Source organism: Equus caballus, chromosome 6, assembly GCF_041296265.1.
Source record: "Equus caballus isolate H_3958 breed thoroughbred chromosome 6, TB-T2T, whole genome shotgun sequence".
Taxonomy (NCBI): Eukaryota; Metazoa; Chordata; class Mammalia; order Perissodactyla; family Equidae; genus Equus; species Equus caballus.
Genome location: NC_091689.1, coordinates 50,937,094 through 51,009,182, shown reverse-complemented (window position 1 = coordinate 51,009,182; position 72,089 = coordinate 50,937,094). Strand labels below are relative to the sequence as shown.

Here is a 72,089-nt window from a genome sequence, read left to right as displayed (position 1 = left end):
CTAAGTCCATCTGGTCTAACATGTCATTTAAGGCCAGTGTTTCAATATTGATCTTCTGTTTGGATGAACTATCCATTGGTGTAAGTGGAATATTAAACTCCCCTACTATTATTGTGCTGCTGTCTATTTCTGCTTTTATGTCTGTTAATAATTGCTTTATATATTTAGGTGCTTCTATGTTGGGTGCATAGATATTTGCAAGTGTTATACCTTATCGTTGGATTGTTTCCTTTATCATTATGTAGTCCCCTTCTTTGTCTCTTGTTACAGTTTTTGTTTTAAAGTCTATTTTGTCTGATATAAGTATTGCTACCCCCACTATCTTTTCTTTGCCATTTGCACGAAGTATCTTTTTCCATTCTTTCACTTTCAGTTGGTGAGTATCTTTAGGTCTTAAGTGTGTCTCTTGTATGTAACATATTTATGGGTCTTGGTTTTTTTTATTCAATGGGCCACCCTATGTCTTTTGATTGGAAGATTTAGTCCATTGATGTTTAAAGTAGCTATTGATAAATATGTATTTATTGCCATTTTGTTACTTTTTGCTGGGTGTTTCAGTTCTTCTCTGTTCCTGTCTTTTTCTCTTGCTCTTTTCCCTTGTGGTTTGATAGCTATCTTTAGTAATATGTTTGATTTCTTTTGTCTTACTTATTTGCTTACCTATTATAGGTTTCTGATTTGTGATTCCCATGAGGATCCTATTTAATATTTGATGTATATAACAGTCTGTATCGAGTTGATAGACTCTTCAGCTTGACGTCCTTCTAAAAGCTCTATTTTTTCACTCGCTCTTCCTACATTTTATGTTTTTGAAATCACATGTAGTTTCTTATTTAGTGTGTGTCTATCCATTACCCTCTTATCATTGAAATAGGTGATTTTAGTACATTTGTCTTTTAACCTTCATATTTTCTTCACAGGTAGCTGATCTGCTGCCTTTACTGTATTATTACCTTTACAAGTGATTTTATTGCCTTTTTTTTTGTTTTTTTGATAATTTTTTTAAATCTGTATTTGTGGTCATTGCTTTCCCACTTAAATAAGTCCCTTCAGCATTTCTTGTAGAACTAGTTTCTTGGTGATAAACTCCTTTAATTTTTGCTTGTCTGGGAAGCTCTTTATCTCTCCTTCCATTATGAATGACAACCTTGATCGATAGAGTATTCTTGGCTGTAGTTTTGTTTTCCTTTTAGCACTTTAAATATGTCACGTCATTCTCTTCTCACCTGTAAGGTCTTGGCTGAGAAGTCCGCTGATGGCCTCATGGGCTTTCCTTTGTATGTCACTTGTTGCCTTTCTCTTGCTGCTTATAGGATTCTCTCTTTATCTTTAATTTTGGACTTTTTAATTATAATATTTCTTGGGGTGGTTCTCTTTCAGCTTATCTTGTTTGGAGCTCTCTGTGCTTCCTGTACTTGGATGTCTGTTTCCTTCCTTAGGTTAGGAAAATTTTCATCTATTATTTCTTCAAATAAATTTTCTACCCCCTTGTCTCTCTCTTCTCCTTCTGGGACACCTATTATCTGAATGTTAATGTGCTTGATATTGTCCCAGAGTTCCCTTAGACTGTTCTCATTCTGTCTAATTCTTTTTTCTTTTTTCTATTCTGCTTGGGTGATTTCCTCTAGTCTTTCATCTAGCTCACTGATCCATTCTACTGCATCCTCTACTCTGCTATTGAGTCCCTCTGGTGAATTTTTCATTTCCAATATTATATTCTTCATTTCTGATTGGTGCTTTTTTATATCTTCCAGTTCTTTGAAGATGACCTCACTGTGTTCATCCAGTCTTCTCCCAATATCTGTGAGCATCCTTATGCTATTTTGTTTGAACTCTTTGTCAAGTAGGTCACTTGTTTCTGTTTCATTTAGGCCTTTTTCTGGCGTTTTGTCCTTTTCCCTTGCTTGGAAATTATTCCTTTATCTCCTCATTATGCCTCTTTCTCTGCTTGTTTCTATGTATCAGGGTGAATCAGCTATGTCTCCTGATCTTGGAGAAGTGGCCTTATGTTTGAGATTCCTTATGAGGACCAACAGTGTACTTGTACTTCCCTCTTGTCATCACTCCAAATGATCCAGGAGTGACCCCTTTGTGGGCTACTTCTGTCTTTCTGCTGTGGCAGTGTTGCTCTTACTGCAGGTACCCAGGGAGTCTAGTTTTTCCTTCTCTTGCCAGCTGTTTGTAAATCTGGTTTATGGAGCCTCAGCACCACTGGCTACAAAGTCTATCACCACACTCCTATTGCAGTTTTCCTCTTAATTGTGTTGGTATCCAGTATAGCTGGTTGCTAGGCTCAGGGGCTTACAGTTGCATTAGGCCTCAGTCCTACAAGGCTGTTGTCAGTTCTCTTAGGAGTGCAGCTGAGTGGGGCTGGCCCTAGGCAAGGGAGCACTCAATTGAATCAGGCTTTGGAAGGTGGGGCTTATCCTTATTATGGCTATTTGAGAAGCACAGGTCTTCTCCCTCTAATAAGCCTCACTCCTGGCAGGACCACAAACATCATCAACACAGTCCCAGTCCATGCACTCTTCTCAACTCCCTGGAGTGTACCCTGATGCCACAATGCAGAGGCCATCACCTCTCCACCAATGCCCCCTGCAGTTCACCTTGTCCTCACACAGGCCCTGCCCCACAGAGGCAGACACACTAGCCTGTCTGTATGGGATCATGGCACCCAGTCAACACAGGTTGAAAAGCAGCCTGAGGTCTTGCTGTTGGGTGGGGCTGGTCCCTGGGGTCACAGGGGTGGGCTGCCTGCCCTGGCTGAACTGGACTAAACCTGTGCTCTCATGGGTATGGCAGACCCCTGGGCTAACAGCCCAAGGGAAGAACCTCAATGGCACCCATGGGGTCTGTGTCAGCATGCGTAGACCAGGTCAGAAGAATGGCCCCACCAATGTCTCAGTCTCCAGAGAGGTCCCTCCTCTCACCAAGATGCCCCCAGAGCCTACCAGGTGAGTCTTGTTTCACCAAAGGACTGTCAGCCTTCTATCTGGTGATTTTAGGTTGCTGCAGTGAGTGAGTTTGTGTGTGGACCCTTTAAGACCTGGGTCTTTTCAGCTTTTGGGAAATAGCTTTTCTGGGGTTATCCTCACTGCAGTTAATAGCCAGTGAAGCCAGAGAGTAAGACCCTCGTCTCAGTTGGGCTGAGTCTGAAGTATGCTTATAACAGTACCCACTACAGATCTCACTCCTCCAGGGATGGCTGCATACCTTAGGACGTTTCCCGCCAGGCCAGCTGAGAAGCTTCCCAAAGGTGGCTTTTTTTCCTCTCCAGCAGGAATTTCTGCCTTAGGAATTTCCCTTGTTGTGGGGGATCTTTTTATGCAATTTTCAGTTTTCTATCCAGGGAAATTTTTCCAACAATAGTTGTAACCTGAGTGTGTTCATGGGAGGAGATGAGTTCAGAGTCTGCTTATGCCGCCATCTTGATGAGATCTCTCCAATGCTTTCCACTTTAGTTTTCATCTCATTAATTGTGTTCTTCATCTCCTGAATTTCTGTTTGATTTTTCTTTTTAGGGGTTCAATCTCTTTGGTGAAGAGGTAAATCTCTCCTTTTGTTCATTAATTTTATTTAAGAGCTCATTGAACTGTCTTCCTGAGTTTTCTTGTAACTCATTGAGTTTCTTCATCACAGCTATTTTGAAATCTCTGTGAGTGAGATTGCAAACTTTTGTGACTTCAAGTTTGTTTTCTGAAAAGTTGTCATTCTCTTTCTGTTCTACGATGTTACTGTAGTTCTTCAGGAAGCTTGATGAGTTGATCCTCTGCCAGCACATTTGTGGTAGTGAACACATTTCATATTTGGGTAAGGGTTTGGTTACTTTGGTTCTCAGCTGCTTCTGGTTATGTTTGAGATCCTGCACTTTTCACCATCCAGCACCTCTGCCAGAGGCATTTTCAGTGGCCTCCTTTCGCTGCATGTGCCTCTGAGGTTGCTGGTGGTTTGTTGCTTAAAATGTCACTGCAGTGTCATGTGTTGCCACCAGGGTCACCAGACCATGAGCACTTCTGCTGCTTCCAGGGTCACTTGAGTCTTGTATTACCCCACTGGCTCTCCATGTGTTCTTCATGGGCTTGCGTGCTGCTGCCCTGAGCTGCTTCTTCCAGCTTATCTGGGGGTCCTGACAGCATTGCTGCCTGTGTTGCTGGGTTCACGGGTGTCACTGTCACTGCCAGAGGCCTGGGGTCTTGTTTGCAATCCTTGCTGCTAATAGAGCCAGTGCTGAGGTTGCCACCATTGGGACCTGGGTCATAGGTTCTGCTATGGCTTATGAAATCTCAGTCTCAGGTACCACCTGCCACTGCTGAGGGAGGGGTGGGGACTAATTCACAAGTGTCATTGCTGCTCCTGCAGCCTCTGCTCACTGGCATGTGCTGGTGTACTTTTTGAAGACTTAGGTCAGAGCACTACCACTCCTGTGAGTGGTATCCACATTTTGGATGCAGCCCCTGCTGTGGGAAAGACTGGGTTTGGTGTCATCACTTCCTGGCGAGGGTATGGGGCTAGGTTACTGGAACTACTGTGCTTCCTGAAGCCCCAGATCATGGACACCACCTGCACCACTAGGGTTGGGTGGAGGCTAAGCCACAAGTGCTGTTGCTGCCCCTGCAGCCTCTGGTCACAGGTGTTTGCCCTAGTCTGCTTTTTGAAACTTCGGGTCAGGGACCCACCACCCTTGCCTGGGATATCTGCATTTGAAATGCTGTCCCAAATGCTGGAATGACCAGGGCTGCTGCTAGAGGACAGGGAGAGAGCTGGGTCATTGGATGGATTTTTCTGCACCAGCAGGGCTGTGAAATGGTCTCCACAGCCAGCATGTCATGCTTGCTGGTGACCAGAACCAGGCAGATCTGCCCCTTGAGATCCATGGCCAGACAGAGCTAACAGCTCAGCTTTGAAGATGGACAGAGCCATTGGCTGGGCTTTCTACTTGGATGCTCCTGTTGTAGATTGGGAGAGCCACTGGGACACAGCTGTGAGTAGGCATATGGTACACCAAGGTCTGAGCACTGGTTATAGTCAAGCTGCACATATTTCGCCAATGATCATTATGAGCTGAGACTCAAGTGGGCCTCCTGGGAAGTGCCCTAATTTATTCCTCCTGGTGCAAGTGGGTGTCTACCTTTGGCTCTCCTTTTCCCATTGGAGAAACCATAGTCCCAGGGGGACCCTCTGGACGTGGCACCATGCAGGCCAGGGGGAGGGGCAAAGCAGGCAGAGAGTATCTGTTCCCCTTACTCTTCTAATGCAGTCCTTCTTAGTCTCTGTAGTTCACATGGGTGCTTCAGCCTCATCCCCATGTTCTGGGATGTTCACAATGGTGTCTTGTCTATGAATACTTGCAGGTTGGTCTTAAGTAGAGGATTGAAGTTGAGAATGACTTACATCATCATTTTGATGAGGTCACTCTCTCACATAATTCCTAAAATATGAGAAACAAGATTAAAATTATAGGAGAGGAAGTTTTATTTTTTCTGGTTTTTAATATTATACATGTATTTTCCTCATTTCGAAAATAAAAAGGAAATCTTATTTTAATAGAGTTATATTTTACCTATTAACCTAACTGTTTTATACTGATGAATTTTAGACTTATGAGCTGCTTTTAAATATCAGAATATGTTGGATAATGACACTCAGGAATATGAGCACTCCATGATTCACATGAAAAGTAAATGCTTTTCAAAGGATCAGTTAAATTCAGGTATGGAGTAAATATAAGCAATAGTAATTAAAAATTGGTTTATCAAGTTATTGCCAGGTAACCTCTATTTCATTATTAAACTAATTATCTACAAAAGTTAAGTATGGTAGAGGTATTTTTCAAGGGGATTGCAATTTCTTACCACATGGTCTGCCTACATCTTTCAATTGGGGATAATCAAACTTCAGTAGTTTCGGATTATTGGCCCATCAACTAATTGACTTTGCAAATAATAGGAGGAATGCAATAGTTTTTGAACCTCTTTCAGAGCTGTATCAATCAGCACAGGGTTTTTTCAGTGCATTTAATTTATAGTATACATATGGTGTGGTATAATTGTTTCGTAGTTTCATATTTGTCTATAGGGCAGTATTGTCCATTGATCCTTTGTAAACTTCTACTATTGTATGTATAGTTTTGCTAACGAGACTTCCTTAAAACAAATCCCCACTCCTGACTTGCTCAAATGGGTGAAATTCACTTTGCAAGCAATTCCATCCTGTCTTTCAAAGTCATGGGCAACCTGGATATCAGGGAACTTCCCTGAAGTTTCCTTAAGTCACCAACTGAAACAGCCAATTCCACGGACCTTATATCCATACACATTTACTGATTTTGAATAAATATTGTGGTAGAACTTTCACCTTCTGTCCATATTGCCCATCACTACCAGTTGCCTTAAAATTTTCCTGGTGGAGTATAATTTAATTACCTTTGTTTTGCTTTCTGTGAAAATAACTGATATTATATTTTTTGTTTCTACATTTTTCAGATCGCAAAGTTTTATGGGTGGGAGAAGGGAGAGATGAATTGTTTTCTTTCTTTAAACAAATAATTACTGTGCTTTTATGAAGCTCGAAGAGTAGTGGGAAAAAGGTTCTTAGTATACGTACAAAAATTAAATGATGAAAACAATGCAGTTTGTACACTCTTGAATATTTCTTTTGCACTCCTTCCATGGTGCCCATGGCATTGGAGAAAGCTTTGCAGAAAAAGAAAACTACTGCTTCCCTCTCAACAACAACACTGTTATTTTTGCCTCCTGAGGCAGCACTGATGTCCTCAGACCTCATGGAGAACAATAACACCTTTAGGACTGGGAAGGTGTGTCTGGATCACAGCTCCCAAGAGCAGAAACTTTCCAAAGGAATAACACAAGCTTTTTCTTCTTTTATGAGAAAATGATGGAGAAGCATACAAAGACAAATGGTCTTGTTGTGGAGAGAAATGCTACTATTTTTCTGACAGAGATAAAAACTTTGAAGAGAGTCATAAATTCTTCATCAACCTGGGCTCCCATCTTTGGAAGATAGAGGATGAGGATGAACACGTAATGAGAATTGAAACTGTCATTTTTTCCAAGTGTTTTGCATCCAAGGAGAAATTGCTTTAAAAAATTTTAAGAACAGCTGAAAACAATGCTTTTGTTAAATGACAATGGCTTGTCTTTGCAAGTGTCAACACAAATAATCCATAACCAATCTATAAATCAAAATTGGGAAGAGTTTATTATGAGCCGATTCCGAGAACTACCCTGGGGTCTTCCTTTCTTCCCCAAAGAAAGAAGGGCAGCAAAGAAGTGGGGTATATAGAATGGTTATATACTGTCAAAGAGCACGTATCACATATGATGGGAATGTCCCTTTTACAACACACACAAGATTGCCTAGCTGGCACAGTGATTCACACAGCCAGTAGCAGGTCTGCTATGCTGATAGACACAGCAGGTAGTAAGTCTGTTGTCTCGAGCTGGGTGGTCACAGGGTGAGCACAGCAATCAATTCCTAGCCTAGGGAGAGATGCTTACATTAAGGAAATGCCAATGTCGGGGAAGATGCATCTTTATCTTAAGGGCATTTGTTCTTGTCTTTGGGACATAGTAAATGCTTAAAGCAGATAGACAATGCATGCACAGTGGCCATGTCAGGTCATTTTGGAAAAACAAGGTCAGGCCGAATTAGTTTTACACTAGTAGACTTCCTCATATACTCTAATATATCCTGTTGCTTGCCATTTATTTATCACAAGTCTAATGGAATGATTAGTGGGAAATAAAAGGACTCCATTGTTATTGGGGACTGCACTATCAGAGTTATATTTTTGTTTTGGGGCAAAGCTTTAAGCACCATTGATGATGCTCTGTGTCTGCTCTAGGAAGCAAACTAAGGTTTCTGAACAAACGGGCATCTCTCATGAAGCTATCATTGGAGTTGTCCTGTTTTCATGTTGTTATACTTTGAAGTCCATTGACAATAATTGAACTTTTGGTGTGAATATCTGTGGCACATAGGGAACGATTAGGGAATGATAATCAATCCTAAGAGAAAATATAAAAAGAGTTTTAAAAAATTGTCATTCTTTGTGTTCCATTATTTTCATAGTTGCATTGTTTAAAAAAGACAGGTCTAAATCACATGGAGGGTTCTTTCTTCATAGGAATTTATTCAATCTTTTGTGTCTTATTTTTATTGGATTGGATTATCTCAAAAAGGGATTGTCAGATCCTAGGTATGGTAAGATGGCTCCTTGATGCACTATAGTTTGTAAGTATTCAAAACATACTTGAGATGTTCAGTTATTTGTTACTGACTATGGAAATGAGTTGCTCAGACAAGTTTCACAAAGCAAGGTTTTCTGACCTAAACAGCAAGTCTAATGGATTAATTTTAGTTTTATAAAACATCCTAGACGTTAGAAAAACACTGCAGACTTCAAGCCTTCTCTAGTTGTATTCTTGCAGTTTCCTCAAACAGCAATGCTTTTCCCTTAGTACTCTCAGTTAAAATTCACTTTGTCTTTGAAGTTGTTCTTGATCTCCTACTTTGGAATTACTTCCTCCTCTATGCTCCTAAATCACTTTTTTTTTTCCTTTGACCACTTCATGTCCAATCTAGAGTTGTGTCTCTCATCTCTTGTTCACCCCCAGCACATAACACATAGTACTTGGTGGTTGTTTAACAAAATTTTAAAAATTTATCAATTTGGGGGCTGGCCCCGTGGCCGAGTGGTTAAGTTCGCGCGCTCCGCTGCAGGCGGCCCAGTGTTTCGTTGGTTCGAATCCTGGGCGCGGACATGGCACTGCTCATCAAGCCACGCTGAGGCAGCGTCCCACATGCCACAACTAGAAGAACCCACAACGAAGAATACACAACTATGTACCGGGGGGCTTTGGGGAGAAAAAGGAAAAAATAAAATCTTTAAAAAAAAAAAAATTATCCATTTGGATAGCTGTAAAGTTTTCCTGATTTGGAAATATAAAGACAGTAGCTAGAAATCTGGAGTTTCAATGACTAGTCCCACAGTCTAGATCAAATAGTTATACAGTATAACACTGTATTTATTTTCACTATCTATTTAGATAGTCTTCACCATCTAGCAAAGCACATTCCATATCACAAACCAGTTTAGACTAATAGGAAACAATTTGAAAATTAGTTGGATTGGGCTCAGTGTAATATATTCTTTTTCACATTTTTTCATGCTATACTTTTCTGTGATCCATGGAATCATAGAATTTTAGAACTATAAATAATATTGGAGATTAAATGAATTTTTTTTACAGATGTGAAATAAACTAAAAAAGTGCTAACAACTATTAATGGCAGAGATAAGCTGAGGATTAGGTCACCTATTTCTAAATTTGGTCCTTCTTTACTATTTAGAGTGCTTTTTTTTGATATAATAAATTTTTGTTCCAAACTTGCAGTTTCTCACATGAGAAATGTTGTTTTATATTTCTCCATATTTGCATATAATACACCCTTTATCTGGATCACCTTTACCTCCACTCTTCATCTGGTTAGATCCTATTTGATAATGTATGAATAATTAGATCAGTCTTTTACTTATTCATTCATGCGTGCATTGCTTTAATCCTGTGTAAGCCGTGTACCAGGTTCTGTGTAGTGGCTGTATGTATATTGGAAAGTAAGGTGGATATAGTCCCTCCTCACAAAGTCTGTGTATCTTCTTTAAGACTCAGCTTAAATGTTAGCACATCCAAATAGCCTTCCCTGGGAAACTCTTTCCCGCTTGTCTGAGTGAGAAGCTACTCTTCTGTGGCCAGTGAATGTGTCATTCTCTCAGAATGCGAACTCCTTGAGGACAGGAATAGATTTTCTCTGTATCTGTGTTTCTGGGCCTTGATGTATGGTGGTGCTCTAGAAATGTCTGTTGAATGAACAGAGAAATACCAAAATATATAACTCCCTTCTTGTCCATATCAGTTTATCCACTGAAAATATGATTTATTTCTGATCATTAGGCTCAGTTTTTCTTTTTTCCCCTCATTAAGAGCTCTACAGTGTTCAAATAACTACAACAACAACTGTGTGTATACCACAGCAACTAAAGTGGTAGCTGTTCCCTGTACCAAGCAGTTTTTCTTTATTTGTAAGAATTATACTAATTTTGATCTCAAATTGAGTGAGGATAAATGAAGTAATGAACAATCTCGTGCATCTACTCTTTACATGTGGGATGCAGGTAAATGCTCTGTGTTCTTCACATTGCTCAATTTGTGAGGATAATTGCATGTGTAGGAGAACTTGTAATCTGTTGTAGATATTTTGAGTATCAAAGTTTCATCTGCATGGGAAGTGGGTTGATAAGGGGCTTCGTTGACTTGATTTCAAGTTGTCTTTTTTTATGAAAAATAAATATTATAGTTCAGGAACTATTAATGATATTCTTTTTTCCTCTATTTTAGCTGGATTCCTTGCAACCTATTGTGCCCCTTATATACTTTGTGAATAAATGGTCAATACATTTGAGTTATTTTTGAATTGATGTTCAGGAAATACACCTTCTGAAATCAAGATCGACCTTGACATGATTATTTTCATACATTGTCCATTTTCTGGGAAGTATGTTAGTACATTCAGATAGAATGAATCTCATTTCTGTAACTTCTGTTATGTCACTTTAAGGTTTCAAAAATTTTCACTATTGATATAAGAATTAATGGTTGAAAAATAAAAATAAAAATAATATGGAAACACATTGAACAAAAACTGACTCCACAACCCATTCTAATTTCTTTGCCTCTCCAGTGTACACTGTTAATTTGGTTTGTATCTTTGACAAAAATATCTGTATTTTTTCTAGCATTTGCTACGAATAATGCATAAACCTTTACTGTGTATATATCTCTGTGAATGTATTTGAATATTTCTGTCAAGTAGAAATCTAGAAGAGAAACTGCTCTGTCAAATAGTACACATCTTCCAAATCATGAAATATAAATAAATATTTATCTTCCACAAATGCTGCCCATTAGCACTCATACCTACAATGAATGTACACCTGTTTTTTCAAACTCTTACTAATATTTTATATTATCAATTTTTTAATAGGCATAAATGTTTTTATTGTTCTAATACTTTCAGTATTAGCTGGGAGATAGAGTATCTTTTGTTTGTTAGTCACCCACTATAAGTTTTTGATAGTGTCCCAAGGTCCTTCCTCAAGGAGACATGGCCTCATCTTCATTCAGGGAGGCTGGGTCTATAAGCTGGCTCAAGTCTGGGATTTGATTGATGGGATGACTCTCTGTTTTTATTATCCAGGTTACACATTTGTTCACTTGACCTGGAACTTTTCTATTAATACAGATCAAGTAAGAATTTATTAGGTTTCTCATCTATTTCACTTCTAGGAACACCATGATCAAATAGCCAATGCCACAGGTTTGCACAAATCAGATTATTCTGACTGCTACTTTGACTCTGCTGCCCATTGTGGGAACTGTGCCCACCTTCTTTTGGCAGTTGAGAGTCACCATTTGGCCCCTGTACCCTGGGATCCAATTACTTCCATCGCATTTAGGTTTCCAATTCAGTGATTACAATTCCCACTGAAAGGTCTGGCCTACATGGAAGAGTTATCACAGAGCTCTTCAAAGATGCTTGGATTCCCTTCACACACTTATTTCTCGTAGTAGAAGTGAAAAGTGTGTCTTCTGTACCCTTCCCATGTGCTTGAGTATCTGTTAAACGATAAATCTGCTTTGACATTCCAATCTCCCTAAGCCTTTGAATCCCTTCCGCTTCGTTAAACGAACGCAGGTGTGACATTTCCAATTTGCTCACTGTGGATCACCTTTTGGTTCAGGTTTCAGCCAACCAACCAACCAAATTATTGCACCCTTGCTAACACCCTGAGCTGCAGCATTAAATGCAGAATCTCTGCTCTGCGAGCCCACATTAATATAGTCAGCCTTATCCAATTTTCTGTTCCTTCCACTATTATCCCACACCCTTAGTATCCATTCTCACACACGTTTTCTGGATTTCTGTGTACATAAATTAGAAAACTCAACTATTCTTTTGGTGTGTAGCTCATCTTTTCATAGGTCACACTTTTAGGGGCCTGCTAGGAATCTATTTATAGATGTAGAAGCAAAGAGAGGTATTGAGGGTGTGTCCTGAGGAGAATCAACATTGTCTGGCATGGCTACTGCTTCAGGGGAGGCCATGACAGTTCACTCAGACAGTGCAGGGTTGATCTCCTCATACAGGGATGGAGAAGCTGCTATCACTGGGGGTAGGGAAGCTGCTACCACTAAAGTTGGAGAAGCCACTTCTGCTGGGGGTGACGAGGCCTCCTCCCCTGGCAAAGAAGACTCAGAATTTATGGACTCAATTTCTCCAGCTTCACCAGGGTCTTCCTCTCTGTCCCCATTCCAACTTACAAGATCTCATTCTCTCCCAATCAATGCCCTCACTTTAACAGTAGATACACTCTGAGGTCGAGAGTTCAATTTGTGTTCTGATTCACCTAGAAGCAGGATGAGGTTCTGCATTAGATTTTCAGCACCCTTTGGCACTAAGGGGTATGGGTCTCCTTTAGGGAAAACACAGAGGTTTTCAGGTTATTTATGCAATGCTTGAGTGGCTACACCATTATACATTCCTACAAACAGAGCACGAGGATTCTACTTTCTCCACATCCTTGTCAACATTTGCTATTTTCTAGGTTTTTTTTTTTTTAATGGTAGCCATTTTAATGGTTATGAAGAGTGGTGTAGCTGAAGTTATAGAATAAGTTGGGAAGCATTTTCTTCTTTCAAAATTTTCCAGAAGATTTTGTATAGAATTGGTAATGCTCCTTCCTTTAATGTTTTGTAGAATTCCCCAGTAAAACTTTTTGGCCTTGAAGTTTTGTTTTGTTTTTTTGTCTGCATGGAGACATTTTTAACTAAAATATCAATTTCTTTAAGGCACATAGTGCTTATTCAGGTTGTCTATTTTTCTTTCTTTTTTTGGCTGAGGAAGATTCACCCTGAGCTAATATCCATTGCCAATCCTACTCTTTTTGCTTCAGGAAGATTGCCCCTTAGCTAACATCTGTGCCAATCTTCCTCTATTTTAAATGTGGGCTGCCACCACAGCATAGCTTGATGAGCAGTGTGTAGTTCTGCACCTAGGATCCGCACCTGGGAACCATGAACCTCCACAGCAGACCACACAAACTTAACCACTAAGCCACTGGGCCGACAACTGTCTACTTCTTGAGTCAGCTTTGGGCGTTTGTGTCTTTAAAGATTTTGCCCATTTCAACTAAGTTGTCAGATTCATTGGTATAAAATTGTTCATAATGTTCTCTTATTTTCCTTTTAATATCTGTAGAATCTTTAGGGATGCAATCTCATTCTTGATTCTGGTAATTTGTCTTTTCTCTATTTTTCATGATCAGTCTGGTTAGAGGTTTATAAATTTTCTCAATCTTTTCAAAGAACCATCTTACCAAGAACTCTTTTAAATCAATTTCAATAGCTAGATCCAGTTAATATTAATCCTCACGTAATTCTCTAATATACAACCATTTTAATTTAATCTTACAAAATAAGTTGAAGGTTAGCTTTCCACTCCACATAATAAAAATTTGAATATCATGAATGGAAACTACCATTGATGTAGGTGTTCCCTCTACAAGATTTTAAAATTATGGCCATATCACTTTTGATTAAACATCTCAAGTGATAATGAACTCAGTATCTTTTACATTGGATAACTCAAAATTTTGAAAAGGTCTTTTTTTGCATTGCAGCTTCTGTCAAAATGCCACTAAAAACACATTACTAGAAAACAGGATAGTTTATTTTGGGATTTCCTGTACAAAACATAATTCTACTGAGTATTATTTCATAACTGTCTGTTTGAAATAGGATACATGATGGGGAAACAGAGTAAAAATAGAAACTAGGAGGAGAAACAACCCTTACTTTTCATTACAGCTCTGTTTCTGGTGATAGTCTTACTGAACTAAAGACTCTTCTTTTGCTTTAGAAGCTAACATAAGAAAAATGCCGTTGGAGGCAGTGATTGCAGAAGGCAAATCAAGGCCTAGATCTTTAGTTACTAAAGGCAAAACTATATCAGAAATGCTCTCAAATAATCTTAGATTTAATATACTGATCTGTTAGTTATTGAACAAAAATTACACATGGAAATAGTCTAAGGATCAGAAATAAAGTAAACTATCTCCCCTCATCTATTTCATTCCTTGTTTACCCAAATTCCTGTTTCCTGATTAAACCATTTGTCCCTATTCCTTCATTCTAATACAAACAAGAATTTTGGATGCATAATTTCTCCACACTTAATTTTTATCATTTTAAAATAAAAAGACAAATAGGTGAAAATAGTGTATAAGAAATACATAATATAGAAAATAAAAATCAAAAACCTATTTTTTCTTGGACTTTGTTTTTGGAAAATTATTTCAAAATTTTATGCACTCTGCCTGCTTTATTATAATGTTCAAGCTAATTTAACCATATTGTGTTATCATTCTACTTTGTTCTCCTTACCTGTGTTATCATAAGCATCTCCCCCTCTCTCTTTCTCTGGTTTTATTTACTTATTCATTTATTTCATATTGGGGTTAAATCTTGGCTTCTGCTGCCTTATCTTATTTACACTCAATGTTGTTTCAGTTTTTTCTTTTCTTTGATCCTGCCTAGGCTTGGCAGACATAAAAATAGTGAAATACTAGTGATATTTTAGTGAGGCCTTAAAGAATAAATAAAAGTTGAAAAAGAAAAGAGGCGCAGGAAACTTTATAAGAAGCATTAAAAATACATTGATATTTTGGGTGCAAAGATGTGTAGGTGTTTTAAGGATAGGCAAGAGTTTTGGGGAAAATGTCTTTATAATCAACCAATTACTAACATCCTCATTCTTCATTCAAAATAGCTAGAAAACTCAAGGAAAGTCCTAAAAAAATATACGCGGTATACTCATACTCTGACAATAATTCTTTATATTTTCACTTGCTGTAGATACTGTTGATAAAATATTCAAAGCTATATAGTTTGCTAGATTTTTGAGATTTCATTACATGCGTTTAATTATGATAAACTTAGAAGCTTATTTAAAAAGTCCTAAGAACTAAAATTGCTAATAATTGCCTTTTATTGATGATTTGCTCCAAATTCATAGGGATGTATATGTATTATATATTAAACAATGATAAACATAATCCTGTACAACTTTTAAAAAGAGCAGAGGTTACAGCACTACTGTAAACATATACTAATTTTAGAGTCAGTTTTCCTCATATATAAAAATGTTATTAAACACCAGAGTAGATTCTGATCCTAAAGACCAGTCTCCCCAACAGACTCCATTTGCATGAAAGGTATTCTTGATGCTGCTGAAGATGATGGGACTTCCAAAGTCAGTCACTTCACCCACTGCTGCTTCAGACGAAGACAGAGTATAAGTTCTAGCCAGCTCTTAACTCTCTGCACCCCTGGATGGCATCACTGCACTGAGAGTTTAGAAATCATACCTATTCACCCTCTACAATGCACACTCAAAAGTCAATTTACCGTGTTAACTGTACTTTACCAGTAGAGTATATATTAATTTGTAGAAAAAAAATGATTATCACATTTGTACATTTCTGTTAAATAACACATTTTGGAATTGGGGAATTTGACACAGAAGGTGTAGATTAATATGTACAGCAGCCATGCAAAGTAATTATTGCTGGAAGATCATAGTTCATGGGCATGCCTAAAAATTAATGTTCAACTTTAAGAGAAAGGCCTATTGCATGGAGAATTGCTAGAATGTTTTCCTCATTATCTTTGTTTATGTCAGAAACCTATCCTCTGACAGCAATCAGTTAGATCCTAGCAAAGAAACAGAATAAGCAGAAGGCAAAAACCTATACGAAAAAAAGCTGGAAAGTCTCAAATGTGCTACTCTTATTAGAAGGGGATAACACAGGTTTCTTTGGGGACAGTGAGGGGAAGGGAGATCAAAACATGGAAAAGTACATTTGAAAAGACTTCAAACAGTGTAGCTGACAGAGAAGTGGATTTCAATAGTTATTTTTATACATTTCTAAGAAGAATTTAAAGCAGCAGAACACTGGGGGCCCTTCAGGTGCACAGGTCAATGTGGTCATATGAAAAAAAACAACCACCCACTTTTGTTCCTAACACCTACTTCTAGGGTTAAATAAGGCATCAGCTGCTCCTTGAATTAAACAAATAATAATTTTGAAAAAATGCTCTGACAGTTTTGGCTGCAACTAAATGATTTTAACTTTGATGCTTTCAAAGGACTACATTCAAATCCATTCAATATTTTAAGTCTACCTCTTTGTTTTTGTCAGGATTTGTATTATTTAAAGAGAAAGTCTGATTCTTCCGACAATTTAAAGTGAACATTGGAAATAATCGAAATCTGCTGTTATTTGCATCAGTCAACCCAGTAGTGTATGTATTTATATTTACTGTAATCTATAAAGCGAACTGGATATCCTGAGTATATTTGTTAAAAATGCAGGCCAATGTTTATGCACCTTTTGTCATTTATCTATTTTTATCATATATATAACAATTGAAGATTTACCTTCATTCTGTAAAAGGAAAAAATGTATGGATCATTCCAGGTAGAGTATGAATATTTCCTGTTTTATTTTTGTAACTTTTTGAATTTTGTTCTTCGCTTAAGTTCATGAGATTCCGGGATGGCAACTTTTTCGAGCTTTATGGTAACTGCTAAAGTGCAGGTTTGAACTGATCCACAAAATGACCATAAAATTTGGGGTTTCAGTTCTCTGTGACACTAGTGTGACACAGAGTGTAGGAGTAAACGAGATACTGAGACTAGCAGAAAACTTCTGTGTGGGAATATCTAATGTCATGCGATCATTGGTTATCTTTCTTCTGACATGATCTCTCTGAGAATCGATCCTTCATATCAACAAGTGCCTCCTAGTCTCAAAGCAGAGGTGAAAGGCCCGCAGAGCCAGCACATCTAGCCGTGTTTCTGACCAAGATTTTTCTCCAGCTGGTGAAATCCCAGGGCATAGACGCAGGTATCATCGGCCAGTGTGGGTGTGTGGCCTAAGTCTCTGCTGTGACACTGCTGAGCTCAGAGGGATAAAGTAGGATTTGCTGTGGGGAAGTTATGGAGAAAGCTGGGAGGGCTTTGGACCGTTGCAGAAAATAACTGATCTTGGGATCATGTTAGTTAATATCTAATGTTAACTTTATTTTACAGGTAAAGACAGGAATGGATCAGAATTAGAGTGGGTCAAAATATTTGCTATGCAGAATATGATGTTTTAAAAATCCTCAGACGTTTTGGGGAATATTTAATTCTTTTTTAGATGATATAAATCTTTGTTTTTTTCTCTCTCTTCTATGGGTGCTACCTAACTGGTTAGCAATGAATATCCAAAGCTTAAATTCCCTCATCCTGAAATGTAATAGGAAAAGTTTCAATGCTTTGATAATATGATTATTTTTCTATCAAAATAAATCTACTTTTATTTTACAAATGTGTTTTCTTGCTGTGGTATGCAGACATTCAATTTAAAAATAACTAAACAAAAACTAATTACCTAGGAAAACATGACCTTAAAACAAGATTTATCTTATAATCTGGCATTGTGGTAGACAGAGTACTTATTGAAAAACAAATGGTAGTGTATACATTTTATCATCATTAATGATTATTCAAGTTTCCTCAAATTATGAAGTAATTAAGTGGTGAAATATTTAGTTATTTTAATAACCCAAGAATCAAATCCATTTAGGAAGAACAGTTATTTGGTTCTTTCTACAGAGTTACCAAAAATATTATTTTGGGAAAAATGTTTCTCCTTTTTAATCACTATTTATTTATATTTCCAGGAGAGAGGTTATTATGTATTTTTGTAAAAATATTGTTTTTATAAGCTAAGTGTAAGTGAAGGATAATATTTTTGGATAAGTAGAAATAAATAAACTATGCATAATATATATGTCAACTAAACCTATATTTCTGTATACTACATATTTGTATATAAAATATACTTCAATATATATTTTATGTCTATTTATTTGAACCAAAGACAATCATTTACTGGCTGTCTGAAATTAGGGATAGTATTTATATGCTTTGAGACTTCATTTTCCTCATGTATTAATTGAAGAAAAATCATCACTGTGCAGCGTTGTCGTTAGAATTACAAGTTATGCTTTGCTCATTTAATGTCACTTTCTAAACCCCCTTTCCTTGAATCTCATGATACCTGCATTCTTCTCACACTCTTAGAGAGAAGTCATGACTCCAGTGACTGTAAGTTTCAAGGGGTAATATAAACAACTGAATGGGGTCTGGCATAAGGCAATATGGCTGGTTGGCAGGTTTATCACATTGGAATCTGTTTGTCCTTCCTAAAGGGGGCTTACTCTATTTATTTAGTGTTAGAATATAGTTGCCGTTTGGGCATAATACAGGCACTAAGTGACCAAAGATAATTTTTCAAGAGAAGATATATATCTAGATTCTTCATGAGTATGAAATATATCAATTTTTAAATTGTGGCAATGAATTCACTTTAAAAACAGTGAAAGCTTAACATGACATGCCCATAAACTGTAATGGACCATGATTTAATTGTGTAAGACCTCTGTTGTAAGGCATCACAAAGCGAAATTTAAATCATTTTTCCTGATATTCCCAGATAAATGGTTACTTTAAATCACTTATTTCAGACTCTCCTACTTATCGTTCATTTAGCTCTCCCTATTCGTTCATGATGAATGTTGTCATTTTCAATGTTATTATTTATACCTTATTAAGCATTGCAAAAGACTCTTGCTGTATTCTTTGCCTGCAGCCCTCAGAAATGAGCGAGGAGAGAGTGACATACACGGAACTGAAACTCCCATATTCAAAGAAACAGAGAAACAAAAGACATCCAACACGCAAAAAAGGAGGTAAAGATTTTTTCCGTTTGTTTTCCTGTTTTCTGAAAACATTATAATGTCAAGTAAGAAAAAATGAAATCATGATAATTGTATCCATATATATTTATATTATATGCCTAGTTCTTTATATACTGAGGGGTATATTTATATGTAATGTTCAATGAGATATGTGATCACAATAAATACTGATACTAACTTTAACTCCAGAATAAATTTCCATTTTGGTCAAATTCAGAGTTTTGCTATGCTCAATGATTTGTATATATTTTGGTTTTTTGATCTTGTACAGAATTTCCATGGCGTGGTGTTGCAATAATCCTGGGAATCATATGTTTTTTTCTCCTGCTGGCTATCACAGGCTTAGGATATATGTGTGAGTATCAGGTACACACATTTCTTATGAGAACAGTGAACCAAGATAAAAAAATGAGGTAGTATAACTATTGAACCCCTGCTGAACCTTTGTAAACTATAAATTCTATAAAAATATTAGTAGTCATGATGGTATTGGTGATGATATCGACGATGATGATGATTTTATTATTTTGCCATCACTTAGATTTTATGCCACACAAAATAATGTGACAACTGTAACAGCACAAAAATTTTGCTGATATGTACAGTAAGGTTTACATATATATTCTAACTTATTTTGCACATAGAATGAGGTTTTCCATATGACCCGAGAACTGGAGGAATCTTTATTTGAATATTACATTCCTTATAATACTGAGATACTCCTTAAATCACAAAGGAAAATAAACTCGATCTATTTTCTATATCATTAAATGTTATCCATCGGTTTTGATATATTTCATGTCAATTTTTAAAAATTTGCACACAACACTGGCTTTCAACATCTTTTTCCTGATGATTATTAATTCTTTGGTTCACTCATTTTGCAAACAATTTTGAGTATCTTCTATGGATCGGGAACTATTTATGGTAGCAACGATACAGAAATTTTAAAAATGTCAGCTGTCAATGACTTCAGTTTAAGGGGGAAGATTTCTTTTTACATGAACCAGTTTTTAAAATAAAATATTACTGGTGCTAGGCTAATGGCATGAAGCTACCACATGAATGGCATATAACATGCTGAGGTCAAGAAAGCACTTTTGTAGGAGATAATCATTGATATGATGCAAAGGACAGTTAGGAATGAGTCAGGAGGTTCAGGGTAGAGAAGACTCATTCAAGTGGAGAACAACATGAAAAAAGAACAGATTTATATTTTAGAAGAATTTCAGTTTCTAGGCAAATTAAAAAAGTGGCTAGAGACAGGTTTGGCTAAATACACAACTTCATGAATCTTTTGTACCATATTAAGAAATTTTAGATTTGCCCTAAAAAGAAAGGAAATTGTTAGAAAATTTTATGTGAGGGGAAAACATGACTCATGTCACATGAGCAGATATGGATTTTGGAAATATCAGTCTGAGTAGATGATAAAGTGAGTGGGGAGGGCATGATAAGAGATTTTTTCAAGAATCAGGGTTACTGACAATGGCTGTGTGATTTAGTGTCATGAAAGAAGTAATGAAGGGTAGGAAACATATTTGAAAATTGTTGAAGATGTAGAATTGCTAGAATATGCGTTTAATTGAATGGGTAAGGGAGAGAAGGGAATCAGTGATACCATTTCGTATCAGGCTTACACACCTTGGTGAATATATTTCATTAAATGTTATCGAAAACATGAGACGAACGTTAGGCTATGACTTTGTGTGTGTGTGTGTGTTAATAATGGTGAAGACTGATGCACTTGTGACACATCAGTGCTGACGACAAGAGATTGGTCTGTGTATCCAGAGTGAACTTTTGGAAGTACATATAGACCATCAGCATGTATATGGTAGGAGTAAGTGTCTGGGGATCAAGAGCGATGCCTATATTAGAGACAGGAATTGTTGATCCATCAAGTAATATAACAAGTATTTGAAGACATGGTAGAGGAATATAGAAGCCAGACAATGGAAAGCCTTGTTAAAACAGGGTGAGTAGATTATGATTATTAGGATAAATCAACATTTAGAAGTAGGTGAAAGATGAGTAAATGGTGAAAAAAAATGATGCTTTGGTTAGACAAGTATGATGGAGTCCAAAACAGTATGCCATCATGGAGAGTAAGCTAAAGATAGTCAATGGTTCCAAATAGTACAGGGAGATCGAGTCATATAATTGAAAAAAATATAATGGCTTGTTAAGTTTGGCAAGGGAAAGGCCACTAATGATATTTGTTAGAGTAGATTCAGTGGAATGGTGAGGATGGTTGAAGCCAGATTGCAATGGCTAAAATTTATTTGAAGATTAGGAAGCAGAGACGGTAAACATAGAAAATTACTTTTAAAATTAAGGCTAAGCAAAAAATTTACCAAGTTTTGAAAGTATGTGGAACCGCATGATCTCATACACTGTTAAAAGGAATATAAATGGATAAACTACTTTCTAAAGCAGTTTGGTATTATCTTCTAAAGCTGAACTTGATTCAGCAATTCTAATGCCAGGTACATATCCAAACGAAATCCTTGCACACGTACAGCTAGACACATCTACAGGGATGTTCATAGTAGTGATTTTCACAGTATCAAACATCTCTGAACTACACAAAAAACCATTAATGGGAGAGTAAAATCTCTGTAATTTATTCACAAAATGGAATTTATGTAGCAATCAAAACAAATGAACTACAGTGAAACGCAACACTGTGGATGAATCTTAGCAAGATAATATGAAATGAAAAAGAGTAAATTTCAAAAATGATTCTATACCAGAATATCTTTGTATCAGGTTAACAAGTTAAAAGCAAATAAAATAGTACAATTTCAGGAAATACATAAAGAAACACTAAAACTGTATATAAAATGTATCAAGGGAGCAATTTCAACGGGTTTCAGCTGCACAGTTTGAGAGAGGCAGGAGGACGGAATGGAGTGAAATATAAAAACAGATAAATGTAATGGTTAAGGTCATAGCTGCAGTTTTGGGTAACTAATTAACAAACTGACTCATTAAATAAATGAGAAAAGCTTCTTTGAGCAATGTTGAGAGTGTCTCATGAAGAAGAGATTATGAATAATCTTATCCTGGCACACAAGATCTAAAAGCTAAAAAGAAACAACTCTGTTATAAAGGATATGGAAAATAAAGGATAAGAATTTTTGTGGAAAAGGTAATTTGAGATGATCATATGCAACAGAAGGAAACATTAGAGTGAAATTATTGAGGATTCAGGAGAGAAATAGAATAATAGGAGATTATGTTTACTAAAGATGCAATAGTGGATGAAATGCAGACTAGGGGTGAGAGTTTCAGATTTGTTCAATGGGATGCAATATTTTTTCTGAGATGGATTGATGGATATCTGTGCTTTCATAGGAGGAGAAACGAGAAGGAGAGGGGAACTTATGCGTGATGGTGACTGTTTCTATGTGGAGTAGCAGATGAGGTCATCTTCTGAGAGAGAGAGAGTCAGAAGTACACTAGATAATTTAGGGAAAGATTAAATACTTGAAATAGTTGTTGAACTGAGAAAAGGATGTGTTTCAAGTATACTGCGTAGTACTGAGGAGCGAAATGGTGATGAACATTAATCTGTATCTGACAGTTTTGTGACTTTTTGTCATTTGACTTCCAGAAGCTTGTGTGGAGATGAGATGGCCAGTGATAGAGTGTTTCAGAGTTGGCTATTTTCAGATGTGCAAAAAGACTGTGTTGCACGATTGTTGGAGGCCCTGCCAAAATTACTTGTCTATTAAATGGCGTTGGATAGACAAAAAGAAAAGGAGAAGGGAATTGATTAATCACAGTAAATGGTAGTATTTAGGAAACAGATGTCTGGACGTGTCTTTTTAAATCAGGTCCAGAATATGAACTTTGGAAAGAATTGCTGAATTGAAGCAATAATTCTATACACTATAATTGAGGGCATTAGGAGACTGTGCAATTGGTGCTGTTTGATTTTTACAAGTAGACATTGAATTTGGCTAAATGATGGTGGGTGGTGGCAGAATTTGAAAAGAAGATTCTCAGTTGTGTCAGAAATCCTCGATGGATTTTTTAAAAATGTTCATACATTTAAAGAGCCATACATTTCATGTTCTTACATTTTTTATTCAAGAGTTTTTGGAAGAGGTTTCTATATCTCTCAGAGGTTTTTGACTTTCTTTTTGCACGTTAGAACTAGCCGTCTGAGATCTTTCCCCTGTATACTCGTTGACTCCACTATAAATTTATACTGAACAGAGCCAAATCCTTTTGTTTAGCTCTAAATGCAAATACCAAATACTAAATAAAATACTGAGTACTAAATTTCACAAACTTTGAAATCTTTATAACATAAAAATTTTATAACATAAAAATCAGTTAGTATTTTTCTTATTTTCAGTTTATATTTCCCCTTTATAAATGTGTATCACTGTTTTACATACTTTAAAACATAATATATAGTTATATATAAAAATCCATTTTAAGTTCTTCCATTTGAAAATATTTTAACCTTGCATTTTCTCTGACTGTACTTCCGTTTAGTCAACATCATTTACTTTGTAATTTAGAATTAGACGAAATGATCATAATAAAGTGATGTATTATAACCATTCATGATCTTAATTTTTTTATATGGATTGAAGATTTTTGGAACTCTTCTGAGGGCAAAAGAAGAGATATGAAAGACGCAAAAGAAAAAAATACTTCCTCACTAGATGTTGAAAATCACTCAGTTTTGCCAAGTAGTACCGGTATGTACTAAATACTTAAGCTGACAGTTTACAGATATTTTTTCATGGAATTATCCCCTTCTGTCCTATTTCAATATGTAATTTTAAAACTTTTCATTGAACTTTGTCAGGACATTTAATTTTGCTCACCTTTTCTCACCAAATTCATTTTATTTGTTATAGCTAATTGAACACGACATTCACAAAGTAACAAGCCCCTATTATATTGTTGTATTGATTTGATTATTTGACTATTTTATGCTTGTGGATGATTTTTCCCCAGTATAGATCTCTTGGAATTAATACCATTCCCAATATTCACTTTGACGGGCTTCTTCCTGCGGAGAACTGCTCCATATTGCTGCAGTTTGTTTGTACTCGAGAAGTCAAGATTTCTCAGGGCCATCTTCACAGTGGCCTTGGGTCTGTCAGAGGCAGCAACTAGCTCAACAGTATTCTTACCTGCAGAATTTGGCAGAAGAGCTATTCCTAACGTAGACTTTTGGGATACAGGGACATCACCTATTCTCTGGTATTCAGTCTGAAGTAAGCAATGAAATACGTAGAAATTACAGGTACTCTAAATGGTCTTGGGGTTGTAGATGATGGTGGTTTTCGTTTTCAAGGTAAAGACTATGACACCTGTCAAGAAAAATGGTCCTGCTGTGGAAAAAACTGTTACTATTTTTCAAAAGAAGAGAAAACTTGGGATGAGAGTAAGACATCATGCCAAGGCCTGGGTTCCAGTCTCGTTAAGATTGATGACAAAGAGGAGCAGGTATGTTCACTTTATCAAACCTGAGCAGGTGCTTTATGAGAGGTTCATATGTCTTGAGTTAGGATAATCGGTTAGATTTCGCTCCAATATTATTTGACTGATTTGGGTTGAAGCACTTGTACATTCTGGAGCTGATGTACCTGCAGAGGAGGGGACACAGATGTAACAAAATCTTGGAAGAATCGTTGTTTTAAAACAAGAGAAATAGCTTTACTGTGGACGCCATGGAATAACTTTCAGTCTTTTTATTATATGTGCTGCATCTTTACATTTTGGTATACATCAGACTGTTGAGATTTTAGCCTCTTGGTGCTACTACAGGGCAAAAGAAACTCTTCCTTCAATGATATGAGCAGTCTAAAAGAGACAGCGTCTCATTGTACTGAGTTCTAGTCTTCTCCCATCAATATTTGGGAGGCATCACAGTTCTAAGGGAGGATGAATCTCTCACTTTCCTGCCGTGGGAATATAGAATGAAAAATAGAGAGAATAAATATAGCTGGAATGATTCTTCAAAGACGAATTTTTGTTTCAGTCACAATTCAGAACGAGAGAGGAAGCTTCTGTCTTCTAGGAGAGGAAATCTAGACCAAATTTGCCAGTACTTAAAAAATTGGGGAATAGAAAGCCAATCTAACAGATTCTGTATTTTTCCTTCTGGTGATTCAATTTAGGCACTGAACTGCATTTATAACATTTAGTCTCAGCAATGACATTTCTATTAGTGTCTTATGAAGAATGAGTTAAAAACCGTATGTTTTCTTATGTATAGAATTCTTATGTTATTAAAATAGTAGTATGAATAAATCACTCTTTACTATAAAAATGAATGAATAGTAGAATATGAAGTCAAAGAAATACAAAAATCCAGATGTAGCTGATAAGTAGCTTGATCAATTTCAACCTCAGTTGTTATTAATCAATTCCTAAATGATATGAGTTTTGTCTACTCTCAGGAAATTAACATTATTTATAATCCAAGTTTTCTTTGTAATTTCCAATTCTGTTCACTTCAGTTTTATTCCTGCCACTGAAGTTTCTGAACTTCAGAGTTTCAGTGGAAGTGCTTATATCTGTCATCCCTGTGTTTCTATAAACTATTCTATCTCCCTTGAAATTTCTGGAAAATTTTGCTATTGATTAGAGCAATAGATAGGCCTCATACTGTCTTATCTGATTTCATGATAACTTTGCTATCAGTATGTAAATCTGGAATACTGACACACTCCACAACACCTGCAACAGACTTTGTTGAGCAGCATAACTCTCATACTACTGGTTTAGGCTTTTCAGTCTTTTGCTGCTTTACAAAGCCTAAGAATGTAATTAAAGCAGTGACTTAAATCCACTGACATTTGAAAGCAGGTTTTGACTTTTATACATTTATGTATACCTCTGACATCTAGCAAAAAATGTGAATCAAAGAATTAATGGACATTTAATTTTAGTACTTCTTCAGAGACTTAGAAAAGGTGAAGTGTGTATATATATATATATTTATATACACACAGATAAAATTTATTGTTTTATTGAGGTGCCATTGGTTTATAACATTATATAAAGTTCAGATATACTTTGTGATATTTCACTTCTCTGTAGGATACATCGTGTTCACTCAAAAGTTTAATTGCCCTCCGTCATGGTACAAATGTTCTCTTTTACCCTTTTCACCCTTCTCCATCACCCCTTCCCCTCTGGTAACCTCCAATCTGTCCTCTGTATCTACATGTTTGCTGGTTTGTTTATCTTCCATGTATGAGTGAAATCATGTAGTATTTGGCTTTCTATGTCTGACTTATTCTGCTTAGCATAATGCCCTCAATGTCCATTCATGTTGTTGCAAAAGGCAAGATTTCATCTTTTTAAAGATTGAGTAGTATTCCATTGTATATACACCACATCTTCTTTAGTCATTCATCTGTTGATGGTGACTTAGGTTGTTTCCAAGTCTTGGCTATTGCAATGAACACAAGGGTGCATATGTCTTTTTTTTTTTTTTTTAAAGTAGTTTTTTTTTTTTTAAATTTTTTCCTTTTTCTCTCCAAAGCATCCCCGGTACATAGTTGTATATTCTTGGTTGTGGGTCCTTCTAGTTGTGGTATGTGGGACGCCGCCTCAGTGTGGTTTGATGAGCAGTGCCATGTCCGCACCCCGGATTCGAACCAACAAAACACTAGGCTGCCTGCAGCAGAGCACACGAACTGAACCACTCGACCACGGGGCCAGCCCCATGCATATGTCTTTTTGAATTAATGTTTTTGTGTTCTTTGGATAAATACTCAGAAGTGTCATAGCTGGATCATATGGTAGTTCTATTTTTGATATTTTGAGGAATTTCCATACTGTATTCCATAGCTGCATCAGTTTGCATTCCCACCAGCAGTATATGAGAGTTCCCTTTTCTCCACATCCTCTCCAATACTTGTTATCTTTTGTCTTTCTAATAATAGCCATTCTGATGCATGAGGTGATATCTCATTGGGTTTTTGGTTTGCATTTCCCTAATAATTAGTGATGTTAAACATCTTTTCATGTGCTTGCTGGCCATCTGTACATCTTCTTTGGAAAACTATAAGTTCACATCCTCTGCCCATTTTTTAATCAAATTTCTTGCTTTTCAGTTGTTGGGTTGTATGAGGTCTTTATGTATTTTGGATATTAACTCATTGTTGCGTATATGGTTTACAAGTATCTTCTCCCACTTGTAGGTTGTCTTTTTGTTTTGTTGATGGTTTCCTTTGCTATGAAAAAGCTTTTTGCTTTGGTGTAGTCCTGTTTGCCTATTTTTTCTTTTGTTTCTCTTACCTGAAGAGACATGGTATTCAACAAAATACTGCTAAGACCAGTGTCAAAGAGTGTTTTCTTCTAGGAGTTTTATGGTTTCAGGTCTTATATTCAAGTCTTTAATCCACTTGTGTTAATTTTGTGTATGGTGTAATACAGTAGTCTACTTTCATTCTTTTGCATATGGCTGTCCAGTTTTCCCAACAGCATTTATTGAAGGCACTTTCCTTTCTCCATTGTATGTTCTTAGCTCCTTTGTTGAAAATTAGCTGTGCATAGATGTGTGGGTTTATTTCTGGGCTCTCAATTCTGTTCTGATTATCTTTGTGTCTGTTTTTCTTCCAGTTCTGTGCTGTTTTGATTACTATAGCTTTGTAGTATGTTTTGAAATCAGAGGGTGTGACACATCCAGCTTTGTTTTTATTCTAGGGATTGATTTGGCTATTCAAGATCTTTTGTTGTTCCACATAAATGTTAGGAATCTTTGTTCTATTTCCATGAAAAATGTTGTCAAGACTTTGATAGGATTGCATTGAATCTGTAGATTGCTTTAGGAAGTATGGACTTTTTAACAATGTGAACTCTTCCATTCTATGAGCATGGAATATCTTTCCGTTACTTTGTGTCTTCTTCAATTTCTTTCAACAATGTTTTATAGTTTTTAGTGTACAGGTCTTTCACTTCCTTGGTTAAATTTATTCCTAGGTATTTTATCTTTTTGTTGTGATTGTAAATGAGATTGTATTCTTGATCTCTCTTTCTGCTATTTTGTTATTAGTGTGTAGAAACATGATTGATTTTTTATGTTGATTTTGTGCCCTGCAACTTTACTGTATTCATTTGACATGGTTCTGTAATACCTTTATGTTTTTTCTAGGCAGTAAAACATAAACTATTATGATTTTCCTCTTGTGTAATGTAATTATACTGATAAATATTGGAGTGTGTTTGAAAGAGAAAATAAATACATTGATTTTAGGAAATAAAATTAGTTTATTGCTTCATATTTGCATTCATAAGGATATTTGATGTAAATAAAATATACCAATTGGAATAATAATGACAAATAATTAATGATATTTTATGTTAAATGTGTTTCAGATACTTTGAATGCATTCTTGTAGTTCAGAAAATCTTGGAAACAGATATTATGGTTCCCATTTCATAGATAAGGACAATGCTCAAGGAAGTTTATTTGCTTCAGTTTACACAGCAAATAAATGACACTGTGCATTTTAAAACTTGTATTTTAGTTTCTTCATTTTCAATGTTGTATAATATTCCACTGCATGGATAGATTTTACTCATTCTCTACAGGAATGTGGGTTGTTTCCAGTTTTTATTGTTATGGATGATCCTTCCTTACACATTGTTACATAAATTGCTGTGTGAGATTTTCCCATGTATTGTCTCTTCTTTTCATCACAAATCATGCAAAGAGTAGAAGCATTGGGTAATAGGGTATATAAAAGCTCAATTTTCTATGATAATTCCAAATTGTTATTATTATTAAAATTTTGTGGAGTAAGATTACCCTGAGCTAACATCTGTTGTTAATCCTCTGCTTTTTGCTTGAAGAACATTTCCCTGAGCTAACATCTGTGCCAGTGTTCCTCTATTTTGTATGTGGGTCACTGCCACAGCCTGGCCACCAATGAATGGTATAGGTCCATGCCAGGGAACCAAACCTGGGCCGCTGAATCGGCATGCGCCTAACTTAACTGCTAGGCCACAGGGCTGGCTCACCAAATTATTTTTTAGCATAATTCTTGAAACATTTTTAAAGATATTTCTTTGACCTCTACCATCCGTCCAATTTGGTGTTGACATTTTTAATTTATGCCAATTGAATGGTTGTAAAATACATCCTTGTAGCCTTTATTTGCATTTCTCTGACCTCAAGTCAGCTTGGTACGTTTCCAAATTTATTGCCTATATATTTTATTTCATGTGAAATCACTGGTTTTGATTTTTGCCCATATTTTTCAATTGGATAACTTTGTTTTCTTATTGATTTAAAAAAATATTTTGTTATTTAAAGTACTTCAAATATTTCCATTTTTGAAGCTTGTGTTTTCATGTTCTTTAAGATCTCTTCTGATAAAGAGAAACTCTAAGTTTAGTGCAGTCATATTTACCTATCTATTCTATTATAGGGTGAGATCTTCTTCTTTTTTTTCTTTTGGTGTGGAAGCTTGGTCCTGAGCCAACATCTGTGTCAATCTTCTGCTTTTTTGTATGTATGATGTTGCCACAGCATGGCTTGGTGAGTGGTGTGTAGGTCTCTGCCCAGGATCTGAACTCATGAATACTGTGCTGCCAAGACAGAGTATGCAAACTTAAGCACTATGCCACCAGGCTGGCCACCAGGTGGAGACATTTTTAAAAGTCTGTTACATCCCTTTCTTAATACCTTTCATTCAGTCACAAAGCAAAGTCTTGGGTGACTTATTATGGAGGCCTTTCCACTTACCTTTCTTCTCTGCACAATAGAGAAATTAGTGCCTGCTTCATTTATCATAAGGGAATTTGAATAATACCAGTAGTTCTCATTTTCCCCAGATCTTCATTCAATCAAAGATAAAATACAAACATTGGATTGGATTACATAGAAAAGGAGCTAATCATCCCTGGATGTGGCAGGATGGCTCAGCACCATCTCGGAAACTGTAAGTTTTCATTTCATAGCCTCCCCTCTGTTTTTTGTTTTTGTTTTTGTTTTTTTTCCTCAGTAACTGATTCATAGAGAAGAGGTCAAGAACAGGATAAGATTATTGGGGATTAGGGTCCATCATTAATTCCACTTGATTTCACTTCTCGGATAGGTGGCTACAAATCTCAGGCCCCAAATAATCAGATCCAAAGACCATTATTTGTTTCCATGCTCTTTAATGGAGATTCCTTCCAAACACAGTAAAATATAATTTTGCTTTTGTATCTTTCTCTTGTATATTCCATGATAGTAGTTGTTTTGACAGATATAGTTGGATGAAAGAATAAAAATATAGTGATGAAATAAAAGTTTTATCTAGGGCCCAGCCTAGTGGCACAGCAGTTAAGTTCACACGTTCTGCTTCCGTGGCTTGGGGTTCACCGGTTCAGATCCCTGGTGTGGACATGGCACTGCTTGGCAAGCTGTGCTGTGGTAGGCATCCCATAAATAAAGTATAGGAAGATGGGCACAGATTTTAGCTCAGGGCCAGTCTTCCTCAGCAAAAAGAGGACGATTGGCAGCAGTTAGCTCACGGCTAATCTTCCTTAAAAAAAAAGTTTTATCTAAACCTGGCCCTCCATCTAAGTGAAATTTGTAGCTGTTTACTGGGTGTCATTTAAGAACTAAAGAAAGATCCATTTCCAAATCAATCATTTAGTAATCTTGAATATCTAATGTGGTAATCAACACCACTCTTGCCATTATTTTTTACAAGTTTATATACTCCTGGTAGTTCTCTCTCATTAGTTGGTTGATGTAAGGAAATTAGTTTAGAAAATGAAGAAAAAATCCCTGTTATAATTAAACTTAAGTAACATGGAGGACAATATGAACTACTATCAATGGGCTAATTAGCATGCTGTTGATTGAGTGCCCATAATGTGCCATGCACTATTCTGGGAACTGAAGCCATAGCATTGAATAAACATTCAAAGATATTCTGCTCTTATGGATCTTAAATCCAGTAAAGGGATGAGAGTTGTGGTGGGGGTGAATGATGAAAATCCAAATATGCCCAGTTAATTATATAGCATATCAGAAGATGAGAAATGCTATGGAGTGATATTCAGTCCCTTACTTGTTATATAACAAAGTACTTTTCTGTGTTTGTAGGTAAGAGTAGGAGATTTCACTGTTTTAAACAGGGTGGTCAGAGACAGCCTCCTTGAGACAGTGATGTTTCTACAAGGACTTGAATGAGTAAGCTATGTGGGTTACCTGTTGGGATAGCATCCTAGCAGGAAAAATAGCTTGTGCAAATAGCTTGAGGAAGGAGTGTATTTAGCATGCTTGAGGAAAAAGCAAGAGGGCCTGTGATGCTGCAGCAAAGTGAGCGGGGGGAGAGAAGTAGGTCAGAAAGGTAACGAGAGAGAAAGCATGAAGACATCAAGGGTCATTGTAAAAACTTTGATTTTTTTGGTAAGTGTAATGAGAAGCTATTGGAGAGTTTTGAGAGGAGTGACAAATGCAGTCTTCCTGTTCTGAAGATTGACTCTGGGTACTCTGATGAGATTAGATTGTGTGTGTGTGGAGGGGGGCAGTATAAATTAGGATGCAGGGAGCTTAGCTGAAGTCATGCAGGTGAGAGATGACGGTGTCTCGATGAAGATTGACAGGATTGGTGCTGGTGAAAAATGGCCAGATTCTAAACGTATTTCAAAGGTGTGTGGGAGACAGAGAAGTCAAGGATGGTTCTAAGGTTTTTGGTCCAGAAATTGTAAAAATGATGTTGTCACTAACTCTAATGGGGAATTTCTGAAGTTCAGTTTAGATATATTTCATAAATCTCTTAAACATTTAGATCTCTACTGGGATATCACATGAGCATTTTGCTACATGATTATGACGTTCAGATGAGAGGTCTGTGCTGGGAATGCAAACTTAGTACATATGACTGTATAGACGGTGTCAATACCATGAGGCTGGAGGTGATCATCAGGAAATCTAAGGCCTGAGCCCTTGGACACCCAAATGTTTAAGATAATGGAGAGATGAGGATAACCAGAAAACATTACTGACACAAGTCATTATAGAGATAAGAGGAAAACCATGAAAGAGCACGTAGGATAACAGGATACCTTAAGAGTTCTACTGAAATAACAAGCAGAATTTAGAAGATTGGTTACTTCCCACTGATAATTTTGTTACTTGAAATTATAGCTATCAGTTAGATTCATGAACATTTGGGTGGAAATTCAAAGTAAGTAACATTTTCTTCTGTGTGTTGCATCTTAGCCCCATAATTTAAAATCCGTGTTTCCTATTCTCACTCCTCAATTTCACAAAATTTTATTGCTTTGTTTGGTGTGGAAGACATTAGGCTCAGTGGAAAAAAGGTACACTCTTGTTTTAAATGCAAATAAGCACTTTCTATACATAAACTAAAGCTAACATAGGAGACTCATGTTCTATGCCCATTAATCTGGATCATGGGAAACTGGAAATATTTTTATATCTAGTTACAAGGTGTCACATAATAAATTTATTGTATTTAGTCAATTCTCAGAAGTTTCAGAAGTCTCAAAAGAATCTTTCAAATATAGGTATCTAATTTATGTATACATCCTATTTGATACTATCCTTTCTACTCCTTCCCTAGCTCCATTGTCAGTTGGCAATATTTCCATGTGTTTTAGATACAATTACACTTTATATTTTTATAGCTATATATCTGTCACAAGATTTTCATGCTCACTGAAATAATTACATACATATATTTTAAATTTGTGATAATCAAATTTTGCCTTAAGGAATGACTTTCTAAAATAAATATGTTCTCTGATGCAGGAATTTTCAACAGACTACACCTAATGCAAAATGTGGACACATCAAGTCAGCAAGTATTACTACCACTGATTGTACTCAAGAGTTTCATTTCATTTGTGAAAAGAAGTTTACGTGTCTTGATAATTAAAAAATGACTATAATCAATGTCTTAATATTTTCATTGTTTAATAGCTATTAGAAAAAACTTAGGATATTCCCTCAACTTAGTCAAGTATGTATGATTTACGAAGAATTGTGATCTCTCAAAACATACCTGAGCAAGAATAAAACAAGAAGTTTTATATGAAATGCATTTTTTTAAATTTATTTTAGTTTTTGTGAGGAAGATTGGCCCTGATGTAACTGTTGTTGCCAATCTTCCTCTTTTTTTTTTTTTACTTGAGGAAGATTGTACCTGAGCTAACGTTTGTGCCAATCTTCCTCTATTCTGCATGTGGGATGCTGCCACAGCATGGCTTGACAAATGGTATATAGTTCTGTGCCCAGGATCTGAACCTGCAAAGCCCAGGCTGCCAAAGTGGAGCAAACGAACTTACCACTATGCCACTGGACCAGCTCCTATAAAATAAAATTAAATAAATCCAAAAAATAAGTTTTTTTTTTTGAAGTGTCATGAAAAAGTAAATCAGAGAACATAAAAAATTCATTTTTATCGAGTGGAAGATGCTATTTTTTTTCTTAATCATTTAGTTTATTTACTTGAATAGGTAATCAATACATTCACCCTGTTCAAAATATAAGAGGTACAAAATGATGAACAAATTCTCTTTTCCCATTTTGTTCCCTAATCACCTAGTTCTTTTCTCAGAGGCAAAATTTAATTAGTTTCCTAGATATTATTCTAGAGATATTTTAGGAAAGTACAACCATATACATAAGATCTACTAAAGCAAATGTTACATAATTATAAACAATGGTCTTGCTTCTTTATTCTTTTAAAATATATCTTGCAGATTGTTCCATATCAGTAAATAAAGAGCTTGTGTATTTTTTTTAAATAGCAGCAAGTATTACACTAAATGAATGTACCGACATTTATTTAATGTTTTATTTCAATAGATATTTAGGTTTGCCTTAGAATTTTGCAGTTATAGAAAAATGTTGCAATGAATAACACTTAATACAGTATTATTTACCATGTTGTGTATCTATAAGTTAAATCTTTAGCAATGTAATTTCTGAGTCAAAAGTCATTTACCTTAAATTTTAATAGATATTTAGTACACAAATAGTGGTTGTATACCCATCATCTCCACATAGTAATGTTCCAGAGTGCCTGCTTCCTCACATCTTTATCACCACAGTGTGTTAGAATCTGTTTGACTTTGCCAATAAAATCTTTAACAATGAATAGGGTTATCTTGTATCACTTAAATTTGCAATTCTCTATTCGTGAGGCTGAGCATCTCTTTATGGTATTTCTTCTATCTAAAGTATCTGTTCATGTCATTGTGGATTAATATCACAGACATAATTTTGAGCAAAACAAACCAGACACAAAATAGTTCATCTTATAAAATTCCATTTATTTATATAGCTCAAAGTCAGGTAAATCTAATCTCTACTGTTAGAGAGTAGGACAAAAGTTACTGAAGCGTGTATTTATTCCTAGAAGGAATAATAATGGAGAATGGATAATAGTTACCATGGTGCAGGTTATTTCTGGAAAGAAACAATGTTCAAGGAGTATTTCTCAGGTGCTGGTAATGTGTGTTTACCAGTCTGGGTGCTGGTTATGTGGGTGTTGTGTTTCTTTCCTGGGGCTGCCATAACAAAGTACCACAAGTTGGATATCTTAAAATAGCATAAATTAATTTTTTCACAGTTCTGAAATCTGGAAGTTCAAAATCAAGGGCTGGCAAGGCAAAGCTCCATCTGAGACTCAGGATAAATCCTTCCTTGCCTCTTCTGAGCTTCTGGTGGTTGTTGGCAATTCTTGGCATTTCTTGATTTGTTTCTGTTTCACTCCAATCTTTGCTTCTGTCATCACATGACGTATTTCCTTTGTGTCACTGGTCAAACATCCCTCTTTTTATAAAGAAATCCATCATATTTGATTAAGCTTCACCCTAATGACCTTGTTTTAACTTGATCACATCTGCAAAAATTCTATTTCCAAATAAGATCATATTCACAGGTACTGGGAGTTGTTGGAATTTCAACATATATTTTTCGGAGACACAGTTTAACACATAACAGGTGTGAAAATTAAATGAGCTCTACGTTAATGAATCTGTGCAGTTTTCTGTATGAGTGGGATACTTACATAAAGAGTTTTTTAAATAAAGGATGTCATTTACATTAGGAAAAACTTTAAATACTTAGGAGTAAATATAACAAAAGATGAACACAATTACCATGTAGAAAATTATAGAACTTTCCTGAAAGATATTAAAGAAAACCTAAATTACTAGAGAGATATCTCTTACTAATGATAGAAAGATTTAATAATATTATAAATATAATGACTCTCCCAAAAAGTGTTGTAAAAATTTAGTGAAACTAAATCAAATCCTAACATTGTTTTTTCTGGAAATTAATCAGTTAATTCTAATATTTATATGGTAAGGCAAAGAGCCAAGAACAGCCACTATACTTCTAAAGATGAAGAATCATAAGAGAAAATTTGGCATGATAAATAAAGGCTACATATTATAAGAGAAATATTAATTCAGACAGTTTGTTATTGGATCATGGACAAATTGACCACTGGAACAAAAGCAATACAAGGCACTGCACAAAGAGATTTACCAAATATTTCAAAGTAGAGGGGTACTGCCATCAATCAAGAAACAATGAAACTAGAAATCGCTGGGGATAGGTCTTTGGGTCCCTTCTGGGTAGGCATACAAAAAAAATTTATTGTGGAATACTTGACATACAGTAAATGTAGATATTTAAAGGGTATAATATGACAAGTTTTGACATGCCTATGAACGCACTGACACAAGTATAGTGAACATATCTATCACTCCAAAATTTTGCTGGTGCCTCTTTATAATCTCTTACTTCCACACCTCGTTCTCACTGCCATCTCCAAATAACCATTGATCTGCTTTCTGTCACTTTAGATTGGTTTGCATTTTCTAGAAATTTATATAAGTAGAATTATATAGTATGCACTCTTTCTTTCTGACTTCTTTCACTCAGCATCATTATTTTGATATTCATCAATGTTGTTATATATCAATAGTCCATTCCTTTTTATTGCTGAGTAATGTTCCATTTTATAGATATACCACCATTTATTCTTCTGTATATCTGCTGATAGGCTATTGGAAAGGGTCATCAAGAGAATATGACTTCCAGTTGACTTGTGAGCTGTACTGGCAATCAGAGACTCCTCATCCCCTCCCTTGTCCTTGGAATATACATTCTGCCCTGAGTTCCCACAGTGGGAGCCATTTTCAGGTACACAGCCTGGAGAGAGCAATGTGTTTTTGAGACCATCTGGAAAGAATATGTGGCTGAACTAAGCTAGGGCCTCTATATAAACTTTTAAGATTTCTGGTGGACAGGTACAAAGATCTACTTGTCTTGCAGCTCCCCAAGATAATCCTTGTATGTAAGTTCCCACAATTATTAAACCTGCTACCTACGAATCTGAAGCGATCTCCCTCTTTCCTTGGTCTCTCCTTGCCCTCCATGTATAAGAGGCCACTTTGCAAACCACCATGGACATTTGAGTTATTTCCAGTTTGGGGCTATTATGAATAAAGCTCTTATGACAGTGTACATTTCTTTGGTATGGACACATATTTCCTTTTCTCTGGGCTAAATGCTAAGTGGAATAGTTGAATCATCTAGTAGTTTTATGTTTGACTTTATATAAACTGCCTAACTTTTATAAAGTAGTTTGTGCCATCTTACATCCTCACTGGTAGTGTATGAGAGTTCCAGTTCCAACACATCCTTGCCAACAGTTGTTATGATCAGGTTTTCAATTTTAGCCTTTCTTCTATAAATGGCATGGCATTGTGATTTTAACTTGAAGTTCTCTATTGACAATGAGATTGAGACTTTTTCAGGTCCTACCTTGTCATTCATATATATATTTTTTGTGTGAAATGTCTATCCAAATCTTTGATGATTATTTTTTATTGGGTAGTTTGTTTTCTTATTGTTGAGTTTGCAAGTTATTCTTCAGGATACAAGTCTTTTTCTCAGATACATATTTTAAAAAGATTTTTTTCCCCATCTTTGGCTTTCTTTTCATTCCTTTAACAGTGTTTTGAAGAATTGTTTTAAATTTTGATGAAGTCCAATTTTTCCATTTATTATTTTATGGATTGTCCTTCTGTTATCATAGCTAAGAAATTAGTGCTTATTCGAATGTCACAAAGATATTCTCACGTTTTATTTTAGAATTTTGTAGTTTTAGATTATACAGTTAAGTGTATGTTCAATTTTAAGTTAATTTTTGTATAAGGTGCAAAGTATGGATCAAGTCCTGCTTCTGTTTTTTGGGTTTTTTATTTACATATAGCTATACAATTGTTCCAGCACCATTGTTGAAAGTCTATCTTCTTGCCACTGTGGTGCTTTCATCAACAGTTTTTCATAAATTATCTAGGGAATATATCATAGGGTGTTCTTGCTGAGTGTTGTCCTGGAAGTTTAACTTTGGCAATACCCATGCATTTATGGAAATTTGAATAAGACAAATGAGACAGAATTATCTTTTTCTATTCAATAAACTGTGTTGCAAAAATTGTTATCCATATGGAAAAATTTGTTACTAAATACATGCCTCATAACATACCAGAAAAATATAATCCACCTCAATGGAATTAAAAAGATAAATGTCAAAACAAAAACTTGAAAACATTTAGAATAAAAAAATTAGGGAAATCACCCTGACCTTATGATAGGTAGAAATTTATTAAACAAGATGATAAAGCATTAATCATAAATCAAAAAGAATTAAACTATATTAAAGTTAACTCTGTATGATTATCCAAAACTGTCATTAAAAAGTGAAAAAACAAATGATAAGTAGACAAAATGTAACCAACAAAAGATTAATCAAGATCTTGTAAGGGGCCAGCGCCTTCACCCAGTGGTTAAATTGGCGGGCTCTGCTTCAGTGGCCCAGGGTTTCACTGGTTTAGATCCTGGGGGCAGACATGGTGCCATTCATCAGGCCATGTTGAGGTCAGTTTGATCAAGGAAATGAAAATTAGTATCATAGTAAGATATTTTTAATCATTCAATTGGCACAATATGGAGTGTGATATTAGGAAATGTCAGAGAGGCTGAACAGCAGTAGGGTTGCTTATACATTGCTGATAGGACGGAAGATGTTATCCTGACTTTAAAACTTTTTATCTTATTTTCAAATTTGAATATTATGTAACACTGTCAAATAGAAATTCCTAGTGATGAGGGAAATACTTTCATTTGTGCAGTACCATATGATGGTCAATGGACACTTCTGGATATTGAGCACTTGAAATGCGCCTACCATTACTAACTGAATTTTAAAATATATTTAATTTTAATTACTTTAAATTTAAATTTCACATATACCCCTAAGTCACATTCACTATGTTGTTTTTTGTCAGTTTTTGGGGAGCTGATATAACCTTATGCTTGTTTACCAGTTTAAAATTTGATGACTTGCTAATATTTTTTAAACTATTATTCACTATTAAAGCGTGGAAATGTCCTACAAACTAAATAATTTTTGTTTGTAATTTTATCTACAATACAAATTCTCTTTCATGAGATCTCTTCTTTTTGTGTAAGTTGATTTTCAATGGGAATTCTTTTTTAGGGGCCCACCACCTAGATAAAGGAGGCATCCCTACTTGATGGTTTCATGGTTGTCTCTTTAGGATCCCTAAGATGCTCACCTACTGGAATCAATTTTTTACATAAGTTTCTAGGCTAAGGATTTTTGCTCTCACTGGGCCCATATCAAGTTCTTGATGAAGAATAAAACTTCAGAGCTCTAAAGATTGACTGAGTTTTCACCAGTGCCCAGACTGAGCAACACATTTCTATTCTACATGCTCCAGCTTCCACAAGACCTGCCACAAATATAAGGATGACTTTGTCAGTCTGATACAAAGAAGAGAGGAAGGAATACTGATAAATTCCCACCTCCAAGAATAGGCAAATAGATGATATATAGGACTGTGTCTGGACAGTGGTATAGGGAACCACCCCTGCCCCCTACATTAGCTTAGCAAGAACCAAGTAACAAGCAACAGCATTCTGCTGCTGGAGTAGGGTCAAGAAATTAGAGAAAAGTTGTCTCTGTGGTGCAGGCATACAGGGATCATAAAAGCTGAGAGTGGAGCACAAATATTACCTCCTGGCAGGCCAACCTCAAGAAAAACCGAGACAATATTTAGAGGAATTTGAATTCTGTTATGAACTGAAGTGTAGAAAAACAAAGCCCCAAACCAAGTCAACTTCTGACTAGAGTGACTTAATCACCCACACTAACTGCCTGAGAGGGTATGTATCCATTACCAGGTATAAATAATATTTATCTCTCTTTCTGCTTAAAAAGATATCCAGGATTTATTTTAAAAAATGAGATACCTAAACAAGCAAGAAGGAAAACCCATTGTGAAGAAAAAAACTGTGTCCACAGAATAGACTCAGAGATGACCCAGAAGTTGGAAATGTTAAAAAAAAAAAAAAAAAAAAAAAAAAAAAAAACTTTAACTAAACTGATATGTTAAGGAAACTAGTGGAAAATATAGACAACATAATGAGAAATGGAAACTATAAGAAATAATTAAATGGCAAAGCTAAAGATAAAAACAAGGCATCAGGGATGAGAAATTCCTCCAATAAACTCATCAGTAGACTTAACAAAGCTGAAGAAAAAAATCAGTAGACATGAGGACAGTTAAAATAAGCTATCCAAACTGAATGAGAAAGAAGAGTAAAGACTTAGAAAAAGGAGCAGACCATTCAAAAGCTTTGGCACTGCATCAAAAAGTCTAACACAAGTATAACTGAAATCAGAGAAGGTAAAGAATGAAGGAATGGACAGAAGGTGTATCTGAAGCTATAATGGCGGAGGACATTTCAAAAGAGATGTCAAATGAAGGACTGAAGAATCACAGAGAACTGAAGCATTATAAATATGCAAAAATACAGGCATATAATATTCAAACTGTTAAAGAAAAAGAGAATGCATTGAAGACATCCGGGCCGGGGGCGGGCGGGGAGATTCATTATATGTAGAAGAAGAAAAAAGAATTATAGCAAATTTCTCTTTAAAAATAATGGAAACATGAAGATAATTCATAGACAATTTTAAAGCATAAAAGGAAAACAGCTATAAACCAAGAATGTTATACACAGTGAAAATGAAGGGGAAAAATACAGATTTTTCAGGAAAAGAAAAGCTGACAAAATTTATTGTCTTCAGACCTAAAATAGAAGAAATGTCAAGGAAAGATTTTTAAGCAGAAATAAAATATTAGCAAAGAGAAATTTAAACGAACACAATGAAATACTTTTCAAAAGTGACAAAATGATTAATAGAAAATATTTTTCTTTTTTAAAATTACACTTAAATATAACTATATAAAGTGAAAATAGTAAAATGTATTGCTGGATTTATAACATATGCAGATAAAACTAAATGACAACAATAGCAGAAAAGATGGGAGGAAAGAGTTGGAAGTATAAATTTATAAAGTTCTTAGCGAATATTGAAGTACTATAATATTATTTGAAGGCAGACTATCATATGTTAAAGATGCATATTTTATGACCCATGAAAACTACTGAAAAAAAGAGATGAAATGTCTCTATAAAAAATACTCAATCCAAAGCTGGCATAAAAATAGGAGAAAAGAAACAAAGAACAGACAGAACAAATTGAAAACAAATAGCAAAAAGGTAGATTCTAATCTAACTATATCAGCCTTCACATTAAATGTTAAACATCCCAAGTAAAAGATAGAGATGCTCATATTGGTGAAAAAAAGGGAGATCCAATTATAAGCACTCTAAAAAAACCTCAATTTAAACATAAAGCCATTGATAAGCCAAAAATAAAGAATTGAAATAGGGTAGATTATGCAAATCATATTCAAAACAAATATGAAGGGGGCATGTTAATACAAGATACTGAAGTCAGGTCAAGGAATAACAACAAGGATAAAAAGGGATACTACATCATGATAAAGAGGTCAATCCATCAAGACGAAATACAATTTCTCAATATATATGTACCCAAAAGGGCCCTTTCAAATTCATGAAGCAAAAACTCATAGATGTTTTTAACTGAATAAAAACATCTACAAAAGCATATAGCTGACATTATATTTGATGTGAAATACTGAAAATTTATGCCTTAAAAATATCAGGAAAAAAAGGTGAAGATGTCAGCTCTCATCACTCTTCTTCAAAATACTACTGCAAAGTTCAGCCAGAACAAAAGGTAAGAAAGTGCATAAAAAGTGTATAGTTTGAAAAAGAAGAAATAACATTGCCCCTATGTGCAGAGACAAGATTATCTACATAGAAAATGCCTAATAACTGAAAACAGAAATAACCTTTTGGAACTGAGTTCATCAAAGTCAAAGTATACATACAATATTAGCATAAAAATTACTTATATTTCTTAATACTTGCCATAACATGTAGAAACAAATTAAACATTTGATATAGTTTACAACTATTAAAAAAAGGAATACATAGTTATAAATCTAACACAACCATACACAGCACTTACATGCTAAAGACTATAAGAGTTAATGAAAGAAACCAAAGATGATCTAAGTAAGCGTAAATACCATGTTCATGAATGGGAAAATTTAACATAGTAAATAGGTAAATTCTCTCCAAATTTATGTATATCTTTAAAACAATTCCCATCAAAATCCCAGCAATATTTTTGTAAATATACACAGCTGTTATGAAATTTATATGAAAAGGAAAAGCAACTTGAATAGCCAAAACAATTTTTAAAAAAGGATAAAGTGGGAGGAAATATTCTACTTGATTTAAAACTTATAAGCGAGCTACAGTAATCAAGACATTGTGGTATTTAGATACAGTAATCAACAGAATAGGATAGAAAACCCAGAAATAAGCCCATACAAGAACAGCCAACTGATTTTTGACAAACCCAGAAAAGATGATTTAACGGAGGAAGAATAGCCTTTTCAATAAGTGGTGCTGGAGCAATTTGGACATCCACGGGCAAAAATGTGAACCTTGACCTAAACGTCATACCTTCCACAAAAAAGAACTCAAATTTAATGTTTACATTTACCACAGATTTAAATGGAAAACTGAAATGATTAAGCTTTTAGAAATAGAGGAGAAAATCTCTGGTAAATAGAGACATTCAAAAAGGCCTTCGATATGACACCAAAATCAAGATGATATAAAGAAAAAAATCAATAAATTGCACTTCATCAAAATTAAAAACTCTTATTCTACAAAAGATGCTATTAAGATGATGAAAAGTCAAGGCATTCACTGGTAAAAAAATCTTTGAAAATTGAAGATGAATGAAGAATTTTTATCTGGAATACATAAGGAAGTCTCAAAACTCATCCATAAAGAAACAGCCAAATTAGAAAATGAACTAAACCCATAAACAAATGTTTCACCGAATAGGATACATGGATGGAAAGTACACATCTGAAAAGATATTCAATACCATTACCTATTAGGAAAATGCAAGTTAAACCCACAATGGGGTATCACCAAGTACTTATTAGAATGGCTAAAATAAAACATAGTGACAATAGCAAATACTGACTAGGATCAAAGGCAACTGTACCACTCATATATTGCTGTGGAAATCTAAAACGGTACAGCCACTTTGGAAAATAGTTTGTCAGTTTCTTATAATTTCACTCTTGCCATTTTCACAGAGTAAAGAAAGTTGCATCTGCACAACAATGTTTTTTTGTATCTATATGAGATGATTGATGTTAACCAAACTTATTATAGCAATCATTTCACAACATGTGGAAATCAAATCATTATTCTGTACACTTTAAACTTATACAGTGCTGTATATCAATTATATCTCAATAAAACCTGAAAAAGGAAAACAAACAAAAAACCCAGAAAATAATGCATGCTGGCAAGGATGTGGAGAAGTTGGAACCATTGTGCACTGCTGGTAAACGTGGAATGGTGCAGCTGCTGTGGCAAACAGTGTAGTAGTTCCTCAAAATAATAAAATAGAACTAACTGTATAGTACAGCTTTTCCCTACTATGTATCCCAAAGAATCAAAAGCGGTACCTTGAAGAGATGTTCGTATGCTGTGTTCATAGCAGCACTGTTCACATTAGCCAAAAGGTAGAGGCAACACAGATGTTCATCTACTGGTGAAGGGGTAGGCAAAGTGTAGTGTCCACATACAATGAAATATTATCCAGCATTAAACAGGAAGTAAATTCTGACACATTCAACAACATGGATGAAACTCGAGGATATTATAAGTGAAATAAGCTAGCCACAAACAAACAAATCCTATATGATTCCACTTACATGTGGTATCTCAAGTAGTCAAATTCAGAGAGAAAGAAAGTAGAATGGTGGTTGCCAGGAGTTGTGGGGAGGAGAAAATGGGGAATTGTTGTTTAATGGGTATAGAGTTTCAGTTTTGCAAGACAAAATTCTGGAGTTTGGTTGCACAACAAAGTGAATATGCTTAACAGTATGGAACTATATACTTAAAAGTAGTTAAGATAATGAATTTTATATTACATGTATTTTACTACAATTAAAAATTAAACGGACAAAGAAACAGAAGTGGTGAAATATGAATAAGGTGTGTTGATTGCACCAATGTCAATTTCCCGGGTTTTATACTGTAGTATTTTTTTATATGTTGTTGTGCAAATATGTAAAAAGTTATAGAAGATGCTACCTATGTGGAAATCTGGGTGTAGGATATACGGGATCTCTCTGTACTGTTTTTGCAAGTTCCTGTGAGTCTACCATTATTTCAAAACAAAAAGTAAAAAAACCCCAACAGCCTAAAGAATTGAAGGTATTTGCATTATATATAAGAAAATTACAATAAAAGGATAATTTTATCATAATTTTAACTAAGCTCTTCAATAAAATAAGAAAAAGGCAACGTGAATGTCAAAAAAAAATAAAGTCTACTGATATGAATAATCAGTGGCACTTATTGACACGGAAATGCTTATTGCAGCATTATTGGCAGAGAAAGATAAAAAAACACTTGAGATATCTGAGAACAATGGAATAAATGAATGAGCTGTAATATATTTCACACAATAGAATTCTGGACTGAGGTTGAAATGAAGTCTAGATCCACTTGCATCAATGGGTAGAAACTGGAAAACATAATGCTGAATAAAATAGCAGTGTGGATCATGCATAATAATCAATGTCGTTCGGGTATACTTCCATTCTGTATTGTTTATTCATAATTATGTCATGCACATATCAAGATAGAGTAGTATATATGTAGTCATATAAAATATAAAAGTTGTCAACATGTAGTCAAATGTAAAATCATGGACAAGGATACACATCAACTTTAAGATGGGGTTGTCCATACAGAGGGAGGATTGTCATGTTATCTTAGGCTCCCTGGCTGTTACAGACCTTCCTTGTTTTTGATATCTTGATGATTTTGAGAAGTACTAGCTAGGCACTTTTTAGAATATCCCTCAATTGAGATTGTTTGATATTTTTCTCATGAGTAGACTATGGTTACAAGTTTTTGGGAGGAAGACCATAGAGGTAGAGTGCCATTTTTCTCACATCATATCAAGAGTACATGCTAGGAATATGACATCACTGTTGATGTTAACTTTGATCACTGAGGTAGTGTTAGTCAGATTTTCCACTGTAAAGTTATTCTTTTTTTCCCCTTCCAGGTGATTAAGTACACACTCAAGGAGACAGGAGTTAGTATCCCACAGCCTTGAGGCAGTAGTATCTACATAATTTATTTAGAATTCTTCTGCATGGGAGAATTGTCTCATATATTCTACACCATTATGGACTCATGGATATTTATTTTATGCTTTAGTTTATAATCCAATGCTGCTTTATTTCTTCTGTTGCTCAAAGTTTTCCAACTTTGGCCATTGGGAATACTTTTACCTGGCTCCTGTATCCCTTTGACATATCCCCGTTATTTTAAGCACTTCCCTACCTTCTAGCATTACAAAACGCTCCATGTCCATCTTGTTTATTTACTATCCCTGTCTTAGAATCAACCATTTCTCCAAATAGCCTCAGTTCCTTTTACTGGGGAAGGGAATTACAATCAAAATATGGCCTTTAAGTGAAATGTTTTTTAGCAAAAAACAGTCAAAACAATTTTGAGAAAAGACAAGGTAGGAAAACTGACATTAACTTCAATACTTACCATACAGTCACAATCATCAAGATAAATGAAGATAGATACTTGGATCAATGGAACAGGATAGTGTATTTAGAAATAAATCCACACATAAGTGATCAATTGATTTTTAACAAAAGTGCCACAATATTTCCATAGAAGAATAGTGTTTCCAAACAGTGGAGCTGGAATACTTATATATTAATGTGCCAAAATTAAAAAAAAGGAGCACCAATACTTTGCACCATATACAAAAATTAACTTGAAATGGAGTATAGAATTCAATGTAAACTTAAAGCTTCAAGAAGAATGTGTATGAGAAAAACTTTCAAGCTCCTGTTAATTAAAGTTTTCTTAGGACACAAAAAACATAAATCATGAATGAAAAAATTGATTAATTACACTTTATCAAATTATGAAACTCTCTTCTAAACTTCTAAAATCTTCTTCTAAGTACAATGTTAAGAAAATGAAAGCTCAGAATGAAAGACTGGAAGACAATATTTATAAAACATATGTCTGATTAAATACTGGTACCCAGAATATAGAAACAACTCTCATAACTCAATAATCAGTAAACAACCCAATAAAAATAGGCAAAATATTTGAATCCATGCTCTATCTGTCGGTGTCGCAATCCAATGTACACATCAGGACAGATGCAGAGAGGGCTGATGGCCACTCTTAGTTTATTATAACCAGCGTTTCAATATATACATAGCTTACAACTGTTAAACATACACAGGTGTTCTGGACAATGTAATTAGCGAATGCCAAGAATTCTTAGTGATTTCTCGAGGAGCCCTCCCTTGGCCTCTGTTTTGATATTATCATGTTATTGCTGTGCTCGTATATTTTATCTCGGAGCATGCAAGTCCTCCTAGGCAACGGCCCCTCCTGCTCCCGATATCATCTGTGCCCCTGGCCGACCAATGCCTCGCTTAGGTTGCCTCCCCCTGGAGGTCTTACCCGTCATTGGCTAACTGGCCTTCTCACCTCTGGGTCACAGTTTGTTGGCAAGCCTTTTCCAGTGATTATGAACCCTGCCTGCGTCAGGAGCGGCTACCCTATCATAGGAGACTTATGGTTGACAAAAAAACCACATGGAAAGATGGTAAACATCATTGATTTATAAGGGAACTGCAAGTTAAAATCAAGTACACTATACCTTTATTAAAATGGTTTTAAAGACTGACAATATTAAATGTTGGAAGAAACTTGCATACACTGCTGATTTAATGCAAAATGGTACAGCCACTGCAGAGCAGTTTGATACTTTACCTACTGATATGAAAACTCAGAAGTTTGGACTTGCCAGAGAGCACGTAGCTATTAGTTGTGGCGCAGGTCTTAAAATCAGATCTGATTCAAGATACTATTCTCTTTGTCATACAATATTGTCCTCCTAAAAAGTAAGAAATTAAGCAGAAATATATACACATTTCCTACATAATAATGACTTTAATTACTGTCGGCATTAATTTTGACCACAAATGTGCATGATAGTGACTGAAGTTTGCAGGAATACTTACTAAATCTGTGTGAGTTGCAGAAAGAATATATACAGAACTCTGCTTCCTACTGCTCATAGGAAGCACTGATACTCTCTTAACCAACCAGTGCTCATGTCTGTTGTGATTTGGCAGTAGTCATGTGAAAGGAGCAGAAATGGTAGGTCTGAGGTACCTCATTCTGATGCGCCCAACATCCAAGCCTCATCTCAGTCAGAGACTACAAATACATACAGCCTATAGAAACAGTGAAGATATTCTGAAATGAGAGAGAAACTCCAGAACTTCCAAAGGTGTGGGCTTTTATGAAGAAAAATTATCATATTTGTCTTTTGTTTTGTTGTTCTCGATAGGTAGCAAGATGAGCCATTTTCTTCTCACAAATATAGTACATGAATCTGGAACAGTCAGAAGCAGCCATCCTTGTTGCTGTTAGACTGCCACAGTTTCCATTCTTTGATTCATTCCAATCACTTAACATAAAATAAAAACATATAAATGATGTAAAATATACATTTACTAATGCAGACATAATAAGAGGTATCGGTCCAAAGTCAAGGTGGTATATTTTTTCTTTCCTTATAGAAACTATCCTTTGGTGCCCTAGGCTTTCCTAAAGCATACCGTATGAGGAATATAGGCATGAAGTCAAAAAGCCTCCCCCTCTCCATGTACTCATTTTCTGGACTGAAGTCCTTTGGATGTGTGTGTGTGCGCGCGCGTGTGTGTGTGTGTGTGTACATATATATCCTATATACGTATGTGCACATTTTTTTCCTATATACCTTCAGGAATATAAACAAGTATCTGTGGTTATAGAGCTTATTAGTGTCTATTCTTGAGACTTACACATTGAGCAAAGGTGGTGAGTTATCCTCCCATGTCCAAGAGCTCCTGGTTCCTTTACGGGACAGTCCAATCCAAGAGAAATAGGACAGCTGACTTTGAATGAAATGCTGTAATAAAAGGAACATACTCTGAGTAAAAATCGTCTTAGGTTTCTAAAATGAACTAATAACCTCATTAAGGTTATTTTTATTATTGTGAATAACACAAAGTATAAAGATCAACTTCATCCTGATTCTATTTAAATTAAAAAGTAATAGGATCACGGTTATTGATATTTTAGTAAATACGGAGGCATAAATGAGACAAAATAACACTCTCTTAGTTTAGCTATTTACATTTAGGACTGAAATCTCTTAATTTCCTTTCACAACCTGTCTGTAGCTCAAAGATGAGTTCTAAGCAGAGCCTGATTTATGCTTTGGGGTCCAGGTGTGATAGCTATGAGATTTATACTAATGTTGCTTTATATATTTTTTTTCCACAAGTGCTGTGTTTATTTCTTGTGAAGTGGGCATCCTGAGTAAGTAGTCCTTGCCCATCAGATGAGGTGTTTAAATAGCTGGCTAGAAATTTCTTGATAAGTATCGAACTAACTGATATTCATCTTGTACTTTAATTTTTGCAAAGCATATAAACATATATTGCCTCACTTGATCTTCCCAAATATATTGGAAAGAAAATATAGCCAGTTCTATTACCTACTCTCCACCTTTTCCACGTGAGGAAACTGATGCTCTAGTTGGTTTAGCCACACAAAATAACATGTGAAAGGGAGTTAAATCGAAGTTTTTCTGACTGTAGATTCTATTTTTCCCTATTTTGCTTTAATTTTCACCTTTAGTTTTAATTTTCTTTTTATTGCCTACTCCTTTGAGTAGATTATGAAAGCTTAGACTCTCTACCCAGAAAAAAAATACATGTATGCATCTAAAAATTAAAGTTGGCATTCAAACTCAGAGTTTTCATAGATGGCTTTATTTCTTAATGAAAATAATCCTGTAGGAAAGATTAGGACTTGTAGACTCTGAAATTCATTCCTGGTCCCTCTGTTTATCCATAGACCCCAGGTTAAGATTTTTTATGTCAAAAGCTGCATTATCAGTGAATCAATCAATAAAAGGATTATTGAATATGACATCTTTTATAATGTTATTCTGAAATTCTATTAGTCTATGAAAAGGCTGAGGGTAAACAAGTTAAGGTACAGACACTCATAGGAGAAGCTAACAGTTCAATGGGCTTACACCTCTCATCTCTTTTCTTATGTTTCTATTATAATTCTGATTGGTATGAGTATAGTTACGTCAATATTCCAGAAAAATCTCATAACTATCCATATAAATCATATAGTTCTTATCTATGGAGATTATAAAGGATTTTCTCATTAAAATGTGAATATTGATTTACTTTGAGCAGAGACAGATTTTACATTTGCACCCATATCTGGCTACTTTTAGATATATTTTCATATAAGATCTTTACCTTGTCTGTAAACAAAATAGGATTTTTAATAAATTTATCCTATCAACAACAATTGCAATTTCCTTTTTTTAACTGAGATATAATTTACATATAAGATTATATTAGTTTCTAATGTACAACATAATGATTCAGTATTTGTGTATATTGCAACATGATCACCAGCCATTACCATACATGCAATTTTCTATTGGAATAAAAAGGAGGTTAATTCAGGCTCTACAAATATCTTCTTTCTGGATTTAAATTTTGCTTAGTTTTCTTCATGGTTTTCAAGTTCATATTTTTTTAATAGCTATTTCCTGGTTTCCTAGAAAGCAAAGTAAATGGATAATTGAACTAGTACAGAAAACTGAGTGATTCTTAATGTCTATTAATCTATCTTTGAGAGGATGTTAAAAGATTACCGTTAACCTGAAATGTTAGGATATATTAATTTTTTGCAGGAATAGCAGTAAATTATTTCTATATTCAAAGCATGACATAACGGTAAGGATTATGAAATATTTAGTTCAGTTTTCTTTGGAAGCTAGTATGAGTTAAAAGTAAATATAAATTGGAATTAATTGATCTTCAATTTTAAATTCAGAGAATTTTTCCTCTTATTTCAAGCTCAGTGGTAATGTTGTATTTCCTGATTTTGTTTAGAGGCATAATAACTTTACTCAGAGATGCTGAAGCTGTTTCTATAAATTCTCCATATAAGATACATAATTTTCCTGGACAAACTATGATATATTTTCATGATAATTTTTTTCTAATTGCTTTATGTTTGACTTTACATTTGCTATACTGCAGAAATTCTAATTGTGGCTGGATTAGATGAACTAAGTAAAATTCTAATTTCATTTCTACCAGTATTTCTCACTTTAACATAACCACTCTTTGGATCTGTGTCAACTTACAACTGCAAATATGCCCAAACACTCAAATATTGTTAAGCATTAAGATTTAGCTAACAACTAGACAAATATGGGGTGAGACGGAAACCAGAAAATATACATCACCAGCTCTTTCTCATCTTCTATCTTAAGAAGAGTGGAGTCCATTTTCTTGCAAACCTTCTTACTCTCTTCGAAGTTCTTCAAATCATGTGAAAAATGATAACATTTCTTTCCACAACATGACCATTTAGTTTCACATGTGCTACTTTCACTTCCTTGAAAACAAAAGACATTCCCCACAGACCACTCAGTGCGTATCCTGAGAGCAATGCTGTGGGACTGAGATTGATGAATCCTGCATAGTTCTTCTCATTTACTTTACGAGACTGATGGGCTTCCTTTGTGGTTTCTGAAAAGACCCTTGATCTGCGAAGAGGGTCAGATTTATATCTCTCCAAATCTATGCACAATATTATTAAAAATTTCTAACAAGATTGATACATGCCCTCACAACCTCTATTTTTTTTTTTTTTTTAAGATTGGTACCTGAGCTAACAACTGTTGCCAATCTTCCTTTTTTTTTTCTGCTTTATCTTCCCAACCCTCCCCCCCGACACATAGTTGTATATCTTAGTTGCAGGTCCTTCTAGTTTTGGCATGTGGGACGCTGCCCCGATGTGACCTGGCGAGCAGTGCCATTTCCGCGCCCAGGATCCCAAGCAGCGAAACCCTGGGCCACCACAGCAGAAGAGGCGAACGCAATTGCTCAGCCATGGGGCGGCCCCTGCAATCTCTATTAAAAAGACTTCACAATGGGAAGCAGCTTCTTAGTATTCTCCAGATTGAGTAAAATCTATAGTTATAAAGCAGATCTTAAGTTAATACCTTATTTACAAACTCATACTAACGGGTATAATAATGATTAGAGAATATGATAAAGGAGATCTGGGGTTTTTGAGAAAAAGTATCGTTTTGAGAAATGGTGATATAAAAGGATATAACCACACATACAGAAATATCTAACCTCTGAGAAAGTCTGAGTTTTTTTTTAATTAAGTAAGAAAAAATGTAGGACTCCGTGATTAGTCTATTAGAAAAAAGCAATTTGAGCAGGATATGTGGAGATAGAGGGAAACAGAGAAGAGGTAAATTGGTCTCAGTCTTCAATCCATATCTGCATACCTCTGTTAAGAGGTTCCTCTTTGACTGCCGTGTTTTTAAATGTGGAATTGTCTTCTTGTGTTACATTGTCCCATGGAGTATTCTTTGGTAGGTCCGTCTGACGACCCTGGAAAACTTTACTCTACAGTATTAACTTGAGGAAAACGTAACATGGAACTGAATGAAAGGCAGTATTTTAACTTACAATACATCAGTTACTGTTGAGGAGTAGGAACCATTTTTATTCTGGTGCTTTTTAAGCATCTTTTTCTGCATACGATTTCCACACTTGTTGAAAATACATTAATTAATGACAAGACATTTTCCTAGATCTTGATGATACATCAGTGAAAACTGGAAGGCTTCTGTCCTCAAGAAACTCACTCATTGTAATGTGGAGAGTATGGAATTAGAGTATTACATGACGAGTGATATAACAATGGTAATCGAGAGTCACTATTAGAACTCAGAAGAGGGTAAACCTATTTAATGTAAGTTCTGGAATAGTGTGACGAGTCAGCAAGATTTCACATAGTAGTGTTGATCTTAAATTTACTTTTTGTTTATGGATGAGAAAGAGGTAGGAAAGTAAAAAGAACAGACAGTAAAATTCTAGATTTCTGCAACCAGTTTTCCAAAATAGTAAAATAGAGAGCCCATGACATATTAGCATAGTCCAAAGTTAGTCAGTATATCCAGAAGTTAGGTTGTGTAAAATGGATGTTAGGGAGATAAGGCTGTAAATGAAAACAAAATTAATGTAATTTAAAAAACCTTACATATTTGCTAAAGTATTTGAATTTCAAGATAAGGCCTGCAGTCTCCACATTTTTAGTTTCCACACCAATACACATGAGAAATATCAGTAATATTCAACATTCTGCTAGTGATTGTAATGGGCTTAACCGTTATAAAGTCTGCTTCACTACCCAAAACTTGTTATCCTTAAAGAAGCATTGATATGGAGATTGTTCAGCTTTCCAAAGCTACTCAACAGTAAAGCCAAATGATCAGACTCTAAACATCACTTCATTGCTAGGCAGAGCATGAAGAGAAGTGCAAAGATACTGGAATCATGAAGAATAATTCAGAGGCACAATTCCTTTCCTGAGATCTTGTCTATGCTGCAATCCTACAGCTACAACATTGCTGGCTATATACTTGGATATTAACAGTCACTTCAAACTCAAAAGATTTTATACAGCTCAATGTTTTTTTATAAAACAGTATAATATTCATTGGATTTTTCTATCTTTTCATTTAAGCCACCACAATCTACATAAGAGGACCCCAAAATTTGGATTTAAAATTTGATTTATCCTTCTCCCTTACCTCTCACAGCTAATCAGGCATAAAATCATCATTTATTTCTCCATAAATATCCATAGTTCTTCCCAGTTATCCATTTACATTTCTTCCTTAGGTAAATAGTAGTCTTATTTTTTGTATGATAAACATTTTCTGAATGGTTCAATTATTAATCTACCTATGAGAAATGTTACTATTCTTCTGCAGAAGTCTATTATAAAAATTTCCATAAATGGTTAGTAGGTTTAGTTTTTATTGTTTTTGTGTTTTGATTATAAAATGGTAAAAGCAGTATTTGAGTGCTTACAATGTGACACAAATTGTTCTTAATACTTTACTATATGAATTATGTAATATTTGCAATAACATAGAATGTTGTTCCTAGATACATGATAAAAATATCTTAATTTATTAATTTTTTCGATGAATTTTTTATTGTGATTAGCCATGTATCTCCCAGTTTTTTTTATTATTACAAGAAAATAATTTTCTATTAGGGTCCCTTAAAATGTTGATGATGAATGCTTATATCTTTAAGTTAATATCACATTTATCAGAACGTGTCCTTTAAAGAGAATAGTTCATGGCTTATATGTAATATATTACTTATTTTTAAGAAGAAATACATATATTTTAACAAGTATATAAATCATTTTTAAAATTAAAGAAAGCCCCTTTTAAAACTTAAACTCTTACTAAGCACTGCTTTGTAAATTCCAGTCTTTTATGTACCATATGATAATTTTTCCTATACTTGCCCTCCCTCATTTCATATAATTATTTAGGCAATATTTTACATCAACTCTTTTTTGACTTAAAGAAAAAATTTCTATCATGACCACAAATTAAGCTATTTTTTACCATAATGAATTACAAGTAACCTGTAACTATTAGAAAATAAATTACATCAATCTATCTCCTAAGCTCTTCAATTTAAGGCTGAATGCACCACATTTTTTAAACAGATAGAACTATAATCTATTTAATAAATTACAGTGTTTAAAAAAATTAAATAAAAACTAATATTGGCATGAAGTTCATCCTCTTCAAGCCTGAAGAGAAAAAAAAAGAAAAAATATATTACATGGAAATTCTTTTATGTATGCACTAATTAATGGGGAATAATAGGCTGGAATTATGACAGTGCCTTGAGGCACTCTGATTATAGAACTTGAGTAGTCCTAAGGTTGTTCTTTGCCTTCTTCTCTCTTTGAGGTAAGATCCGAATGAATCTCACACAAATACTGCAGAACCACTTGTCTCAGAGTTGATGTAACATGTCAGATGTAAGACTGAGAGCTGCAAAATATATTTCAATCCAGAAAATGTTAAATAAGCATCCATTATGTGTAAGATATCATGAAAAGTGTTGTGGCTAGGGAAAATACAGATTTTAACTTCTAAAGAGCATATTAAAAATACACAAAGCAGAGTGCCCCTTCCAGAATGGTGGCATGATAAGCTCAGTGGAACTGCTCCTCAGAAAAATAACCACAACTGATAAAACAACCATTATAAAAAAATCAACCTTTTAAAGTCCTTGGAACTCGTCTTACAGGCATATGCGAAATTAGGAAACATTGATTCAGGAAAATATGCTAAATCTTGATAAGAACAGTGAGCATCTGTGGCACTTGAGCCATGACCTGTTCGCCTCTCCCCCCCTGAGCTCAGCATTATGGATGATCCACTATCAGTGAGTGTGGCCAGGAGGAATAGGCTCCTTCTCTGCCCAGCCTCCAGTCTATAGTATCTCTACATAGATATCATAGTCTGAGGCTATGGTATCTCTCCTGGATGGACAGGCCACAGATAGTTCTTATCCTTCTCAGCTCCATATCTCACAGGCTAAATTCCAGACAAATGTGGCTATGAGATTGGGGTTCCTTTCCTCCAGCCAGTCCATACTTACAAAGTAGAGATACTCCCCCAGCTGAAGCAGACCAAGAATATGGCAATGTTGGTTGGCTCTCTTCACAGTTCATTATTGGGAGAAGATTTCTGCCCAGAAGAGGCAAGTCAAGAAGACCAGAGGTTCCCATCCCTCCACCCAGGACCTGGCTCATAAAGCAAGGGTATTACTCAGAGAAGTGGGATACTGGCCCTGCTCCCAGTTCCCAAGAGTAGCTCACAGATTTTTTCCAGGGAAAAAGGAAAATGCCATAAGAATATAGAGCTCCAAATCTTTCCCCAAAGGAACTGACTTTATTTGACCAGAGAGTTCAAGCCTAAGGATGCTCCTGAAAACAATGGAGATTGAGCAGGGGACCGGTAAGCAATTAAGAGGAGGTGTGTAGCTCCGTGAAAGCAATAATCCTAAATGTAGGTCAGTCAGTTTACTAGAGAACCAAGGAAAGAGATTGCTAAGAAAAGCCTTCTTGGGGTCAGTACAAATGTCAAAGATTTGCCTAAAAAACTACCTTGATAAAGGATGCGTATGAAATTGGATTAGGCTGTGGACAAGTTTATTCCCTAGGACACTGTCAAAAATGAGCAATCAGCCAGCAATTAGTAGGGTCTAACACATGGGTGTGATACCAACTGAGGCAGATGTCTTAAAAGAGATCAGGGAAAAAGACAGCCAAAAAAAATCGTGCTAAAATCATTGTCATCTCTGGGTGACTGTGCACATGCCCAAGGCTGTATCTTCTCTTGAAAGACTGAATGCTTTCTTCCTAAGATCAGGAACAAAATGAAGATGTGCACTTTCATCTCTTCTGTTCAACATCACACTTGAGGTTCTAGTTAGTTAGATTATTCAAGAATATGATGTAAAATTATCCAGATTAGAAATAGAAGTAAAACTATATTTATAGATGACATGATATTGTGTGTAGAAAATCTGAAGCAATCCACTGAAAACCTACTTGAACTAATGAACAAATTCCTCAAGCTTGCATGGTATAAGAGGCAAATGCAGAAATCAACTGTATTTCTATATACAAGCAATAAACAATCTGAAATTAGAATTTTAAAAATTCCATTTATAATAGCAGCAAAAACAATAAAATACTCAGGAATAAATTTAACAAGAGTAAAACATATGCTCTAAAAACTAAAAAACATTGCAGAAAAATTAAAGACCTCAATATAGTCATGCACAGCATAACAATGTTTTGATCAACAATGGATTGCATACACAATGGTGGTCCCATAAGATTAGTACCATATGGCCTACATGTGTAGTAAGCTATACCATCTAGGTTTGTGTAAGTATGCACAAATGGTGTTCGCACAGTGATCAAATTGCCTAACAGCACATTTCTCAGAACATATTGCTGTTGTTAAGCTATGCATGACTGTAAATGAAAAAATACCCCATATTTAAATTTCATCACATATGAAAAATTAACTCAAAATGGATCAAACATACAAATGTAAGAGCTAAATCTATAAAATTCTCAGAAGATAACATAGGCATAAATTCTTGCGATCCCAGATTAGTTAATTGTTTCTTACATATGACACCTAAACCACAAGCAACCAAAGCAAAAATAGATAAATTGGACTTCATCAAAATTAAAAACTTTTGTGCATCAAAGGTTACTATCAAGAGAGTTAGAAGATAACTCAAATGATGGGAGAAAATGTTTGCAAATCATATATATGATAAGGGATTAATATATAGATTAATTATATCCACACAATGAAATATTTTTTGGCAATAAGAAAAGAATACTGTACTGATATATTACATCAGGAATAAACCTTGAAACGTCATGTTAAGTGAAAGAAGCCAGTAGTAAAAGACCATACGTTATATAATTCAATTTTTATGAAATGTCCAGCACAGGAAAATCTATAAGGCAGAAAATAGATGAGTGGTTGTTTCAGGCTGGCAAATTTGGAGGGAAATGGGAAGCAACCACTGATGAGTATGGTGTGTCTCTTTGAGATAATGAAAATGTTCTATTATTGATTATAGTTATGGTTGTACAACGCTGAATACACTAGAAGCCTTTGAATTTTACATTGTGAATCAGCGTTTTCTATGGTAGGAGAATTATATTTCAATAAAGGTGATATATATATATATATATATACACACATACATACAAACATACATACATACATACATACACATACACACACAATTCAAAGAGTTTGGTTTGCAAACCAGAAGCTTGGAGCCAAGGCTCAGCTGTGTCATTAAACGAGATGGTGTTCTTTTAAAAAATATACACAGAGAACTCTAAACACTCAACTGACTGCAGCTGACTGTAACTTCCTTTGATACAAGACTTGTTAGGTACTAATTTATTTTTGAATCACCTGCAGTGTCTAACGTGAAGTGAAAATGATCTAGAGCAGTAGCTCTCAACTGGGGCCAATTTTACCCTCCAGGGGACATTGGCAATATCTGGAGACATTTTGGATATAATGACAATGCTCCAGCGAGCAGAGGGTAGGGGTGCTGCTAAATATCCTATGAAGCACACAGGACAGCATCTCCAGAAAACAATTATCCCACTGAAGTGGCAATAGTGCTGAGATTTAGAAACCATGATCTAGGGGAAAAAATTGGGGGATGAAAATAATAAAACTTCATAGAGTGGGTTTTAGAAAGAGAGAACTGACATCTGGTTAGGGAATTAGAAAATATCTCACGGTGGATTTAGAAAAATAATCCATGTCCTATAAGATGGGTCTTGAGGGATAGGTACAATTTCCATAGGCATGGACAGGCTAGATGAGGAAGGCTGTCCAGATGAAGGGAACAGAATAAACAAGCATTTTAGACTAGAGAAACTTAGAGAAAATGCAGGGAACAGAAAATGATCTAGAATTATTATTATTATTTTTTTTGAGGATGACTAGCCCTGAGCTAACTGCTGCCAATCCTCTTCTTTTTGCTGAGGAATCCTAGCCCTTGGCTAACATCTGTGCTCACGTTCCTCTACTTTATATGTGGGACACCTACCACAGCATGGTGTGCCAAGCAGTGCCATGTCCGCACTAGCATCCGAACCGGCAAACCCGGGACGGCCAAAGTGGAAGGTGAAAACTTAACTGCTGCACCACCGGGCTGGCCCCTGATCTAAAATTATTGAAGCCGATTGGGACACAGGGAGTAAAGTTTAAAATTATTTGGTCGAAATGAGATGATGATCCATGAACTCAAATATGAAAGTGGGGGAATTTTAACATAATTCAGTAGAGCACGAAAATTCGTTAATGCTTTCTCAGTATTTTGATGGCATGATCAGAGATATATTTGAGAAGTTTATTTGGCAATTTCATAGGATTTTTAAAGTCTGTTGACTTTAGGATAAATTAAGAGACTCCTGTAATAGTACAGGAGAAGAGTATTGTGGGCTTATATTAGACGTTTATGACAATAAACAATTAAAAAAGTACATTTGAGCTGCAGAATGGAGGTCTGAAGGTAGAACCAAAAGGACTTGACAGCTCATTGAAAGACAGTGTCAGAGGAGAGAGAAAACGATCACATAGCATTATCTACCATCAATAAAACCTTAAATATAGACTTTCCTGGAAATATCCTGAATATGATTAGGCTTTATAAGTAAAGAAGACATGGGAAGCTTTTGAGGAACTTGGTAAATGGTGAAGTGATTACATTAATGGTGAAGGTGGAGGGGTTTCCTGGGTAGAACTGGAGATCATAGCTCTGGAAGTAGTAGGAAAGGAAGACCAATAAAAATAGCAATTCCTAAAGGAGAAGATCTTTGGTTCAGGCCACAGATCTTGTTTAACTTACCCCTATATCCCAAGACTCCAGTTGTTAAAAGAAGACAAACACAAAAGATTCCAAGAATCACTACAGTGAGACACCAGGCAAGTGGAACCGAAGACCCTGCCCAGAGAGAAAGAGAGAATGAGAAGATCAGCAGAGAAAAGACTAAATTAAAGAGCAGGATTTAGAGGGAGACTTTCCCATAAATTCAAGACTCTAACTCTTGAATGTCTTCAAATTTAAAATTATGAATTGAAAGGGATACTGACCGATTTGAAACAGTGAACTGAGAGTTAGCTGCCTAGGTTCTGCTCTCTATTCTGTTACCACGTATCTCTTAGGGAAGTCACTTATTCATCTCAATGAGTTACGAATACAAAGTGGAATATTAGGTATATGAATTTGGTTTTAAAAATGTGAATATACTTCTAAATATATTTGTATAAATCACTTTTATTGACCCACAATCAAAAGCTATTATTTTGTAAATATCGTATGCTTGCATACATCTATAAACATCCACAATATTCTCATTGGAGCCTCACTACTGTTCTTCAACATTGGGAATAGCCACAGATATTGCACAGAATAAATTATAAACACAAATATGTATCAAATAATGTTAATCAAATAATGTTTCTTGATACTTCATAGAATGAGTAAATAGTGACATCAGGAGATTCACAATTGTTTAAAAACAAACTGAAAAGAAATAATTTTCCTGCTTGACTTTCTCAGTTATGAATCTATGTATATAGCACCCAAGTTACATTAATTCTCTGGAATATACTAAACATGGGTATTTCATTTTCAACACTGCTTTTCCGTTTATCTTACTTTACTTGAATCACATACACATAGGCTCAGCAAACGAAGGACAGGGAAGCTAGGTCCTTTGCATAAATTCTACCTTTTGCTTTAGATGGTTCAGTTCTCGTTATCTTTGTCGGATTGGAGTTCAAAGTACATGTTTTCACTTCTGAGTAAATAAGCTGCTCTTTTATCTCTGGAGATTAAAACAGAGATGCAGTTACCATTTCATGTTCATACCATTTATCAGAAAGCATTTAGGTTATGAATTTGCACAAAGAGAGTTGGCAGAATAAGATATTTTCCAAATCAAGGAGATCTATGTAATGGTTTTATTCTTATTATGTAAAGTCCATCAGGCGAATATTTTAAACGACAAAATCTTGAAAATAAATTATAATGTTTCATTTGCCAATTATAATGAAATTCTTTGGAGAAATTATTTGACAAGGAGCAGAAAATAATATCGGGATTCAGTAGGGACTGGGAAAAAATTACTCACTTTCTTTTTGCATCTGCTTCTTGGAAGGATGATGTTTCACCTCTGCATATGTTATATGTTTTGCATTCATCTCTGAAAAATTTCAAAAGACACACAAATTAAAAATTTTTTTAAAAAAACTAAGTTTTCAGGGGCCAGCCCAGTGGTACAATGGTTAAGTTCACACGTTCCGTATTGGTGGCCCAGGGTTCACCTGTTTGGATCCCGGGTGCGGACCTACACACTGCTTGTTGAGCCTACTGTGACAGGCATCCCACATATAAAGTAGAGGAAGATGGGCACAGATATTAGCTCAGGGCCAGTCTTCCTCAGCAAAAAAGAGGAGGACTGGCTGCATATGTTAGCTCAGGGCTAATCTTCCTCAAAAAAAAACAAAACTAAGTTTTCAGCTTCTATCTTTTCTGAGTTCTCAGTATATTATTGAAATCAGTTTTTCGTGCCAAATAACTACTGATATATGATTTTGCTTTGCAATTTTCTTCCAGGAAATAGTTTTGCCTCAGATCATTTTCTTTCCCATTGTTGAAATTATCAGTTATCAACATTCTCTTTAGTTGCTGGGTATCAGCATTCCACTTACTACCTGGAGTTCTCCAAATGTGGTATTTAATTCTAAAAGGGTAACAATGCTATGATCTATGAAATATTTATAATACACTTAAAATTTTTCTTTATCCAGAAAAAGACAGGAAAAATTTTGTGAATCAGCAGAGATAAATAGTGTTACATAATGGGTTATCTAAAATTTCTCTTTCATGAGCTCTCCTGATATTTTTTCTATTTGTCTTTACTCTTTTTTCTTTTTTTTTCACTAAAGACAATTCGCTTCTCATAATCTTATAAGGGATTGTTGCTACCTCTTTCAACATGTTGTTTAAAATGAATACCCTGCAATTAGGCCTTAAATTGGCTTCATTGTACTCCTGTGGGATGTGTTGTGTTATGCCCATAATATTTGAAGGCGTAAGTTAAAAGCAACCAATTTTACCTGAAAACTTTTGAAAAGTTAATTAATTTGTTTCAGGTACTTTAAATGTTAGTTTTATAATCAAAGAAATTTATATTGAATAGAATTCTGATTACATAAAAAGGTCTTAATCTCAATAGTTTGCTAGTGTATCATCAAGTTAAACAGTTTTTAGATATTTTTATCTCCGCAGAGAATTAAGCTCCATTGCTATCTTTTAGAATGTGATTAAAAACATACTTGCCTCTGTTTGTTCATAATATTTATTTATAAATTTTAAAAAAGATAACATGATTGTACAGAAATACATTACGATGCCTTTAAAAATCCTTTATGCAGTCTGGAATATATCAGGAATATGACATAAATAAGCAAGGCCTAGATGTGTATGTGAAATAGGGATATTAATATAGAGACAAGAAAAAATAATCATTGATTAAATAATTATTTAATTACTCAGATTCTGCCCTCAATGATGTGAACCTTTGCTCTACTACCTCATTGGTTAATCAAAGAGATATATTGAAATATTCCTAGTAAAACTATCAATTAAATTCAATCGTAAATCATTGAAAATTATAGGAGGTAATTCAACTTGTAAAATGATTTTCAAACCTGAATTCATCAGCTCATTTGCCTGCAAGATTAAATTTATAAGACTGTCTTTAAAAATCTTTACTCTTTGTGCTCTGTACCCAATTGAGTAATAACTATGAGATGGGCTGAGAGCGATAACTAAGATATAGCTGGTGATACCTGTGTGAGTTCAGTAGAGTTCCTGTTGGCAATGGAGTCTGGTCCAAATAGAAGAAGTAAGTCTCAGTAGGCAGATGGAATAGATGTGTGTGAGCTGGAACACAACTCGATTCTTCTGGGCTCTGTATCTCATCTGTTCTTGTTATTCAAGAGGCCTCAGTATTTGTCAGCTACTCGTGAAGATGTGAGAAAGCAGCTCATAGTTCAGCTTCAGGCTTCATTGTTTGCATCTTTTACTGTGGAGGTAGGTAATTTTTTAACAGAGGAGATGACTGGGCAAAATAATTTAAAGGGCCATGCCCATTTTGCACAGAATCCAAACATTGCACATTAAAAAAAAAAAGAAAAGACCATCTTCACCACTATGACCACCACGACTAAATACTAACATTCTAAATATAATCCATATAACAGACACTAATGTTTTGGGTTCTAAACAGAAGCTATACTAATGAGATACTTAAATCCATCTTCTAAACTACACTAGTATTAGGTAAGTGAAAATACATGAATGCTATTTGTCCATCATTCCCACATTTATCTGAAGGAAATTTTGAATAATAAAGTTTTAAGGTCTTAAGGTTTATTAGGTTGAGAGTCACTCAATCCCTGTTTGCTTTAAAAAACATCTAAATTCAATTACTGTATTCTTCGAAACACTTTTTTTCCCACAGCATTATCCTTTTACAGTTTGTTTGCCAGTTCATCCCAGCATAAATATAGAGTATACTGGAACCAAACCTCAGGCTTTGATGATTTTCAGTTCTCTTCCCCTCCAGTCTATATTCTCATTATAAAGAACAGAAATATGTTAGCTTCCTCCTCAGTTGTCTTATGTAGCATTTCCCATAGAATAATAGTAAAGGATGAGAATGCATTTGAAATGTATGAATGTCAATTCACTAGGAAAAGATTGAAATAGCTTTATCTGCTTTTACCAGTCAATAATAATTAAAAAGCACAGTTAGTAAAGTAATGTATTTCAATTATGGATTTCATTTACACAGAAAAATTTTCGGGAGTGGCACATTTGCAAAATTTTCAATTCAGTGCTAGTATGGAGAAATGCTATCTAAAGGAAAATCTATCTTGACATAAAAACAAGTTTTCACAGAAATTTTCAAACAGAGTGTAATCAAAGGATAACCTTAGGTAGTCTCTGAAAGAGGAATGCTTATTTGTATTCTGGCTATGTGTTCTTATTGGTTCTCATTTTTGTTCTGCCCTCTCCAGCTGCTACATACCTCATCCAAAACAGCCATCTGGAAGCTCAACACTGAAGACCACTGTGATTGGAATATTAGACTCTGAAATTATTTGCTTAAGCCTTAACTTCTCACATTTGCAAGTCCATCAAATGTTTCCATTTTTTCCTAGTCACTACTTTCTTCATTTACTCAAAAAGTCAATTCTCTGACCCACTTCTGGATCATTTTTCTTTTCGTTATACCTTTTTTATAGCAATTTATCTTTTTTAATCAATGATGTACTATAACAATTGTTTTCATCATGAAACACATGTGCCCCACTATTTGTAAATATATCACTAATTATTTAATCTTTCAGATTTAATAGTTCTCTTAGTCTTCGCTATGATTATGCTTCACCTTATGAAATACCATCTCCAATTCTAAAGTATTAATTCATCCAGATTACCCAACACTTTACAAGATGTCAGCACTGTACTGCACTTTGTAGAGACTGTCTCTTTCAATCCTGAAACAATTTGAAATTTATAAAAGTTAAACATCACGTTTAAAATTATTAGGTAATAATACAAGCTAATAGGCATTAACTTTTTGTTGGCTTTTCTTTCTGTCTTGGTTTCAAGAATGCACACATGTAGATAAATATAAAAACATCCAAAACTTACAGTCCATTGAAGGGTCTGTTATTTTAGATAAGCCTCAGTTAGCCACGACTTAGCACCAAGAGGCAAAAAACAAGCTTGAAGAACTCAAAATTCAAAATATGGAAAACAGGAGAATGTGAAGAAAATATTGGCGTTGCAAACACAAAATTTATCATCTATAAAGTACATTTCTTCTTAAAAACAATCTTGGTGGTAGTACTTTTTTCAAACTATTCTTTATGTTTTTTTCTCAGATTACAAAAATTAAGAATCAGTTTATATTTTCTGACTTCTGCTATAGACTAAATATCTTGCAAGTTTATTTTACTTTCTATTATCTTTAGCATTGTAACAATAGAAGCTAATAAATTACAATATTAGTATTCAGTATTTTGCTATTTTAAAAAGAAACATTTTTACTATGTAAACAGAGTTAAAACAAAACTTTACTAAGACAATAACCACTCAATAAAACATTCAAAGGACTATAAAGTCCTCACCTTAATTCCCTTAATGTAACCTCACTTATCCCACCATAGTCAAAACCTAAAGTACTGAACATGGATAAATTACTAATAATTAATTTATTAGTAAATTTTAATAGGATTTCATCACTTTTTCCATTAATGTCTTCCTTTTTTGAGATTCAACTCAGGATACACCATGACATTTAGTCATCCTGTCTCCTCTGTTATATGACACATACAGTCTTTTCTTGTGGTCAGGTTTTACGTAAAATGCTCCTTAATTTTTGTTCTGATGTTTTCTCATGTTTAGAGCAGAGTTACAGGCTTTTAGAAAAACTATCATAATGGTGAAGAACTCTACTCATCAAATCTTATCATGGATACAAGTTATCCACGTGGCATCATTGGTGATATTAACCTTATCACTTGGCTAATTTAGTGTTTGCCAGGTTTCTCCACTGTAAAGTTACAATTTTCTGCTTTCCATATTCTGTTCTTTGGATGCAAGGCACCAAGTCCAGATCGCCCTGGGTGGAGTTAAACTCTATCTCTTGGAGAAGGAGTATTTGAAATGCTTCTGCAAAGATTTGTCTTGTCTCTCCCATTTATTTAATTACTCAATCATTTATTTATTATAGTATGAGCTCACAGATACTAATTTTATACTTGGGTTATAACCCAATACGGCTTTATTTATTATTTGGTTGCTGAAATTGTTCCAGTTTTGGCTATTGGGAGGTCTTTCAGTTTAGCTCCTGTGTGCCTTTGACATGCCCCAATCTTTTTATTTTTTGAGTACTTTCTGGCATTGTAAGATGCTCTGAACTCATTATACAAATTTTTTTCTGCTCCAATTTTAGAATCAGTCATTTCTCCAAGGAGTTCTCCACAAATACAATCTTGCTCTGTTCTCTTTCATTCATTCTTTTTTTCTTTCTGCTCCTCAAACTCTATAATTTCAATAATCCTGTTTTCAAATTCATTGATTCTTTCTTCTGCCTGTTTGTCTCTGTTGTTTAATTTCTCTAGTGAATTTTCAATTTAAGTTATTCTACTTTAGTTCCAGAATTTTTGTTTGGTTCCATTTTACAATTTTTATCTTCATTGATATTATCATTTTGTCATGCATCATTCTACTAATTTCCTTTAGTTTTTGGTCCCTGTTTTCCTTTGTCTCTTGAAAACATTTAAAAACGTTGTTTTAAAGTCTTTATCTGTTAGGTTTGATATCTGGGGTCACTCAGGGACTGTTTCTGTGCATTTATTTAGTTCCCATTAATGGGCCATATTTTCCTGTTTCTTTGTATGTTTTGTGATTCTTTTATTGAAAACTAGGCATTTGACTATAACATCGTGACAACTTTGGAAATCAGATTCCATGTCTTCACCAGGGTATGCAGGACTTTTTTTTCATTCTTTATTTCCTTTTGATTATTGAAGGCTGAAGTAGTCCATTTGTTTAACACCTTTATAAAACTATTTTTGTGAAGAATATTCCTTGTCATGTGTGGTTACTGAAGTCTCTGTTAATTTAGCTTGTGTTCAATTTATGTTTTGCTGGAGATTTCCTTCCATACCAGGAGCTAAGAAAACAATAAGACAAGACACACACATATGCATCCACATACATACACACACTCAGGAGAAACAGAAAAACAAACAAAACCAACTCCCTCTCTCAGTCTTTGCAGATTGGTTCCGTGCTGGAGCACTCCTTCAGTAATCAGCAAGGCTTGCTATGATCCAGGGATCAGTCTGAGGTGAAAGCTGAAGCTGTTCTCTGATCTTTTCTGAGTATTTAACCTGTCCTGGGCATGCACATGGTGTTCTAAATTCCTCTATATACATGGACACTTTTCCATGTTATAATTTCCCAACGAATCTTACCCCATCTTCTACTTCAGGCCTTAGGCATTCTATTGTAGGTCTGGACCTATAATTTGCCCCAGGTGTCTGTGGATGTTAGTCAACCTTGCATCTTTTATAAGCAGTAACCACTGCTTTTCCTTCCTGAGTTCTGAGTTCGGTGAAACAGAGATGAGTGCTTTGCGTTAGTCCTTCAGAAATTCTCCAGACAGGTTATAACAAATGTACAAAAAAATTTTCAAATAAATTGTATTTTGCTCTCCTTGGTTTGAGGGATGGAAGTAGTAGCAGGGCTGCCACCACTTCAAGACCAAGAGCACTGCTGCACCAGGGAGAAGTGGGATCTGGGCAAGTGAAAATGCCAGAAACTGTCCTTCAATTTTGAAAAGCCATTTTTTTTGGTCAGGCATTTGCTTGGTTGCTTTAAAATGTTGACAGTTTTCCAGAGCTCCAATATGATTGGAGTTTCTTAGTTTTATTATTTTATTTAATTTAAATTTTATTTTATTGCAGTAACATTGGTTTATAACATTATGTGGCTTTCAGAGGTACATCATAATATATTTCAAAGTCTGTGTAGATTACATCATGTTCACCACCCAGAAACTAATTATAGCTCATCCCCTCACGTGTGAGCCTAATCAACACTTTTGCCCTTCCCCCTCCCCTCTTCTCCTATGGTGACCACCAATCAATCTCCATTGCCATGTGTTTGTTTGTCGTTGTTTTTATCTTCCACCTGTGAGTGAGGTCATATGGTATTTGACTTTCTCCCTCTGACTTATTTCACTTTCCATAATACCCTCCAGGTCCATCCATCATTTCTTATGGCTGAGTAGATGTGTATAAATACCACACCTTTTTTATTGATTTGTACCTGGATGGGCACCTAGGTTGCTTCCAAGTCTTGGCTATTGTGAATAATGCTGCAATGAACATAGGGGTGCATGTATCTTTATGCATTTGTGTTTTCAAGTTCTTTGGATAAATACCCAGCAGTGGGATAGCTGGATAATATGGTAGATCTATTCTTAATTTCCTAAGGATACTCCATACTGCTTTCCATAGTGGCTGCAAGAGTTTGCACTGCCACCAGCAGTGCGCAAGGGTTCCATTCTCTCCACATCCTCTCCAAAACTTGTTGTTTCCTGTCTTGTTAATTATAGCTGTTCTGACTGGAGTGAGGTGATATCTCATTGTGGTTTTGATTTGCATTTCCCTTATAGCTAATGATGTTGAGCATCTTTTCATATGCTTGTTGGCCATGTGTATATCTTCTTTGGAGAAATCTCTGTTTAGATCTTTTGCCCATTTTTAATCCAGTTCTTGGTATTTTTGTTGTTGAGATGTATGAGTTCTTTGTGTATTTTAGATATTAACCCCTTGTGTGATATATGGTTTGCAAATATCCTCTCCCAAGTTTTAGGCTGTCTTTTCATTTTGTTGATGGTTTCCTTTGCTGTGCAGAAGGTTTTTACTTTGATGTAGTCTCATTTGCTAATTTTTTCTTTTGTTTCCCTTTACTGGTCAGGCATGGTACTTGAAAATATGCTGCTAAGACCAATGTCAAAACATGAACTGCCTATGTTTTCTTCTAGAAGTTTCATGGTTTTGGGTTTTACATTCAAGTGTTTAATCCATTTTGAGTTTATATTTGTGCATGGTGTAAGGGTATGGTTTACTTTCATTCTTTTGCATGTGGCTGTCCAGTTTTCCCAGCACCATTTATTGAAGAGACTTTCCTTTTTCCATTGTATGTTCTTGGCTCCCTTGTAGAATATTAGCTGTCCGTAAGTGCGTAGGTTTATTTCCAGGCTCTTGATTCTGTTCCATTGATCTGTGTGTCTGTTTTTGTGTCAGTACCATGCTGGTTTGGTTACTATGGCCTTGTAGTATATTTTGAAATCAGGGAGTGTGATATCTCCAGCTTTGTTCTATTTTCTCAGGAGTCCTTTGGCTATCGGGGGCCTTTTATTGTTCTCTATAAATTTTAGGATTCCTTGTTCTATTTCTGTGAAAAATGCTTTTGGAACTTTGATAGAATTGAATCTATAGATTGCTTTAGGGACTATGCACATTTTAACGATGTTAATTCTTCCAATCCAAGAGCATGGAGTATCTTTCCATTTCTTTGTATCTTCTTCACTTTCTTTCAACAATGTTTTATAGTTTTGAGTGTATAGACCTTTCACCTCTTTGGTTAAGTTTATTCCTAGGTATTTGATCCTTTTTGTTGCAATTGTAAATGGGATTGTATTCTTAATTTCCCTTTCTGATACTTGGTTACTAGTGTATAGAAATGCAACCGATTTTTGTATGTTGATTTTGTATCCTGCGACTTGACTGTACTCCTTTATTGTTTCTAAAAGTCTGTTAGTGGATTCTTTGGGGCTTTCTATATTTAAAATCATGTCATCTGCAAAGAGTGACAGTTTCACCTCTTCTTTTCTAATGTGGGTCCCTTTTATTTCTTTTTCTTGCCTGACTGCTCTGGCTAGGACTTCCAATACTCTGTTAAATAAGAGTGGTGAGGGTGGGCATCCTTGTCTGGTTTCTGTTCTTAGAGGGATAGCTCTCAGTTTTTCTCCATTGAGAATGATATTTGCTGTGGGTTTGTCATATATGGCCTTTATTATGTTGAGGTATTTTCCTTCTATACCCATTTTATTTAGAGTTTTTATCATAAATGGAAACTGTATCTTGTCAAATGCTGTTTCTGCATCTATGGAGATGATCATGTGATTTTTATTCTTTATTTTGTTAATGTGGTGTGTCACATTGATAGATTTGTGGATGTTGAACCATCCCTCCTTCCCTGGAATGAAACCCACTTGATCATACTGTATGATTTTTTAATGTATTCTTGTATTCAATTTGTTAGTATTTTGTTGAGGATTTTTGCATTGATGTTCATCAGTGATATTGGCCTGTAATTTTCTTTTTTGTGTTGTCCTTGTTTGGTTTTGGTATCAGGGTAATGTTTGCTTTGTAGAATGAGTTAGGAAGCTTCCCCTCCTCTTCAATTTTTTGGAAAATTTGAGGAGGATAGATATTAAGTCGTTTTCTGAAAGTTTGGTAGAATTCACCAGGGAAGCCATCTGGTCCTGGACATTTCTGTTTTGGGAGTTTTTGATTGTTGTTTCAATCTCCTTACTGGTGATTGGTCTATTCAACTTCTCTACTTCTTCTTGGTCCAGTTTTGGAAGGTTGTATGTTTCTAAGAATTTATCTGTTTCTTCTAGATTATCCAATTTGTTGGCGTATAGCTTTTCATAGTATTCTCTTATTATCATTTGTATTTCTGAGGTGTCTGTTGTGATATCTCCTGTTTAACTTTTGATTTATTTATATGAGCCTTCTCTCTTTTTTTGTTGGTGTGTCTAGCTAAGGGTTTATCAATTTTGTTTATCTTTTCAAAGAACCAGCTCTTGGTTTCATTAATTTTTTTCTGGTCTCTATTTTGTTTATTTCTGCTCTGATTTTTATAATTTCCTTCCTTCTACTGATTTTGGGCTTTGCTTGTTCTTTTTCCAGTAACTTTAGATGCATTGTTACATTGTTTATTAGGGATTTTTCTTCTATGTTGAGGTAGGTCTGAATTGCTATAAACTTCCATCTTAGAACAGCTTTTGCTGTATCCCACAGATTTTGGCATGTCGAGTTTTCATTTTCATTTGTCTCCAGGAATTTTTTGATTTCTCCTTTGATTTCTTCATTGATCCAATCATTGTTCAGTAGCATTTTGTTTAATGTCCTCATTTTTGTGGTTTTCTGGTTCTCCTCCTGTAGTTCATTTCTAGTTTCATCCTTTTGTGGTCATAAAAGATGCATGGTATTATTTTGATCATCTTAAATTTATTGGGACTTGTTTTGTGGCCTAATGTGTGATCAATCCTGGAGAATGTTTCATGTGCATTTGAAAAAAAAGTGTGTTCTGTGGTTTTTGGATGGAATGTTCTATATATATCTACTAAGTCCATCTGGTCAAATGTGCCCATTAAGGCCAGTGTTTCCTTATTGAGCTTCTGTTTGGATTATCTATCGCTTTGTGTAAGTGAAGTGTAAAAGTCCCCTACTATTATTGTATTACTGTTTATTTCTCCTTTTATGTCTGTTAATAATTGCTTTATATATTTAGCTGCTCCTATGTTGGGTGCATAGATTTTTACAAAAGTTATATCTTCTTGTTGGATTGTTCCCTTTATCATTATGTAGTGCCCTTGGTCTCTTGTTACAGTTTTTGTTTTAAAGTCGATTTGTCTTTTCTGTGCCATTTGCATGGAATGTCTTTTTCCATCCTTTCACTTTCAGTTTGTGAGTATCTTTAGGTCTGAATTGTGTCTCTTGTATGCAGCATATATATGGATCTTATTTTTTATCCAGTTGGCCACCCTATGCCTCTTGATTGGAGTATTTAGTCCATTCACGTTTAAAGTACCTATTGCTAAATATATATTCATTGCCATTTTGTTACTTTTTTTCCTGGATGTTTTAGTATTTCTTCTGTGTTCCATTCTTTTTCTCTTACTCTCTTCTCTTGTGGTTGGATGGCTTTCTTTAGTAGTATGTTTGATTTCTTTTGTCTTACTATTTGCTTACTTATTATAGGTTTCTGATATGTGATTACCATAAGGATCCTATATAATATTCCATGTATATAACAGTCTATATCGGGTTGATGGACTCTTTAGCTTGACCTCTTTCTAAAAGCTCAGCTTTTCACTCCCCTCCTCCCACATTTTATGTTTTTGAAATCATATCTAATCTCTTCTTTTGTGTGTGTCTATCCATTACCCTCTTATCATTGAAATAGGTAATTTTAGTACTTTTGTCTTTTAACCTTTGTATTATCTCCACAGGTGGTTGATTTGCTACTTTTACTGTATTTTCACCTTTACCAGTGATTTTATTGCCTGTTTTTTTTTGGCGGGGGGGGTTGATAATTTTTTCATCCCTATTTGTGGTCATCACTTTCCCACTTAAATAAGTCCCTTCAGCATTTCTAGTAGAACTGGTTTCTTGGTGATAAGCTCATTTAATTTTTGCTTGTCTGGGAAGCTCTTTATCTCTCCTTCCATTTTCAATGACAACCTTGATGGAGAGAGTATGCTTGGCTTTGGTTTTTTCCTTTTAGCACTTTAAATATGTCATGCCATTCTCTTCTCTCCTGTAGGGTTTCAGCTGAGAAGTACACTGATAGCCTTATGGGTATTCCTCGGTATATCACTTGTTGCCTTTTTCTTGCAGCTTTTAGGATTCTCTCTTTATCTTTAATTTTGGACATTTTAATTATAATGTGTCTTGGTGTGGGCCTCTTTGGGCTTATCTTGTTCGGAGCTCTCTGTGCTTCCTGTACTTGGATGTCTGTTTCCTTCCTTAAGTTAGGAAAATTTTCATCTATTATTTCTTCAAGTAAATTTTCTGCCCCCCTGTCTCTCTCTTCTCCCTCTGGGACACCTATAATATGAACGTTATTTGGCTTATGTCCCAGAGTTCCTTTGACTGTTTTCATTCTGTCTAATTCTTTTTTCTTTTCTCTGTTCTGCTTGGATGATTTCCTCTAGTCTTTTGTCTAGCTTATTGATCCATTCTTCTGTATCCTCTACTCTGTTACTGAGTCCCTCTAGTGAATTTTTCATTTCCAGTATTGTATTCTTCATTTGTGATGGGTTGATTTTTATATTTTCCAGTTCTTTGTTGATGAGCCCATCATGTTCATGCAGTCTTCTCCCAATATCTGTGAGCATCCTTATGAAATTTTGTTTGAACTCTTTGTCAGGTAGGCTGCTTATTTCTGTTTCATTTAGTCATTTTTCTGGGGTTTTGTCCTGTGCCCTTGCTTGGAATGTATTCCTTTGTCTCCTCATTATGCCTCTTCTCTGTGCTTATTTCTATGTGTTAGGTGAGTCGGCTATGTCTCCTGATCTTGGACAAGTGGCCTTATGTAAGAGATGCCTTTTGAGGCCCATCAGTGTGCTTCCCGTTTGTCACCAGTCCAAATGATCCAGGAGTGACCCCTTTGAGGGCTACTTGTGTCCTTCTGCTGTGGCAGGATTGCTTTTAATTCAGGTACCCAGGGAGTCTGATCTTTCCTTCCCTGGCCACCTGTTTGTAAATCTGGTTTGAGGATCCTCAGCCCCATTGGCCACAAGTTCTAACAGCACACTCCTGTTAGAGTTTTCCTGTTAATTGGGTAGGTACCCAGTAGCAACCCTGGTTGCTAGGCTCAGGGGCTTTCAGTTGCTATAGGCCTCAGTCCTACAAGGCTTACACCTACAAGGCTGTTGTCAGTTCTCTTAGGAGTGCATTTGAGAGGGGCTGGCCCTAGGCATGGGAGCACTCAATTGTTTCAGTCTTTGGAAGGTGGGGCTGATCTTTTTTATGGCTATTTGTGAAGCATAGGTCTTCTGCCACTGATAAGTCTCACCCCCACATGACCACACACAACATCAACACAGTCCTGGTCTGTGCACACTTCCTCACCCCCTGGAGTGTACCCAGACACCTCACTGCAGAGGCCCCCACCTCTCCACTAATGCCACCACAGTTCACCTGGTCCTCACACAGGCCCTGCCCCACAGGGGTGGATACACTTGCCTGCCTGTAGAGGATCAAGGCACCCAGTCAACACAGGCGGACAAGTAGCCTGAGGGCTTGCTATTGTGTGGCCCTGTCCCTAGGGCTAGCTGCCTTCCCTGGCTGAACTGGATTAAATTTGTGTTCTTGTGGATGTGGCAGACCCTTTGGCTAACAGGCCAGGGGAAGAACTTCAATGGTGCCTACCAGGGTCTGTGTCAGCACGCCTGGACCAGGTCAGAACAATGGCCCCCACTTATGTCTCAATCTCTGGAGAGGTCCCTCCCCTCACCAAGATGACCCCAAAGCCCACCAGGTGTGTCTCTTTTCACCAAAGGACTGTTGGCCTTCTCTCTGGTGATTTTAGCTT

General features: G+C 35.4%; 2 protein-coding genes across 3 annotated transcripts; one reads left to right on the top strand and one right to left on the bottom strand.

The window, feature by feature from the left end:
* Positions 1 to 16,922: 16,922 nt before the first annotated feature.
* Positions 16,923 to 32,853, top strand: LOC106783263 (C-type lectin domain family 7 member A-like). Of its 2 annotated transcripts, XM_023643118.2 has the most exons (7): positions 16,923 to 17,047; positions 18,839 to 18,938; positions 19,219 to 19,302; positions 23,561 to 23,668; positions 24,274 to 24,425; positions 29,772 to 29,878; positions 32,710 to 32,853. In XM_023643118.2, the coding sequence occupies exons 2-7, from the start codon at positions 18,848 to 18,850 to the stop codon at positions 32,834 to 32,836; spliced, it is 669 nt and encodes a 222-aa protein (XP_023498886.2). In that variant the 5' UTR covers positions 16,923 to 17,047; positions 18,839 to 18,847; the 3' UTR covers positions 32,837 to 32,853. The 2 variants fall into 2 exon arrangements, with proteins under 2 accessions (XP_023498886.2, XP_070125992.1); XM_070269891.1 differs by lacking the exon at positions 19,219 to 19,302.
* A 12,834-nt stretch (positions 32,854 to 45,687) lies between these two features.
* LOC111773919 (C-type lectin domain family 9 member A-like) lies at positions 45,688 to 61,198 on the bottom strand. The gene is made up of 8 exons (XM_023643117.2): positions 60,959 to 61,198; positions 59,236 to 59,307; positions 58,834 to 58,929; positions 57,948 to 58,043; positions 50,939 to 51,052; positions 49,880 to 50,031; positions 47,394 to 47,500; positions 45,688 to 47,017 (listed from the first exon to the last, which is right to left on the bottom strand). Exons 2-8 carry the CDS (start codon positions 59,303 to 59,305, stop codon positions 46,864 to 46,866), a joined length of 789 nt encoding a protein of 262 aa, XP_023498885.1. The 5' UTR covers positions 59,306 to 59,307; positions 60,959 to 61,198; the 3' UTR covers positions 45,688 to 46,863.
* Positions 61,199 to 72,089: the final 10,891 nt, after the last annotated feature.

Excerpts from the sequence above, each read along its gene's own strand:
- LOC111773919 (XM_023643117.2), bottom strand. The coding sequence starts at position 59,305 with ATGAATGCAAAACATATAACATATGCAGAGGTGAAACATCATCCTTCC. Across the intron at positions 58,044-58,833 it reads TGAACCATCTAAAGCAAAAG|GGTCTTCGGTTCCACTTGCC; the intron begins GTAGAATTTATG and ends CTCTCTGGGCAG. Across the intron at positions 51,053-57,947 it reads TGGAGTCTTGGGATATAGGG|TTTTCCAGGGTCGTCAGACG; the intron begins GTAAGTTAAACA and ends TGTAGAGTAAAG.
- LOC106783263 (XM_023643118.2), top strand. The coding sequence starts at position 18,848 with ATGAGCGAGGAGAGAGTGACATACACGGAACTGAAACTCCCATATTCA. Across the intron at positions 18,939-19,218 it reads TCCAACACGCAAAAAAGGAG|AATTTCCATGGCGTGGTGTT; the intron begins GTAAAGATTTTT and ends GATCTTGTACAG. Across the intron at positions 29,879-32,709 it reads TCAGCACCATCTCGGAAACT|GAATTTTCAACAGACTACAC; the intron begins GTAAGTTTTCAT and ends TCTCTGATGCAG.